The 67,416-nt window shown below is 51.3% G+C and overlaps 2 protein-coding genes across 4 annotated transcripts; one reads left to right on the forward strand and one right to left on the reverse strand.

Annotated features, from left to right (window-relative positions):
* Positions 1-13,006: 13,006 nt before the first annotated feature.
* On the forward strand, positions 13,007-51,870 carry PTGS1 (prostaglandin-endoperoxide synthase 1). Of its 3 annotated transcripts, XM_073314093.1 has the most exons (11): positions 13,007-13,101; positions 13,187-13,255; positions 35,426-35,542; positions 35,962-36,102; positions 37,512-37,655; positions 39,349-39,530; positions 40,153-40,236; positions 41,005-41,251; positions 42,286-42,572; positions 46,188-46,335; positions 46,773-51,870. In XM_073314093.1, exons 1-11 carry the CDS (start codon positions 13,095-13,097, stop codon positions 47,135-47,137), a joined length of 1,791 nt encoding a protein of 596 aa, XP_073170194.1. In that variant the 5' UTR covers positions 13,007-13,094; the 3' UTR covers positions 47,138-51,870. The 3 variants fall into 3 exon arrangements, with proteins under 3 accessions (XP_073170194.1, XP_073170196.1, XP_073170195.1); XM_073314095.1 differs by lacking the exon at positions 35,962-36,102; XM_073314094.1 differs by lacking the exons at positions 13,007-13,101; positions 13,187-13,255 and adding an exon at positions 21,005-21,866.
* Positions 48,826-57,204, reverse strand: LOC140899155 (uncharacterized). Its single transcript, XM_073314096.1, has 10 exons — positions 57,138-57,204; positions 56,558-56,684; positions 55,459-55,526; positions 54,842-54,971; positions 54,014-54,305; positions 53,711-53,868; positions 52,584-52,653; positions 52,017-52,194; positions 50,995-51,544; positions 48,826-49,917 (listed from the first exon to the last, which is right to left on the reverse strand). Exons 2-10 carry the CDS (start codon positions 56,640-56,642, stop codon positions 49,814-49,816), a joined length of 1,635 nt encoding a protein of 544 aa, XP_073170197.1. The 5' UTR covers positions 56,643-56,684; positions 57,138-57,204; the 3' UTR covers positions 48,826-49,813.
* Between the last annotated feature and the right edge of the window lie 10,212 nt (positions 57,205-67,416).

The following is a 67,416-nucleotide window of genomic DNA, read 5'->3' on the forward strand; positions in this document are numbered from 1 at the left end:
CCTGGAGCTCCGGGGCCCTTTAAATCCCCGCCAGAGCCCCGCCGCTGCTACCCCAGGGCTCAGGCAGCAGGGCTCAGGCCGGGATTTAAAGGGCCCCGGGGCAGTAGCGGCGGCTGGAGCTCCCGGGCCCTTTAAATCCCCACTGCTGCCCTACCACTGCTACCCCAGGGCTTTAAATTGCCCTCTCGGAAAGCCGGTCCTGGTACGGCACACCGGCTCTTACCGGTACGCCATACCGGGGCGTACCGGCTTACTTTCACCTCTGGCTGAAGCACTACAGATTCTATTGTAAACACAGCTAATTCAGAGGAAAAACCACCCCCTTAAGGGAGAAACCAAGGTGTTCCCAGACAAACCCTCCAGGCTAAGAATGCTGCTGGATCTGGCTGCAAGCCACAGAAGGGAGGAATGCCGTGAGATTGCAGTTCTGCTCTGGAAAGGGAGGCTGTAAAAAGGCATTGTGGGGTCCTACGGGCTGTGATCAGAACTGGACCTGCAAACTTACCCTAACTATGAGCTCAACTGTGAAAAGTGAGTGAAAGTTTGTAAAATGTTCATACACCAGCCCATGTTAATGGGGAAACATGCTCAAGAGAGACAAACAAACAGACTAAACTGGTGAAAACAAAAAGCTCTAGGACTGTGTTACGCTCATGCCTCGTAAACAAGAAAAGTGTGGGACTAAAAATTAATGAACCAGAATTGGTGTGTTGGAAATTAGGCCTAATTGGTAAACAGTAACGAGGGGCTGGGCTATTCCATTCATCCCTCTCTTTGGGGTCTGAAATGGAAAGACTTGGAAGGAAAAAATCAAGCAGAAGAAGCAGCAAACACAACTGCTGGCTGGGAGATGGATGGACCGGAAAGAGCGAGCTTCACCATTATGCCTGCCACCCCCACCAGGATCTACCAAACCCCAGTGGGCCTTTGTCGGCCAGATCCTGAGAGATGTCTAGAACAGACTGGGCCAGAAACAGGGGCCCAGATGACATCACCAGCTCCACTGGCCTTGGCTAAATCCTAAACACCACCTGGAATGTGAAACTTTGTTCCCGCTCCCATGTGTTCTTTCTCCTTCCTCGCCTTATTTCTTCTCTTTCCTATCCCCCTCCTTTTTCCTTCTGTCAAATGCGAGTCTGGTGTAGCCGGCCAAAACTGCACCTTTGGCAACGCTGCTGTGAGCCTGTGACCAAAAAGGCAGCGAAAAGCAATGCCCTAAACGGCCTGACGCTGGTACGAGTTTGCCAGGTGTGGAGTGGCTGATAAGAATGTGTTTTCCCGCCTGTGTGCCTCCAGCTGGAATGCAGTTAATTTTGATGCACTAGCTACACTGAAGCCAGCTCCCTCTTCTAGGCTCTTCAGTTACACTGGAAGGAAAAGTGGTGCAAAGAGAGTCATAGAATCATAGAATATCAGGGTTGGAAGGGACCTCAGGAGGTCATCTAGTCCAACCCCTTGCTCAAAAGCAGGACCCATCCCCAATTAAATCATCCCAGCCAGGGCTATGTCAAGCCTGACCTTAAAAACTTCTAAGGAAGGAGATTCCACCTAGGAAACGCATTCCAGTGTTTCACCACCCTCCTAGTGAAAAAGTTTTTCCTAATATCCAACCTAAATCTCCCCCACTGCAACTTGAGACCATTACTCCTTGTCCTGTCCTCTTCCACCACTGAGAATAGTCTAGAACCATCCTCTCTGGAACCACCTCTCAGGTAGTTGAAAGCAGCTATCAAATCCCCCCTCATTCTTCTCTTCCGCAGACTAAACAATCCCAGTTCCCTCAGCCTCTCCTCATAAGTCATGTGTTCCAGACCCCTAATCATTTTTGTTGCCCTTCGCTGGACTCTCTCCAATTTATCCACATCCTTCTTGTAGTGTGGGGCCCAAAACTGGACACAGTACTCCAGATGAGGCCTCACCAATGTCGAACAGAGGGGGACGATCACGTCCCTCGATCTGCTCGCTATGCCCCTACTTATACATCCCAAAATGCCATTGGCCTTCTTGGCAACAAGGGCACACTACTGACTCATATCCAGCTTCTTGTCCACTGTCACCCCTAGGTCCTTTTCCGCAGAACTGCTGCCTAGCCATTCGGTCCCTAGTCTGTAGCTGTGCATTGGGTTCTTCCGTCCTAAGTGCAGGACCCTGCACTTATCCTTATTGAACCTCATCAGATTTCTTTTGGCCCAATCCTCCAATTTGTCTAGGTCCCTCTGTATCCTATCCCTGCCCTCCAGCGTATCTACCACTCCTCCCAGTTTAGTATCATCCGCAAATTTGTGGAGAGTGCAATCCACACCATCCTCCAGATCATTTATAAAGATATTGAACAAAACCGGCCCCAGGACCGACCCCTGGGGCACTCCACTTGACACCGGCTGCCAACTAGACATGGAGCCATTGATCACTACCCATTGAGCCCGACAATCTAGCCAACTTTCTACCCACCTTATAGTGCATTCATCCAGCCCATTTTTCTTTAACTTGCTGACAAGAATACTGTGGGAGACCGTGCCAAAAGCTTTGCTAAAGTCAAGATACAATACAAGATACAGTCCTGTCCCTGAAGTCAGCAGCTCTGATGATCCTAGCTGGGGAGCAGGTCTGTTGACCTAGATTTGATGAGAACCCCCCACTCAGCTTGGTGCACACACTCCTCTTCCCAGACATTAACGGCCACTCTTCCTGGAGCACCCTTCACCCTCCATCTCCCTGCAACAGGGCAGAGTGTTGCTAAGCTACCTTCCTGGGTTTTGCTCTCTTCCCAGCGTCTGTCATCCCCATTCTCCATCCGCTGCCGTCACGCTCCCTCCCAGTTGCCCCTCATTGCTTAGAGCTGGAAAGTTGAGACCGTGCATCTTCCCATGTTTGGGTGTCCATGGGCCACAGCCATTCATCACTTGAGCAGAAAACACATGGTGTCCTTGCCAGTGGCCACTAGGCTAAGCCTAGTTCTGGGCTCATTCTAAGACACACCCTTGCATAAACATACGACACAGACCTTCTCCCCTAGCCAGGCTCTCTGTCCTACCGGCTGGCAAGAGAGGCAGAGGGAGCACTGGGAGGTCTATTTCACCTCTATTACACCCGGGAGGTGCTCAGGGACTCCTGTGGTGGGGGGCCAGAGAAGGTCTTGCACACCCAGCTAGAGCCACTCCTTAATCTTGGATGCTTTCCAGTTAGCAGGTCTGACCGGAGAGCATGGGGGTTTGAGGCTGGCTCTGCATGGCAGCTGTCATGGCCCTGGTAAAGCCCCCACTGCTGTTTGGGTCCAACAGGCTGGACCCAGGTGCTTCTCTGCTTTCCTGATTCTGAACAGAGTCCAGGCTCTGCCTCTGGCTTTGGGTTTCTAGGGAGACTCTTGGGGTGCAGATTCTCCTAGAACCCATTTTGGAGAGCCCCCAGGCCAACTGCCTAGCTCCTGAGACAAATACCAGCTTGCCAAGCCCTCTTCCCCTGGTTGCTTCAGCACACCTTCCCAGAACTGCAAATATGTGGGCGCACTGGCTTACAGCTTATCTCGTCTAGGACACATGACAGCTGAGCACATAACACACAGGCTTTGCAAAAGGGGCTTCTAAACACAATTACGCTTTACTTTAGACCGCAGAAGAGAGATACAGATGTAAATGTAACTCTTCTGCCCGTCAGAGTTGGCAGCAACAAGGGCCGGGTTCAATATCTAGGGGATTCATTCCAATAACACAATGCAAACTGGCTCGAGCCCCCACCCAGTGACCTGGGACAAATATATACCACCCCCGCTGGGTGCCTCCAAGAGGCAATACTTCCCCTCTCGCAAACACATAGTCTGAGTGTAGCAAAAAGCCTTTTAATAACAGAGAGAAACAATGTGGCATTATGTTGGGGAAACACCACCCACAGGATTCGTAACACAACCCATGAGCAAAAAAAACCCACCCCAAGCAAATTGGGGCATGCCCTTTTCCCTTTGGTTCTTGAGTCCAGCAACCCCAAATAACCCAAAGTCCCAAAAGTCCAATGACCCAAAAGTCTCTGTCCCTGGTCAGGGCAGCCCCAGAGTTCGAAAGTTTATCTGCAGAGGGTTACCTCCCAACCTGGGTGGAGATGGGGGGGGGCGGGGAGAGAGGTAAGGGGCACCTTACATGATCTGAAGCTGACCGCCCCACAGCTCCATAGGCCTTCACTCCGCTCCGCCAGCCGCCCCACGAACTGCTTCGCTCAGTTCCACTCCGCTGCTCTACCAGCCTGTCCACAAGGCGCTCCAGCCGTCCCACAAACTGCTCCACACTAGATCTTCAGGCTCCCCCACTACTTAACACAACGCCCAGTGATTTCAGCTCTTAGTCAGTTCAGCTCTTTGGTGAATTCAGCTTGCAGTAGGGGAGCCTCAGTGCTGGTACACCATTAGCCCAACGTGAGCTCAGCAGCCTGTGACTAGACTCCTAACGGAATCAAAATTAGCTCCGATTTTCCACAGTGGAGAGAGGAGGAAGTGCAATTAGCATGTAAGGCCGGCACCCAGGGGCCCATGCCACCAAATATTAATACTTGTCCCCAACCTCTCTCAATTCACAGAGTTTTGGAACCCATGACCCTTGCCTAGCGAGTGCTACTTAGTTGATGGTGAATCCCTCCATCATAACAAAAGGCCAGGCACAGTTCCCATAATCAGGGTAATAACAATTTATTCTTCCTGCCCCAATAACAGAGACACTGGGGACCCCACAGCAGCCAAAGTGACCATTTGGGCAGCTATGGCCTCATTCTAGGTGGGGTGGGTGTGCCTATGCAAATGAGATCGGCCCCTGAAGTTCTTTTCCACAACTTGCCATACCTCACCACCAGATGGCAGGGTGGAGCTCATCCTGACACTGCTTACATAAAAAAAAACAAACAAAACACCGGTACATCATTCCCTGCCTCAGTTTCCTCACCACTCAAGTGTTCTTTGGGATTTGGGTCAGTTTCCTTTCAGCATTCTCAGGATCTTCCACCTGCAGCTCATTGCTATCTGACCCCAGCACCCAGTTTCCTTCTGCCCTCTCTAAGATGGCCAGTGAGAGGCCCTCCCTTCCTTTTATAACTTCCAGTCCCCTTTGTCAGGTAGGGTTGCCAACTGTCTCGGTCCATCAATGGCTATTAGCCAGGATGGACAGGGATGGTGTCCCTAGCCTCTGTTTGCCAGCCGCTAGGAATGAGCGACAGGGGACAGATCACTTGATGATTCCCTGTCCTGTTCATTCCCTCTGGGGCACCTGGCACAGGCCTCTGTCAGAAGTCAGGACACTGGGCTAGATGGACCTTTGATCTGACCCAGTAGGGCCGTTCTTATATTCTTATGTCTAACCACGCAAACCCGAACACCCTTGCCCTGCCCCCTGCCCCACCCGAGGCCCCACCCCTGCCCCAAGGTCCTGCCCCACTCACTCCATCCCCACTCCCTCCATCACTCACTCTCCCCCACTCTGATTCACTTGCACCAGGCTGGGGCGGGGGGTTGGAGGTGGTGCGGGCTCTGGGAGGGGGCTCAGGGCTGGGGCAGGGGGTTGGGGTGTGGGAGGGGGGAGGGGGGAGGGCTCTGGGAGGGGGCTCTGGGCTGGGGCAGGGGGTTGGGGTGTGGGAGGGGGAGGGCTCTGGGAGGGGGCTCTGGGCTGGGGCAGGGGGTTGGGGTGTGGGAGGGGGGAGGGCTCTGGGAGGGGGCTCTGGGCTGGGGCAGGGGGTTGGGGTGTGGGAGGGGGGAGGGCTCTGGGAGGGGGCTCAGGGCTGGGGCAGGGGGTTGGGGTGTGGGAGGGGGGAGGGCTCTGGGAGGGGGCTCAGGGCTGGGGCAGGGGGTTGGGGTGTGGGAGGGGGGAGGGGGGAGGGCTCTGGGAGGGGGCTCAGGGCTGGGGCAGGGGGTTGAGGTGTGGGAGGGGGGAGGGGGGAGGGCTCTGGGAGGGGGCTCTGGGCTGGGGCAGGGGGTTGGGGTGTGGGAGGGGGGAGGGGTGCGGGCTCTCGGTGGGAGTTTGGGTGCAGGAGGGGGCTCAGGGCTGGGGCAGGGGGTTGAGGTGTGGGAGGGGGGAAGGGTGCGGGCTCTCGGTGGGAGTTTGGGTGCAGGAGGGGGCTCTGGGCTGGGGCAGGGGGTTGGGGTGTGGGAGGGGGGAGGGGTGCGGGCTCTCGGTGGGAGTTTGGGTGCAGGAGGGGGCTCTGGGCTGGGGCAGGGGGTTGGGGTGCAGGAGGGGGTGCGGGCTGTGGGAGGGAGTTTGGGTCCAGGACGGGGCTCTGGGCTGGGGCAGAGGATTGGGGTGCAGGAGGGGGTTTGAAGTGCTGGCTTTGGGCAGGAGCATCAGGGGTGAGGCAGGGGCAGGGGGTTGGGGTGCAGGAGGGGGTTCGGGGTGCAGGGTCTGGCCAGGCAGCACTTATCTTGAGCGGCTCCAGGTCGACAGCACAGTGGGGCTAAGGCAGGCTCCCTTTAAGAAGCCTAAAATCTCCCAGTTTGGCTTCAGTAGCCTCCGCCCGATTCCAGGAGGGTTGGCAACCCTGTTGTCAGGTGGCCTCTTGTCAACCTCCAATTCCAACAGGTGATCAGTTGCCTGGTTACCAGCCCACTCTACCAAACCAGTTTCCTTTCTGTGTCCAGCTGTGTCCAGCAGTGCTGCCATCTGAATAGCTGCCCACCATGGTTTAACAACCCTCCGTTGTTACTCCTCTGCAAGGCTCAAGAGTTTCTCCTGACATCTCCTGTGTGCATGCTCCATATGGAGGCTACAGAACCAAGGTGAAGGCACCAAGGTGAAGGGTCTTGCAATGGAAATGGTGCTCAGAAAACAAACCAAGGTTGTTGTTTGATCGGGATACAGATAAAGTTCATAACAGCAAACGGAATTAATAAGTTGTATATAGACAAACTCCCCACATTGCCACAGCACCCCTGGCACAACTGCCTAGAGTCCCGGTGGGACCCAAATGAGCAGCCTATCCCACCACATAGAAACGAGGGCCTTTCGCATCTAGGTTGGAAATCCACCGGGTAGCAGAGACTGAAAGTCATTACCAGCTTGAGGCTGCTGGGTGGCCCTTGTGAGAAGAGTTTGGTGGGTCTCAGTCCAGCTCCCAGTCCCCCCATCACACTACTCCCCCCTGCAACTAGCACAAATCATCAGCCCTGCTGGGAGTCACAGCAGAGAGGACAAGGACTGAACAGCCCCAGGGCCAGGCTTCAGGGAGGGTCCTTCCACGACAGGCCTGAGTCATGTTCGCAGCGTGTGGGCAGAAGCGTGTTCCTTCTCAGCCCATGCTACCAGTCCAGTGCTAAGCTCCCATTCATTTTTTATTTTCTACCCAGTATCTTCCCCTCCTGGTCCAGCCTCCAAACACATTGCTTTGCCTTTCCCAATCACCTACAATGCTTTGTGTTCTGTGATTTTGCTGGAACATTTGGGGTGTCTCTGAAGGAAGTTGCAGACTGGAAAAGCAATTTTCCTTTGTATAAATTCCCTGGAGAATATGTGGAAATGCAAAGCAGCTGTGGAACTAGTGAAAGCCACAGAGCTTAATAAAAACAGGTCTTGAGGGGAAAGCAGAGAGGTTCGGCTGTCTGAAGAACCTGGCAAAGGCCCCTCTGGTTCTGATCCAGTAGGTTTCTACCGGAGAAGTGGGATTGTTAGGGCTTTCTGCAGCAAAGCCTGTATTGTTGTGGAATGTCCTACCTGATTTGAAGGGAATAAGATGATGGGTGGCACGTCACATAGGCTGGGGAAGGCTGTGCCTTCCCAAACAGCGCTGCCTGGCCCCACCCATGCTTCTCCCCAAAGCCCCCTCCTGCTTGCCCTTCCCCCTTGGCTCCAGCCCAGGCAGGCTGCTCCTCTTCAGGGAAGCGGGCTGGGGCTAGGGAGGCTGGGACTTGAGGGGAATGGGGCACTGGGGCTGGGGGGCCATGCACCACCCGCCTGCCCTGTGCTTAGGGGCTTTGGAGGCCAAGTGCTGCCCGCCCGCCCTGTGCTTGAGAGCCGGGGAGGGGGGCATGCACAGCCTGCCTGCCCGCCCTGGGCTCAGGGGCCAGGGAGGGGGCCGTGATTTCCCCATCCACCTGGTGCTCTGGGGCTGGGACAGGGGGCAGGGACTGGCGGCCGTGGGGGGGGGGCCTCTGGCAGGGGAAAAGGGACAGATCCTCTGGCAGAGGCTATCCTCCCCCAGCCAGCAGTTCACGTGCCGCCCATGAATAAGATAATTGTTTATATGCTCTGGTTTTAGGCTCACCAGTTAATCTGATCAGAAGGTAATAAGGGTCTTGTCCCAGAATCAGACTACATAGAGTCTTGAAAGGACCCTCAGGGCATACGACAAGGATGCTGACACTGAGAACAAAATACAGCCTTAAAGACTTTTATTGAGCTAAATAGAAAAGTAATCCCTCAGAATGACAAAGGACGTAATGTTGTTCTAGAGGCCCTTGTGGTATTATTTACTATAAAATTTCCCAGCTGAACACACTCAAACCCTTCCTTGGTAACCTGGCAGTGAGCGACAAAGGACCAGCCTTGTCTCTGGCATGCCAAGAGTCCGATGGGCCAGGTTCCTCAGTTCTCGAGTGGGAGGTGAAGAACTTAGGAGAAGCTACAGAGCTAGAAAGCTATCCAGGGACTCAAGAGAAACTAACTTAAAACCTAACTAAAAACTAACCATGGGGGGTTATCCCTCTTCCAGAGCCTGAGCACCATGTGCCCACCTTCCCTGTCCAAACTTACTTTCCTCACCCACATACTATCGGGATGTCCTTACTCTCTAGGCTGGCATGTTCCTATGTATTAATAACAATTAGCTCGTTCTCACAGTTGTTATTTCTGGAATCCAATTATTATTTATGATGTCTGCCAGTCCAGTGCTGTGCTCCCATTGCATTTTTATTTTCTACCCCATCTTCCCTTCCTGGGGCAGCCTCCAAACACATTGCTTTGCCTTTCCTAATCACCTACAAAGCTTTGTTTTCCGTGATGTGGCTAGAACACTTGGGGTGTCTCTGAAGGAAGACCGGTTATTTCCATGTTCTTTGTGGGATCTCTGTTATATTTAGAGAGGGCATTAACTCGGGTAGGCCATCGATCAGTGCCAAAGGTCTAACTTGCTTTAACTCCTAAGTGAAATAACTCACTTATCTAGGCTAAAGGTCACAAACATAGGTATGGCAACTTGCTTTAGCTCCTCACAGAGATGACACTGTAGATTCTTTGCATTACTGCCAAAAATATTCTAGTGTAAATCTACAAATCTATAAATCTATTATAATAAAACAAATAATCAAACCCATAAGAGAGGATATCAGCAAGGAAGCAGGCCAGCCCTCTGGGCTACAAATTCCTTATACTGTAAAGGGAATCCCTGTAACGTGCCCTGCACAATTATAGCATCACATTCAAACTCATTCTAATGAACGATGGGCCTGGGAGAAATCCCTGAGTGGAGCTCTGCCCTCCCCACATCCCCTGACCCATTTATAGTATTGTTAACCTCAACCTTCTCAAATTCATGAGCCAGCACATTCAAACTCATTCTAACTAATGACTGGCCCCTGAGTGGAGCTCTGCTCTCCCCACATCCCCTGACCCATTTACGGTATTGCTAACTTCGAGCTTCTCAAATTCATGAGTCAGCCTCCAGAACGCATGAGATTAGCTCTCAAATCATGCAATTTTTTAAAAAAAATAGATCGTTTGCATGTTGTAATACATTTCACTTGCCTTCTAGCTTTTGCACCCTTGAGGTGCACTCAAGTCTTGTTTTTGAGTTTTTCTCTGCAATCATGAAGGCTACAAGCTAATTGATCTTTTAAACGAAAGCTGGGAGTCTCATGAAATCACCTGACTCCAGGAGCTGGAGCTTGAAGAAAAACACCAATTATCACAAGACTCATAAACTCATGAGAGCTGGCAGCACTATGGTGGGCCCATGCTGGAGCACAACATCGGCAATAGCCCCAACCCCCACTGTTTCAAGTGTGTGAGTCCCCAAAACCCATCATTAAATAATAACGTTGGGATTCTGCTGTGGCCGTCTCTTGGAGCTCTGAGGGTCACATTCACTGCACCTTTTCAAGCTTTACCCTGCAAACCGGAGGGCTAGAAATGGACTTTTTAAAAAAAAAATGGAAGCTGAGATTCTCCCACAATCTCTTGATGCCAGAACCAGGGGCTGTGAATGAAAGACGTCACATAACATGAGACTCACTACAGAATCACAACAGTTGGCAACACTGGGCCAGTGAGTGACCCCAGTGAAAGTGCTGCTGTCACCACGCCGACAAAGCAGAGACAGGTGACTTCTTGGCCCCCAGCCCCGGGAGGAATAAACACTTGAGAGGCTCCTGTTGTACAAAGCAAAGGAAATTCTCTGCCTGGATCCAGCCCCATGCAGAGCTTCCTGCCAGGGTGAGAAGAATAGGCAAAGGCTTGATAAAGCCCAGCGGAGGGAGGGTGCAGCACGAGATAGTCTTAACAGTGCACTTCTGCAGAGCCCCAACAGGAACCATCTGGGCAAAGCACACAAAACTCAGACAGCAGCTCAGAGGTCAGGCTCCAGTCCAGCAGGAGTGGCTCCAGCCCAGCCTACGGTGTGGGCAGCTCTCACCCTAGGCCAGCCCTGCCTGTAGCTTGCAAGGCCCAACTTGCCAGTTTTAAAGCCCTGGCTTCACAACAGAGCAATGAGCAGGTCTGGTGAATGCAACCAGCCACTGAGACATCCCCAGAGGGTCTGCTCCTCTCAGAGCCTGGCCTGGAGGCATCAAGAGCCAGTAGGCCACAGATTACAAGCTGCTTAGGTAATAACATGACCCCTATCATTGGAGTTGCTAAGACCCTCGCAGTCTTTCTCATCACAACACCCCTGTGAGGCAGGGCAGGGCTACTATCCATTTGTACAGAGAAGGAGTTGACACACACACACAGAGGCTAAGTGACTTGCCCAAGGGCACACAGGAAGCCTTGGCAGAGCAGGGAATTAAACCCAGCTCTCTTAAGTCTCAGGCTAGCACTCTAACCACTACACCATCCTTCCTCTCAACACCCTGGCCTCCTGCTGCTTTAGCTGGGCTGAGAGCCCCAGGAGCCTCGGAGTATAGTGCAGGGACACCTGCATGTGGAGAGGAAAGTCAAGATGGCCTGTGTCCAATGAGAAGCCCCCGGCCCAACATTTTATGGTTTTACTGCTAAACTCATCTCCTTTCCGGAGCCTTCAAGTGACCCAGGATGCCCCCACCCCTCACCTTGAGGGCCCCTTCCCTCGAGAGTCAGTCCCAGGGGCCTGGGCAGGGTTAGCGAAGAGCCTCCATGACAACAGTTCAAAGGGAGGCCTGTTGGGACCAAGGCCTCCTTGGATGAGGCCCAGGATTTCAGGCCTGATCTTCACCACTTATTACCAGAGCTGTTAGTGTGTCATTTCCTAGCTCCTCCAGGGCTCTTGCATGGACTAAACCATCACCACGGGACTGCACCCTGATGTGCTGCACTAGTGACCGCTGCTCTGCAAAGACCCCTTGAAATCCAGGGCATAGCACTGTAAGTAAAGTGTGTAAGAGAGAGAGAGAGAGAGACACTGCTCTCTACTGGGCGGAATCAGAACTGCCTAACTATGTGTCATGGGCCCTATACAGCTAATGACCAGTCCTGCGGAGCAGGAGTATCTGAGTTCTAGGCCTGCCATCACTGAGCAGTTCTGCACAGCCGCAGCACGCAGCACAGTGACAACAGTGACGTCCCCAAGGTGGCTGCAGATATGCTGCAATATTTTATTCCTAGCTGTGTAACTTACAAGGTGGCCCGAAAGATTTCCCTCAACAGTAGCCTTGAGATTTGCAGTGTGGGAAATGTCAGTCCTGCGAGAATGTTATGGAGAAGGTTAGAAGCATCCAAGAAACAAGGTCTTAGAAGGGAATGCCACCCTGGCCCACTGATGCTGGGGCAAGGACACCCAGAGAGCGGTGTGGGAGTGAGTGCAGCTTATACCCAGTAGCATTATAAGAGTTTCGCCACCCATCAGCCTACCCCACTCAGCAACTGCAATGAGCAGTGCACTTCCCCCAAATCCCAGCACTGGTCAGTACACTGCAGAGCCGCTGATGCCCTCTTAAAGCACATGACAATGCCTGAGGTTGACGAAAGGAGGCCAGAACGGAGGGGCAGATTGGTCTGTTTCAGTGTGAGCACCATGTCCTTTGCTCCCTGAAAAATCCCCTGGCAGGGTCCCAGTCCCAGCCTGAGTCACTTTAACCCTCTACATTTATAGTACGTTCACCTCACGGAAGAAACTCCAGCAAAGCTTGTGCCATGGGCTGGCCCTCAGGCATCCCTTGCTAGGAGGTGCCCTGGGTCTGTGGAAAATACAGGGACTCAGGGACTTGCATGCCGAGACTTGGAAGCAGTTTTAGGAGAGCGAGTGAGACCCTTCTGCACAGGACACGCGCACTCTTGGTCCTGAGCTTTTTGCAAACAGGTGGAGGCAGCCAGGCTCCTAGGGTTGAAACATATCATGGGCTCCAAACACTGGAGCTGGAGGAAACATACACACAGTGGTGTCCTAAGGGCCACAGAGACTGGGCTGGGGAGGGGCAGGTTAAACCTAATGAGTGGGGCAAGCTGGGAAGGTCAGGATGGACAGGATGCCTTAGGAAAGCAGCAGAGGAGGGAGGGGGAGGGAAGGAAAGGGGGGACGGCGTAGCTGGAGAGAGAGGACGGAAGAGGCCTAGTCTGCACTGGAAAACATTTGCTGGTGTCGCCAGCCTGGCAAACCCCTCTGCGTAGCTGCAGCTTAGCAAGCAATGACTTTTGCTAATATAACTTAGATGGGTTCCCTCGCTGCAACAAGCTGGTGTAACTGCATCTACACCAGGGCTTTTGCTGGCATAGCAATAGCCCCAACAATGCCAGCCCCGAGCGATGAAGGGTCCAGCAGGCATCTGGCCCCGGCTGTGAAGAAACCCCTCCTAGCAGTGAGCTGGGGCGGGGGGGAGGAGCAAGAGGGGAAGAAGAAGTGGGAGTGGGGAGAGGAGGAGGAGGCAGGACACCGCTGCTGAGCAAGGAGAGAAGCCAGAGGCAGCCACAGAAGGGCTGCTGGAACTTGCCAGGAGCGACTCTCTCGCTATGACCCGTAAGTAGGGGTGCTCTGGCCTGGCTCCCCCACTCCTCTCCCTTCCAGGCATTCTCTACCCAGGCTTTTCCTCTCTGCATTTCAGGGCTGCATCTCTCCTTCGCACTGGTGATACTGCTGAGTGTGTGTGAGAGCCGGGCGAGCCCCCGCACAGGTACTGTACCCTGCTTAGCACAGGAATCAGCTCTGGCTGCGCTAGGACCAGACCTTCCCTCCCTGCCCTGGGGACACCCCAGCTCTGCTGGAGCCCAGCACCTTGGGGCTCCCCAGGCACAGGAGAAGGATGCTCGCTCTGCAGGTGTTAGTGTTTTCTGAGGAGCATCTGGCAGTGCAAAGGGCTGCACTTGGATGGGCTCCTGGCTTTGTTGCTGGGGAAGGGATTAGTATGAAGTGGGGGCCCTAATAAACAGCACTGCAGTATTCTACAGTCACGTACCCAGAGCTGGCAGGGCCCTACTGCACGCTACAGAGGGCACCGGAGTGGGGCACAGACACCGGAGGGGCGGGAAGGACACGGGCGTGGGGCACAGACACCGGAGGGGCGGCACGGACACTGGAGGGGCGGGAAGGACACGGGCGTGGGGCACGGACACCGGAGGGGCGGCATGGACACTGGAGGGGCGGGAAGGACACGGGCGTGGGGCACGGACCCTGGAGGGGCGGGAAGGACACGGGCGTGGGGCACGGACACCGGAGGGGCGGGAAGGACACGGGCGTGGGACACGGACCCTGGAGGGAGAATGTGTGGGAGGAGGGTTGGGGGGTAGCAGAAGCCAGAACATCACTCCAGGTTTGTGCGTGTTCCTTCTTGTCATTTTTGGCAGCATTTTTCTATTAATCGACCCACAAACGTGGGTTTCAGGGCTCACTGGTCAGCCATGGCCCTGGGGGAAATCTCTCCTTTGCCCTAAGTAAAGGAGCCAGAAAAAATAGCTCCCTAGGCGCTCGTGCTGTAAGCAACTGTCCACACCAGGGTGGTTCAGGGCTGCAGACAGAGACCAGGTGCTAGAAGCTAGAGGAGGGGGGCAGTGACCAGATCCGTCCTGCGTTTCCTTTGCCCTGGTATGACCCAGTGATGACGTTTCCCCTTCAGTATGTTCCTGAGTGCTTTGTCCAGGCTGGTTTGCAATCCCTGCAGCAACGGGCTCCCTCTGCTCCAGGACAGACGAGTCCAGGGAACAGCGTCTCCCCCATGTTTCCACTGAAAGTGGCACCACTGTGCTCCTTGTCGCGAGGAGAGAGTTAGGTCTCCAGCCCAGTCTCATATTCCCACTAAACGCCCCTTGGAGCCTGTGCGGCTCTGGCTGGATTAGGGCTCCCTTCTTGGCAGATCTTGGCAGCGTTTCCCACCAGGTCCTGGAATCAGCAAGGCGAATGCAATAGGAAAAATAACAAGCAGGACCCAGCGGCTGGAGGGAAAGGCAGGGCCATCCAGAGGAGAGGGAGGGAAAGCACACAAAGCGGAGGTGTGTATCTGCCAAGCAGGCTCTGTGGGGCTGTCAGGGCAGCAGCGTCAGTATGTACCGTTGCTACGCAGAGGCTGCACCTAATGGGCATAAACTAGACCAAATTGTAGCCACTGCCATCCTCAGTCTGAAGAGCCTATCTATCGCCGCCTGCCATGCACCAGTCAGGGACCGGGGAAGACGAGGGGGCTTGTGCTGCCAGAAGGGGCTTTAACTGGACAGCAACATGTGTCCTAGCTCCGTCTCCACAGGCTTTTCTCCCAGTCTGCTCCCACCAGACTTGGCCGCTGTGCACGGTGCTTCCAGACCCGAGGCTGCCTTGCACCCCTCTGGCAAATACCTAGGGCTCACCTTGCGGCTGTCCCAGCCAGATGCAAATATGGCTGTCCATTCACCCTTTCTTCACATGACGGGCAATATCCAGCCTTCATCCCAGCTCCGGGTCCGGCAGGGAGGCTGAGCTGTAACATCCTGCAGGGGACAGGAGTGGGGGCATCATGCAGCTAAGTTCAGAGGGAAATGAGGGTAAGGAACCAAAACACACAAAAGAAAAATCCCCACAAAGGGCTACAGGCCACAGTCCTCACTGAGCTCTGACCTGGTTTTTATTCAGGCCAAGCTGCCATTGAAATGAACAGAGTCCTGGCCTCGGTCTTGAGGTCAGAGCTGTCAGTCTAGTGCTGACGACAGCGCACACTGACTCTCCTTCTTCAGAGGGAATGCTAGCCCCACTAGGCGAGGAAGCCAGCTTGTAACATGGGCTGCTACCTGCTTCCGGCTCCAGATAACACCCTGGGTGCTGCCTCAGGCTGTTTCCTTACTAAAGTCTCTGTGTTGTTCTGCTTTGCAACGGCCCATCTCAGACAGAGACAGCCACTTCCCACCACGTCGGCACCAGCTCCCACGCCCCCCGCACGCCGGGCTGACACTTCTGGAAGGCCAGAGGTGGCATGGGCAGCAGCAAGCGCTGCTCCAGAATGGACCGTGGAGCCCTGTTTTAACCAGCCGTCTCGGCCTGGAGAGAATCTCAGAGTTGAATTTCCTCTGGGTCCTCCCTCGGTGGGAACAATCAATTCAAGCACGTTTTTAAGGGGGTAATTTTCCATCCTTCCTCAAACAAAACCACCATTCCAGAATGCTTAGGCCATGGAACGTTTCAGAATGCACTGATTTTCTGCTGGAAAACAATGGCCTTTACCAAACCCAGGGGTTTATATTTAAAAAGGTACGAGGGGAAAAAACCCTCAGAGAACCCAAGTTCTTTAGATTATTTTTCTTTCCTACAATGACCTATGGGCTCAGGTGTGTTTTATACAAACAAACCCTGTCATATTCTCCAGCCAGGGGCCCTAACCTGACCTGCCAGATCTATCCACCCATCAACTATGGGGGAGTTCAGCTCCCAGTTTGTATCTGCTGAACTCTGTTCATTTCTCTGTCAAAGGGCTTTGTACCATAGTATCTGAGTGCCTCCAAGGTGAAAGAGAAGCCCTGATGCTTCTCCCTTCTTCCATCTAGTGTTGCTATAAGCAGGGATATCCAAAGCTCAAGAGAGGAGGTGGTCTGGGAAGTCCTGCCCATCTACCATCACCCTAGTGTCTACGGTCTATGCTACAGGCTTCTGCTTGCATAGCTGTGTGGCTCGGGGGGGGGGGGGGGTGAAGAGGTGTGATCCATGACCGCCATGGCTCCGCCAGCAGAAGTCCCTAGTGCAGACACAGTTACAGCGGTAAAGCTACGCTCTTACAGAGAGCTTGTTTCGCGTGTGAGAGGTGGTTTTACTATAGCGGTGTAGAGCACAGCTTTGCTGGTATAGTTGTGTCCGTACTAGGTGTGCTTTGCTGGTACGGTATCCCGGGATGCCTGTGCCAGCAAAGTGTCCTAATGTAGATATGACCCAGACGCCCATCTGAAGCAGGCAAACCTTCTGTGTCAGGGACTCTCCGCATCCCCAGGACAGGCTCACTCACTCCTGTAGTATTTCGACATTGCTGTCTTCTGTCCCAGCCAGAAAAAGGAAGTGTTAGAGCATGTGTGGGTGGGTGGGGTGTTTGTCCAGGGGGGAGGGATGTTTGTCCGGGGGAGGGGAACAGGACAAACTGTGAAGTAAGCTGGCCAGAGCCTGCTGCACTGTGGGATTCAGCTGAAGAGAAGGTTTGGGCTGGGAGCATGATGTCGCAAACTGGGTTTTCCCAAAGCTGAAGAAAAATTTGCTTCCTGAGCCCCATGGCAGGGTTGATTTCCTTTCCAGCCATCACTGAGCACTCACCAGAGCTCTTAGCTTAGGACCCCATTCTGGTTCTGTCTGCGCCGGTCTGCGTGTGCTAGGGTGGGGAGGCCGAAGGGGGCTTGCTCTCTCGTGGAAGGTGTGTTCCTCCATCGTGACAAACAATAGCCCCCAAAGTGGGAATGTCCTGGCACTGTGTGTGCTAGAAAGAAGACAGGTGGCCGGGGACTGGTTCACTCAAAGGGATCCAGGTCTTGGGTTCACGTGGGCCTTCAGGACAGGAGAGACCAGGCCATGAGGCCCATGATCATGCAGTGACTGTTTGCCCATGTGGAATTTGCTGGGGTCTTTGCTGGAGAAGCCAGGGAGTGCATGGGCCATGCAGATGGCACTTCCCTCGGGGTGATCCCTGCCAGGCAGGGGTGTGGCGTATCAGGGATGGAAAATTACGTTGCTGCTGCACTGCTGTGACTGTTCAGGGATGGGCAAAGTGTGACAGGGTCTGTCTGTGATGGGATCCCCGGGGTGCAGCCTGGGACTGTGGGACTGCTGTGCCCCCTTAACTCTCTCCAGCCTGGGCTGTCTCTCACAATGCCTTGCTAGTGATCAGCAGCAAACCCCTCCAGACGCTGTGATCGCTCAGCACAACAGTATGTGGAGCCCCACACCAATGTTCCCTCTAATATTTGACAGGCCGCGTGTGAAAAAATTTCTTCTGTGCAAACCGTTGTGCGTGCGGTGTTTTGCCGTGTGCGCGGGGCTTAGGATCTGTGTGCGTGCACACATGCGCACAGCTTAGAGGGAATAGTGCCCCACACCCAGCTAGATTGCATGAATGCTCCCAGAGCCACTCATGAATCACACAGAGAAAGGCAGCAGTGAAATCCCCCCAGTTCCCAGCACTGCACCTCAGGAATATAGCGTCTTGCACTGCTCAAGATGGGCTATGCAGATTTATTAATTGGTTCGCCACTTCATCAATGGGAGTGGACATACACCAGTCTTTGCAAAACCTGCGCAGATTTGCCACACATTTCATACAAACTCACTGGTAAAGATAAACAGTAAAACAAATTTATTGAATATAAAAATAGATTTTAAGTGATATTAAGTGATAGGCAAAAAGTCAGAGTTAGTTACCAAAAGAAATAAAATATAAGCACGCAATCTAAACTCTCAACCCTATTAGACTGGGCAACAACTATTCAAAGTAGTTTTTCTCACCCCACTGGATATCACAGTCCTTAATATACAGATTTCATCCTTGAAATCTGTGCCATTCCCCTCAGTTGGAGTCTTCAGAGTGTCCTTGTTGTTTGCAGCGTAGGTGGGTGAAGGAGAAAAGGCCAAGCATGTGGCCACTGTGTATGTTTTATACCCTCAGTCCATGTGCTTGGAGAATACAAGTCCAGGCATGTCTGGGTGCATTGCTGCATATCCAGGCAAGGTTGAGCAATTCCCCTGGTGTGGCCTTATGTAGGTGAGTCATTACATCATAGTTCCCTGGCTCCATAATGGTTGTTGATGGGTTGATTGATACTCAGCCTGGGTGTTGGTTACTTTCCTTGCTCTTGCCTCTGGGGAGCTAATATCTGGCTGATTCCCCAATTTACAGTATGTTTTAGTGACAACCATACACACAATTCTCATAACTTCATATGCATTAATGATATACATATCTGGATAGAGAAATGACTTTCAGCAGATCATAACCTTTCCCCTGATACCTTACAAGCTTTATATGTAAGATCACAGTCATATATAAATGAGGAATATGGGGGCTATAGGGTGCTTCTCCAAGGTACAGAATGTCACACTGTCTACACTGCATACTAAGCCTGGGCTCTGACTCGAGTCTGAGCCCAATCCTCCTTCCGTCCACACACAAATCAGGGTTAGCAAACACTCAGGACCCTGGTCTTAGGACCCTGCTGGGGGTGGGGGGTGTCAGACCCCAAGTCTCACTCTGACTTGCATCCAAGCCCTGTCATTTTGCAGTGTGGATCAGTGGTGAGCTGGACCAGTTCACACAGGTTCGCTGGAACCGGTTGTTAAATTTAGAAGCTCTTTTAGAACCGGTTGTCCCGTGAGAGACAACCAGTTCTAAAAGGGCTTCTAAATTTAACAACTGGCCAAAAGTGGCACCTTAGGTGCCAACTCCATGGGTGCTCTGGGACTGGAGCACCCACAGGGAAAATTTGGTGGGTGCAGAGCACCCACCGACAGCTCCCTGCCCCGTGCCCAGCCCCAGCTCACCTCCGCTCCGCCTCTGAACGCGCCGCCCCGCTCTGCTTCTCCGCCCCCCCGGCTTTCCGTGAATCAGCTGTTCGGCAGGAAGTCTGGGAGGGCTGAGAAGCAGGCGGTGGCTTCGCGCTCGGGCCCAGGGAGGTGGAGGTGAGCGAGGAGGCCCCCCCGTGCTGCAGCAGGTAACCCGGGGTAGGGGGGGCACGCAGGGGAACCGCTTCCCGCCCCAGCTCACCTCTGCCACCCTGGGCCTGAGTTCAAAGCTGCTGCCTGCTTCTCAGCCCTCCCAGACTTCCCACGCGAACAGCTGATTCACAGGAAGCCGGGGGTGGGGGGTGGGGGGGGATGTGGAGAAGCAGAGCGGGACGGTGCGTTCAGGGGTGGAGGTGGAGCGGAGCGGAGGTGAGCTGGGGCCAGGCGCAGGGTGGGGAGCTGCCGGTGGGTGCTCTGCACCCACCAAATTTTCCCTGTGGGTGCTCCAGCCCCGGAGCACGAAGGCGCCATTTTTCGCCAGTTGTTAAATTTAGAAGCCCTTTTAGAATTGGTGTTGTGATATGATCAGTGTGGGGAGCGGCCACTCCCCCTGCTCCCCCCTTAGCTACACTCCCCTGCCCCTAGGAGCCAGAGGGACCTGCCGGATGCTTCCTGGGAGCTGCCCCAGGTAAGCACCACTGGGACTCCCCACCTCGCCCCCCGGCAGGTCCCTCTGGCTCTTAGGGGTGGGGTGGGCACCCACTACGGTGGCCCATGAGACCCTCTTGCCCGGTTCTGGGGGCAGTCAGGGGACAGGGAGGGGGGTGGATGGGGCAGGGGTCCCGGGGCAGGGGCATCAAGGAACGCGGGGGGTTGGATGGAGCAGGGGTCCCGGGGGGTGGGGGTGGGCCATGACCCCCTCGTGGGGTGAGGAGGGAACTGGTTGTTAATATTTTGGCAGCTCATCACTGGTGTGGATGCAGCTCAAGCTGCACACCTGAGTCAGAAGGGCTGCATAGTGCAGTGTGGACACGTTGGCACTGTTGCAAGACCCGGGTCCAGCCATTGTAAATCTGGGTTTACACTGCAGTGTAGCCACACTCACTTTAAGTCTGCTTCCTTTCACCCAAGAGAACAAAGAAAAGAAGGAAGGTAGCAAAGTGGGCGATGGAGGGAAGGGGCCAATTCCCTCCCTCACCCCAGAGCTTTTGTCTTTGTACTGCTTTCACGCAGTGTGTGAGGTTGAAAATGGGCCCAAGCTCTGAGATGGGTGAGGGGTGACTCTTACCATCCACACAAGGAGAGCAGAGCAAAGAGCTATGCAGCAGATTGCCAGGACACAGGTCCAAAGGCTGGGCTGGAGAAATCTAACAGGAATCAGCCCAGGCTACATCCGGCTACTGTGAACCTGCTCTCTTGCAGAGAGGTGGGATGGCTTCTGCAGTAGGCCAGGGCACAGACAATGGGGAAGAACTGTAGGTTTCTTCTCCAGAGACCAGTTCAAAGCTGGGGTAGGTCACAGCTGTTCTGTTCATTCCCTCCTGGGCACCTGGCTCTGGCCACTGTTGGCAGACAGGATACTGGGCTGGATGGACCTCTGATCTGACCCAGTAGGGCCATTCTTATGTTCTAATCCCTCTCCAGGAGAGACCACGCTGGGCTGGACAGTGCCATAAGCTGTCACATTTCTGTCCTCCCTAGGAGCAGCTCAGTGCAGCTTCCGCAAACCTGCAAGGCAGGAAGACAAAGGGGGCCCATCCTCACAGCCAGCCCCCTAGAGAGACTTCCTCAAAGCCCACGGGAAAGTGACAGCTTGGCTGGGGCTTTTTACTTCCTAAAAGTCAATAGAAGAAAGTTTTTAAATAGTTGAGATGCATTTGAGTAATTTCTTCTCCTCGCCTCACTGCCCCTGTCTGGAGCCGGGGAGCTGGCAGAGGAAGGAGGAGGACGGGACCCCCCTCTTGTTTGGTGGCCTCTGTGCCTCGTGGGGGGGAGCGGGGGTGACCTGGGGTCGGGGAAACAGTCTGTTTATTTCCCCTCTGGACAGTCACCCACGTCACAAAACCACCAACTGGTCATTTCAACAGACAGGCCAGGGGCTGAAAGGGCGCTGACGAGCAACTTGCCATCTGCCTCCTGCAGCGGGTCCCTCCATTTCAGAGGGTGGGACACGCTGAGGGGAACCCAAGTGTCCCTGCCCTGTGCACACAGGCCGTTGGGCTGCGGCACTGCCTGCCAGCATCTCTCACAAGCACTAGTAAGGTCTGAGGAGGGGCCGGGAGGAGAGAGGTGGGCTGGAGTCTGAATTTGCAGTGGCAGCAGCTGGGTGTATGGTGCTGGGTAACTAGGACGTGGGCTGGATATGCTGGGAGACAGGAACCTCCTGCCTCCAGCTTCCTGACAACCACTCACTGGGTACAGCAGGGAGGCAGGAGCTTTGCAGAATGGCTGGGTGTGTCACTCCGCCAGGAAAAGAGTGCCCAGGAGCACTTCTCTGGCAGGAGGGCGCTGCAGTGGGGATATTCAGGGAGGCAACAAGAGCACTCCGAGGTGGGGAGTGGAGCCTAAGGGAGCTGGAGCCGACTTGGCAGGAAGTAGTGGGGCACGCTGTCCTCCGAGAGAGAGCAGGGTCTGCGAGGGAGTGCGCTGGCTCCGACTGTAGCCGGGTATCTGAAGATCTGTCTCTGCCCTGAGCTTCGGCAGGAAAGCTAGCCCCGGTGCAAGCGCAAGGGTGGGTGCGGCCTAGGAGCCTCGAGGATGAGATTCCAACCCTAATCTTCGATGATTCTATGACACCAGCTGGCATGCCAGGGAGGGGATTTACCGGCTCTATCGGCTGCTGCTACACCAGAGAGGTAAGGAAAGTTTTGGAATAGCCTTCCAAGGGAAGCAGTGGGGGCAAAAGACCTATCTGGCTTTAAGATTAAACTTGATAAGTTTATGGAGGAGCTGGTATGATGGGATAACATGATTTTGGCATTTAATTGATCTTTAAATATTCATGGTAAATAGGCCCAATGGCCTGTGATGGGATGTTAGATGGGGTGGGATCTGAGTTACTACAGAGAATTCTTTCTTGGGTATCTGGCTGGTGAATCTTGCCCATATGCTCAGGGTTTAGCTGATCGCCATATTTGGGGTCGAGAAGGAATTTTCCTCCAGGACAGATTGGAAGAGGCCCTGGAGGTTTTTTGCCTTCCTCTGTAGCGTGGGGCACGAGTCTCTTGCTGGAGGATTCTCTGCACCTTGAGATCTTTAAACCACAGTTTGAGGACTTCAATAGCTCAGACATAGATGAGAGGTTTATTTCAGGAGTGGGTGGGTGAGATTCTGTGGCCTGCATTGTGCAGGAGGTCAGACTGGATGATCATAATGGTCCCTTCTGACCTTAATACCTATGAATCTATGTGCATGGTGAACCGAACTAGGAGACATGCAGGGAGGTGGCCTGGGGCAGAAGCTACCAAGTAAGGAACAGGGGAAGGAGATAAATAGCAGGGAGAGAGGAGAAGCTGGGGCTGAGCCCAGGGGTCTGGGTAGATGAGTGAAGCCAAACTCTCCTGGCAGACATTTCTCAGAGCCTGCGCAAGGAATAGCAAGAGCTGATCCGCAGCGTATTTGATACTGAGGGAAGCATTTGCCCTGTAAAGCCAAGGGACTGTTTACTCATCTGTAAATAAGATTCAATAATACCGGCACTGTGCGGCTGGTATGGGGGGAACGGCAGGTTCGGCGGCGGCAGGGAGGAGCATCGGGGCAGCTCCTCAGGCAGGGTCTCCTCCCTGTGGGTCAGTGGGATTGGTTCATTTGCAATGCCTGGGAATAATGAGGCACAAACTGCAGCTGGTCTACAGAAGAGGAGAAAGGGTCACTGGCCAGATAAGAAGCCAACGCTCCTGAACCCTGGGAACCTGCATGCACCCAAAATGGGTCTCATGCCCTCTGCTGAGCTGTGCTGGCTGGCCAGTGCCACTGGCCTGTATTGTACTCTGCCCCAGCAGTTTATTCACGTGCCCCAGGGTTAGAGAGGGGGGAGAATCATTCAGTGAGAGTGATGTGTCCGAGCCATTTTTTCTTGCCAAGAATTTCATTCCTGTTCAGTTTCCTCACCTTCCTCTGTAATGCTCAGGGGCTTTGAAGCCCAGAGCTACATGTCGGTCCCAGCTCCACCGTTCTGGCCTGCAGCTCTCACTTAGGCAGCTGGGAATATGAGGATCTTGTTACAGCTCTGCTGAGATCAGGATGACGATAAGTGCATGTTTCTGGGCACTACGCATCATCGTTTCCCCTTCTTCACCATTAAATAATTCGCCCCCCTGCTTATTGGGCTGTTCTGGCTGCCCTCTCCGAGCATTCTTTGAAGGAAAGCACCATGCAGGCAGGGGAGTGGCACCATGTCATGTCTGCTCTGCAGGAGGCAGGCAGGCAGGCATAGCAAATCGGATTCTTCCTCAGGGCCACATCTGAAGGGCTGCCAGGTAGCACTTCCAACAGTGCAACACAACCTAACCCTACACCACGGTACTGTCAAGCACTGGCCACCAGGCCAAGTGCTGGTGCGGGATGTAAACTCAGGCCCTCCGGCAAAGAGGTGAGAGAGCTGCCAGCCCAGACAGACCCAGAGCGAGCTCTACCCAGCAGAATAATGCTTAATGCAGAATACGAGTAACTGTGGCGTTTGCTGCTGCCAGATATTATTGAAGCAAATACCTTCCCCCGGGGTATACAAAACAGTCTGATAAAAAACAGCAACTGCAGTTACATGAGTGGGGATACACGTGGCAAGTTTCAATTCTCAACCTCAAGGTACTGTGAGGTGACCACTAAACGGGGTCAGGAAGAAACCTGCCTGCTGTTACCGTACTGCTGGAATACGCACATTGTCCGAGCTTGTGGTCTCCTGCCCACCCGTCCGTAGCTCGCAGAGTTCTCCTACTTGGCTCCTTTACTTCATTGCCCTGGGCAGCAACTGCTGTGTGATGTGCTTAGTGCAAGTGGGGAGGGGCTGCCCTTTGGGCCTCTGCCTCTCTACAGACAGGTCCTCTGGCTGTGAACAGCTGCTGCTACAGTTAGGAGCTGACAGCCTGGACGGCCCCATGTCTGCCTGCCTTTTCGTGTCCTGGTCTTCATGTCCATGACCATGCCGAGCTGCTGGGCCCCTGGGCTGTCTATTTTTACCGCAACAGTAAGGAGTCCTGAGAAGAGGCTGCACATTCCTTCGTCATGTATGGTTTCTGCAGGACCTGCCTGTAAGACTAATATTTACAAAGGCTTCCCTCGTGGCGTGCAGCCCGCGGGAACACTGAGTGCTGGTCTCTGCTCTTAGGTGTGTGCCTGCCCTGCCTTCCACGCACAGAACTCGGCACTAGCCAGCAGCCGTTTGCCCAGAGATACCCTCACGCTGGCTAGACGTGACGTTGGCGCGCAGGGGGCGGTAGTGGTGCCCTCCTGTCGCGTTTCTCCTGGTCTCCATTGGTCTAGAGAGAGGAGCGCTCAGAGCATGTGTCTTCACTGCCGTTAACTTGGGTGCTCGGCCGTGGGGTCTGAGCACCGGTGTTTAGCCTAGCCTGGGCGTGAGCCGCCGGCTGCAAAGTCCTCCCCGAGTTACTGCATCCCCACTGCTGCTGCCCTCACTCGGGTGCGTCACTAGGACTTGTGGGGGCATATCTCATGGTCCTTTGTGCTGCAGTGAGCTGAGCCACTCCATGATCCTTTTCCAGGGAACTGAGGGAGAAACCATCTGTCCTGGGCACTTGCAGGGATTGAATCATGGGAGGCGTGGAGGGTCGACCAGCGCTTCAGTGGCTTAGCCTACATTGTCAGTGCAAAGTGGGCTGGTTGGCAGCCCGAGCGGAAGCAGCATGCGGGCTCCAACCCCCCAGCCAGGCCTGAAAGCACTAGTAAACTCGAGTGAGATGCTTGTGTGTGTGGAGGGGAGGTGGCTGGGACAACAGCTGGCTGAGAGCCTGTGGTAACTGCAGGGAAGACAGACCCTGAGAGAGCAGCGGTGAGCAATAAGGGCCAGGTCCAAAGCTCATTGAAGTCACTGGACAGAGAGCGAAGACTCCACTGGTCTTCAGATCAGGCCCTGGGGGTGTCAGCTTTGTGCTGCAGGAGGGGAGACAAGCCCCGGCTGTTGCTGTGCTCTGGATTGGCAATTTGGGGGTGCTTCAGCCAGTCCTCAAGGAGACACATTTTGGGGCAGGCTAGCCAGGCTCTGCTCCTGTGCCCATCCCGCAGGGTCTGAGGGCAGGCCTGTTCAGCTGAGTGGCAAGCTGCCCCAGAGAGCAGCATGTGGGTCCGTGGGTCCTGAGCCCAGTCGTGCTGGCTGACACTCATCCCAGCGGGACCGTGGCAGGCCAGGAGCACTGACTGACACACTGGCTCCTGAGCCCTTGCATAGCCTTCCAGGGCCACTCCCTCTCCACTGTCATTAGTCTCACTCCAGCAAGACTGGAGTGAAAGCAAAGGGCTCAATCTCCAGCAATAGGAGGAGAGAAATCCCCCCTTCAGGGCCTGTCTGTCCTCACCGAATCTGGTGCTCAAAGATGTTTCTCAGGCACCATGGCTGTAGGCCTCCTAGATCCTCCAATCTGGATCTCCAAGCGGGAAACTGAGAGGACCGTGAAATTGCCAGTCCCTCATCAGGGGTGTTGGCTGGCAGTATCACGCACCTGGGGCAGGCTGGTTCCTGTTACTACAGCACCTTACGTTCTAAGAGCCCTTGGGCCGAGCCGCTGCCTGTTTCCATTGTTTCTTTTTGGGTTTGGATGTCACACACTGGTTCCCATTAATTCAGCCCTTTCATCCTTATTTTTAAAAGCTTATAAATTGCAGCCTCAAGCCCCAAACCTGCCAAGCATCCCTAGTTTCACAGCATTGAAGAAACATAATACTCAACATCTGCGGACCAGTTGGGAGACCGGGAATCTCATTGAGTTTAGCGGCTACGAGACCAAAGGCTCACTGTGCATTGGAACGTGTATACGGCAAAAAGGCATTGCATCACACCAGCTGCCTTTAATATGCATCCAAGGAAGTCTCTGAACCAGGCTAATTATAACTCGCTCTGGTTTGTGTCTCTATTTACCATCAAACCACTGTATAAACCAGGAATGTTCCACTGAGCAACCTGCTCCGGGCCCTACATGCTGTGCTCCCTGACTCACCCTCGTGTTGGTTTGGCCATGGCTCTCAGGCAGGATATTGTCCCCTTATGGAAATTTTGAATGGTGACCCCTGTGTATCCACCCAGCTGTCCTCCCACCGAGGCGCTGATACGGCTCAGTGCAGCTAAATGGTTTACGTGGCATCAGCAATGCAGTTTGGAGAGAGGCCATCGCGGGCTGGAGATGAGGATGTTCTAAACTCAGGCTTACAGACAGGGAGTGACTTGGGGCGTAAGTGAGAGCGTGACCCCAGTTATGGAGAATCTCAGGAACGGGATGGAGGCGGCAGTGACGGAACTCCTGCAACAGATCCTCTCTGCTTGCCGGAAACTGTCTGTATGTGAGACTCTCTCCCCGACTCAACTGGCATGCGCTGCTCTCTGCCTCCTCATGGACTGCGCCAATCTGTGAGAATTCCCAGCCCAGGTAACTCAATGAGCCATCCATGGACATAAGCCCAAGCCAGCACCTGGCCCCATTCAGAGCATGCTGCAGAATCCACCTGTTTGACCTGGCTTGGAAGCCTGCTTGCATCAAAATTCCACAGCTATGCAGCTCACTGACATGCCTCTCCTTGCTGGCCAGCTGAATTGGGAGTGGCCCATGCCCAGACGCTGTTCTTGTATAACTTCAGAGGACTCCGGATTTACACTCGAGAGCAGAATGAGAGCAGAACATGGCCCGAAATGCTTTACCCATCACATACTGGGTCCGACTTTGCCAAACGGTGAACTGTGCACTGAACCTGCCCCTGGCAAAGCTGTGGAAAGCTTTCTCTCTGTATTCCCGTGCCCCGTTGTGGCACTCATGAGTGGACAGGTTGTTGTCTCCCCAGGCTCTTCTGTTCTCCTGGTTACTTGTGAGAGATGTTTCTTTTCCTCCAATGGCTCTTCTTCCAGGCAGACCTAGCTGGTCAGCAGGGGGAGCTTTGTTCCCAAGCTGGCTCTGTGTTGCGGGCGGAAATAGGGTGTTTGTGTGGTTTGGGGTTTTTTTTAAGTGTACTGACAGATACACTTCTAAAGTGCAAAAATACAGATCTAGGAGCATCCCAAAGGGTGTTGGAACAGACATAGACCTAAATCAGGTTTTCAGAAGTTGCCACATTGCAGAAAAAGCAGCTCATGCTCTGGCCGAGATTTATCCTATAGACTGAAATAAGACACCAGGGGCACTGCTTCCTGTCCCAGTGCTTGTAGGAAGGTGGGACACCCACTCCTCCCAGCCCCACTCTTACCTGGCCCCAGCCACATGACCTGGGTCAGGGTTACAAAGGTTATACCCCTGCCACATGGCAAGAGAGTCATTGAATCATAGACCTGTAGGGCTGGAAGGGAGCTTGAGAAATCATCAAGTGCAGCCCTCTTTGTTGACGTGATGCAATACCAAGGAACCCTAGACCTTCCTTAACAGGTTTGTCCAACCTGTTCTTCAAACCTCCAGTGATGCGGATTCCACAACCTCCCTTGGAAGCCTGTTCCAGAGCTTAACTAGCCTTAGAAAGTTTTTCCTAACACTGAACCTAAATTTCCATTGCTGCAGATTAAGCTCATTACTTCTTGTCCTCCCTTCAGTGGACATGGACAACAATTGATCACAATCTTCTCTCTAACAGCTCTTAACATATTGGGAGACTGTTATCAGGTCCCCACGCAGTCTTCTTCTCTCAAGACTAAACATGTCCAGTTTTTTAACCTTTCCCCACAAGTCAGGTTTTCTAAACCTTTTATAATTTTTGTTGCTCTCTGGACTCTCTCCTATTTGGCCACATCTTTCCTAAAATGTGGCACCTAGAATTGGATACAGTGCTCCAGCTGAGCCCTCACCAGCGCCAAGCAGAGTGGGACAGTTACCTCCCGAGTCGTACGTACGATATTTCTGTTAACACATCCCAGAATCTTAGCTATTTTTCAAGGTCATCACATTGTTGACTCATATTCAGTTTGTGATCCACTCTAACCCCCAGATCCTTCTCATCTATACTGCTGCCTACCCATTATTCCCCATCTTACAGTCATGCATTTGATTTTTCCTTCTGAAATGAAGTACTTTGCATTTATCTTTACTGTTACAGTATCACCAACCCCCGAGGTTCAAAAGTCACAAGACAGCCCCCCCAAAATCATGATATTGGCTTAAAACTTACAAGGTTTTAAAAATTATTATTTTTTTTATTTACCTTTTGTTGTTTTTGAGCCTTGCAGGTGGGGCGGGGTGTCACGTTTTCAAGATTTTCTCCACAACCATCAGGGCTAGAAACTTAGCACTTTTGTAAATGGAAGCTAAGTTTCTCTCGTAGTGATAGAATATCAGAATCATAGAATATCAGGGTTGGAAGGGACCTTGGGAGGTCATCTAGTCCAACCCCCTGCTCAAAGCAGGACCGATCCCCAATTAAATCATCCCAGCCAGGGCTTTGTCAAGCCTGACCTTAAAAACTTCTAAGGAAGGAGATTCCACCACCTCCCTAGGTAACGCATTCCAGTGTTTCACCACCCTCCTAGTGAAAAAGTTTTTCCTAATATCCAACCTAAATCTCCCCCACTGCAACTTGAGACCATTACTCCTTGTTTTGTCATCAGCTACCACTGAGAACAGTCTAGAGCCATCCTCCTTGGAACCCCCTTTCAGGTAGTTGAAAGCAGCTATTAAATCCCCCCTCATTCTTCTCTTCTGCAGACTAAACAATCCCAGTTCCCTCAGCCTCTCCTCATAAGTCATGTGTTCCAGTCCCCTAATCATTTTTGTTGCCCTCCGCTGGACTCTTTCCAATTTTTCCACATCCTTCTTGTAGTGTGGGGCCCAAAACCGGACACAGTACTCCAGATGAGGCCTCACCAATGTCGAATAGAGGGGAACGATCACGTCCCTCGATCTGCTGGCAATGCCCCTACTTATACATCCCAAAATGCCATTGGCCTTCTTGGCAACAAGGGCACACTGCTGACTCATATCCAGCTTCTCACATGACTCCAAGAGCTGGGGGGGTTTGAGTAAAACACTAAACAGTGCAAGAGTTGGCAACACTGGCATCAGGACCCACTGACAGCAGTGGGTACTGTTCTACCACCAATGCTTGTGCAGTTTGCCTTTCAGTAATTCCAGGCAGCTGAGAGCCAGTAAAGACAAACTGGATGAAAGCTAGAACTGGAAAAAGGTCAGCGGGCAGCAAGGGACAGAAGTTGTGTGTGCCTATAGGTGGAATATGAAGCATGGTGTCTAATGCTCAGCATGAGGACTCAGGATGCGGGGTCTTCTCCGAGCTCCCTCCCTTGTGTGACTGTGCTCAAGTCACTGAACCTCTCTGTGCCAGTTTCCCCATATACAAAACATGACTAATGCCCCGACACTGGGACATCGTGAGGACTAATAAGCATTTGCTGAGCACTCAGAGAGCCTGGGACAAGTGTCATGATAGAATGGCAACGAACCATCATTGTCCTACAAGAGAACGGAGAGTCACGGGCTGTTCGTTCATCTTGTGCCAGGGGATGAACGTAACAGACTGTTTTCCAGGGGGAGAGCTCAGCTTGCCTGTACTCTTCTTCCTCCTGACACGCCTGGTGAATGGATCGCGGTGAACAGTCTGTCAGAGCCCTTTGAGTTTGCGTCGCAGTTCGTTGACACGTGTCCCCTCGGCTGATTTCAGAGACCACGGGCTCTCTGGCCCCAGTTCTCAGTTCCTGGCCTGTGTTCTTGGAGTAGCCAGGGTTGCGTGGGCATGTCCTGCCTCAGGCCTGCTCCAAGGGACACTTGAGCTGCCTGTGGCTATGGACCAGAGGCAAAAAAGACTTGTGGGAAAACATGGTGCTTTGGCTACTCCCTCTTCCTCCATCCCCATCCCAGACATGCCTCCTACGCCAGGACTGGGAGTGTGGTGGGTACAGAGCTGTTCCAGCAGCGCTCTGCTGGCCAGGAACCTGCTGAAAGGGCGCTTATTCACCAGGGTCTGTTGCCACACAGTTTAAGGCTTCCTTATGGCACTGAAGCAGCAGAAAGGGGCCTCGGAGCAAACGTGAATCAGGCCCTCTTTGTCTGCAGTAATTTGACGCAGTAACGTGTCACTGATGCTGACTCTATTTTCTAAACTAATTTTCATAGAGAAACAGTGAACAGCACAAAAAGGTGACTGACTTACAGCGTGTATATATTTCCCAATACTGGACGCCTCACGGGCCCTCCAATCCAATTATACGATCACACAGCTTTACAACGTGTTTAAGCTGCAAGAGCAGGCAACACTAAGCCAGCTGCACCGGCATAGACATAACATGTTAGGGTAGGTGAAACAGTGATAAAATAGGAAAAGAAGTAGATGAATAGGGAAAGAGAGGCTTGGAGGGGAAAGGAAAAGAGGAGTTTTGGGTGGAATGGAGATCTGGCATTCTTTGAACCAACTCAACACTTTTTATCCAAATGTGTCTAGAAACAGGGTCCACATTTCCTCAGATATTGCTCTCCATGGCAACGATAAGCTATTCTTTCTTTGGCTGCCAACTCAGACAGGGTTGAATCTGTGTTGACTCCACGAACTGTGACACTGCCGTGTGACCATGCAGTGTGGAAAGGTTTGAGAAACCTCAATGGCTAAAGACAGTGCTGTTCCTGGGTTTTAGATGCTGCCCTGCCTTGGGATGGTGGATGGTGGATGCTCTCTACGCAAGCTGCTGCAGGGCTGTGCAAAGGCCCCACAGTGACATCACTGTTTGGCTGCGGGGTTAGTGTTTAAACAGGGATCACATTTGTTTCCAGTTCATTGTCTACCACCAGATGTGGAATAATCTAGAGAGTAGCAGAAATATTCAGCCTTTGCCGTGGAGAGCCCTTTTAAGGCATCCAGTGTTTATGAACAAAGACTGTTTACATAGGCTTGGAGTCACTCCACCACGTCTGCAGTTAAAACATCCTCCCAGATTTGGGAGAGTTGGAACAGCCCTTCTTTCTGGCTGCTTTTATTCTGATCCAACCACTACACTTCCTGGCCCTTGGGAGTTTACTTTACCCCAACTTTATCGCTTCTCAGGAGCTTTGCTTGGGATGAGGTAGAAGCCCAGGATAAAGGTGACTCAGTTCTGGGCTGGGGTGCTCAATCAGAGAGGAGAACTGTACTGCAGCGTTATCACCACTATCCACAGGGAACGTGTGACGAACCACTGTCATCCAGGTGGCTGCTGCCAGGCTTTAGAGGTCATTTTCAAAAGGAGGGTTGGGCTCCCAGCTCCCACTGCCTTTCAGTAGGGGACGGGCGCCTACCTGCCCCCTGTGCCTTTGGAGATCTTGCTCTCAGCGAGAGGGATGGAAGGAGAAGCAGATGCTTTTGTTGTGGACATTCACAGCCCTGATCTTTCCAGGCCACTTGCTCAGCAAGTGTAGATTGGCAGAATTCTGTTAGCTTCAATGGACCCCCAGGGAGGTTTAGCAGCTGAGAGACAATGATTCCTAACAAGCACTCCAGGGGCCGAGTGTCTCACATCTCTGTTCCCCAAATGGTTTTCTCGTTGAGTCTGGCAATCAAGAACTGTCGTGTTACCATTGCGTGTGTGAATGAGATGAACTTCTGCTGAGGGACAGCTGAGATTTGGATTGGTTCTTCTTTGGGGCTTCAGATAATTCTAACACTTGACCCAATGTTACTGGGGAAAGGGAAAACCTGATCTGTGCTTGCAACCAAGGAGAGTCCTAGCAATTGTCAACATGGCATCCTCTACCAGTATCACCGCAATCACGGCCTGTCCTCAAGGGAAGGGATGATTGCAAGAGGCCTGCGATTCCAAAGGCCGTTTGTATCACGTCTCAACTCTGTTTGTTGAGGTCTTAACTGAAGCAGGTTTGTCTAGAGCTGAAGGACTCAAAAAAAGGGAAACCTTCCACAAATTGCTTCCTCTCCAGTCTCCACTACCGTCTCCTGGAAAAGACCATCTGCACTTAGCCTTTCCTCGCAGGACAAGGAGCTTGCAGAGCTAATTTGCATTGAAAATCCTTAACCAAATTTCCGTGAGCTGTTCTCACCTCTCTCCATTATTAGTGTCTAAGCAACCATCGCCTGCCAAAGTGTCTCTAGGAATGGGACGACAGATACAGCATTTCAAACGCCCCTTTGACAATGGTACCCCTGTTCTGCAAGCTCTCCAGTACCTCGGGACTCCGTAGTAATTCCACCCACACATTGACACATTCAGGAGGAGGCTGCAGCAGAGCACACTTGCATGCAACAGTCGGAGCTAACTGGATTAAGCAACCCTGGCAGAACTCCTTCCAACTCCCCTCTCTCGTCCCCCATCACCCATCCACTCCCTGGCTACTTCCTCTCAAATCTTTATCCCTTTCCATGTCCTTGTTTGTCTAGCGTAAATTGCAGGGAATGTGGCCTATCTATGTTTGCAAATTTACAGTGCTACAAAAGTGATTGATAAAGGATCTTGCAGCCACAGCTGTGATGCTGTTTCTTTGTCATGCAGAGCCCTGTGAATTGGCAGATGAACCGGGATTTACCAACTTTTTCCACCAAGGTCCCCCAACAGACATCAGATGGGCTGGCTTCACACCTAGGACTCAAGGTGTCCTTGCAGTGTAAGGGTCCTGCCCTCACAGCCATGCAGCCCCCTGCCCGGCTTATGCAGCTGAAGACAAGACCATGCAAAGCAGGGTCCTGCTGTTGCAAGACGTGGCACGTTGTCTTAAAGAGGGTTTCTGCCTCCAGGGGAGGAAGCTTTTCATTTATGCAACAATTCTATCCCTAGGGGAGTCTCTCTCTCTAGCTGGAACCAGTTTCTGCTTGTAGCTTCCCAGGCACCCTTGCACCCATCCCAGCTCAGAAGCTGGCCACGCCATGGTGCTGAGGGTCACAAGGAGGATTAACTGCTAGCCCCTTGGGCTTCAGAGTGCAGCTTTGACATGACAGTCCGATCCTGAGACATGCTGAGCAACTGAAAATCTTCCTGGCACTAATCCCAGCTCAGACCCCGAGTCCCTGTGCAGCCATAGACAAGTCACCTCCCAGCTCTTTGCCTCAGTTTCCCCCTCTGTGAAATGAGATAATGCTACAAGGATCCATTAGTCAATGCGGGAAGACTCCAATCACTACTACGGGTTTAATAGCCCCTGATGAAGTGCGCCGGGCCCTTAATAGCCTCCAGCGTTGGGCATGTGCTCAGTGTCGATGTCAGAATTGATACAAAACCTCCCCAGGGAAGCAATGGGTGGGGGGGATGCAAGATGCCTGGAAAGCAACAGGTTTCAGAGTAGCAGCCGTGTTAGTTTGTATTCGCAAAAAGAAAAGGAGTGCTTGTGGCACCTGCTACAAGTACTCCTTTTCTTTTTTTGAAAGCAACAGCCTCCTGAAGTTCTTGGGTGTGCGTGGCCCCAGAGGGGGAATGGTAACAGCATCCACAGTTCAGCAGCGTCTCTGGCTGCATTTCACATTCTTTTCATGCTTACCCTGTGATCTGCTTTTACAGGGCAGCGAGGGCATTACTTCAGCCCGGGGCAAATCTGGTTAATAACCCAGAGCTCTGAGTCCTGACCATGCCCGAGTCTATGCACGCACAGCAAGTCCCTGCTTCTCTGCCACCTCCCAGCTTTACATGAAGAATACTGCAGTGCCCAAAATGCCTCCCAGGCACCAGCTGGGACCTACAGGAGATCTTATCTTTGGGAGCAGAGCATAGGCCCTGTAGTGTGTCTCTGATTCCCTTTAGCCTGGTTTCCTGGGAGCTCGTTAGCACACAGGCAGATTAAGTCAAAACTCTTTGTATGGAGCATTCAGCGAAGACATGGGAAACTTATCGTGCCTCCTTCCCAGCTCCGAGCTGTGCTCTCAGGCAGAGCTTTGCAGGCAGAAACCTGAGAGTTCATTGATGCAGAATGTTGGTTTGAGCCACTGATCTTGCTAGGAAGAATGAAAGAGAACAAGAAAACAGGAAATGTAAAAATGGCCCCTGGTCTAACATGGGGCCATCTGCCAGACCACAGGAGATTGCAGCAGGGTAAGGGTCTCCCCTGGCCTCATTCCCTGCCATGTCACATGAGCCCCCATCACCCCTGGAGTGACTTGCTGATGGTAAATTTTCAATGAACATCCTTTAGGCGTTGTGGATTCTGCATGGGATGTGGGATACTCTGGGGAGTGCTGGCTCACTTATCTCCAGCCTCCAGACATCATGACATGTGACTAAGCCTCCTGTTTCAGAGGAAGTGACCCTGCGAGAAACAACCCAGGAAGCAGCCATTTCCATCCATTCATAATAAGGAAAGGGTGTTGGGGAGCTGCAGCTTCTGGTGTTTCTGCTAACACGCTATTTTAGGTTAATTAATTCCCCTGGCACGATAACCTAGAGTGCTGACCTGATCTCATAGCAGAGCAGACCCTGGGAGCATAATATGTGTCCTTGCAGCTAGATCACTCAACCACTAGAGGTCATAGTGTGCTGGATAGAGCTTCAGACAGGGTGTGGTCCTGGGTAAACAAAGGAAACCAAACTGGGACCAAGCTATGTGGAAGCCTGTTTGTGGCCTCCTATTTCAAGTGGTGAGTGATTCCCATGGCAAACAGCAAAGGAGAGGAGGCGCCATTGCACCCAGAGTGCCCCTTTCAAGCAGGCGGGGGGAATCTGGGCACACGTACTTAGCATGCCCCTGTAAGGATGTGGTGCTGATATCAGCTAGTGCAGGGCTTTGCTCCTCCCTGTACATATTTCTGCCATGCTACTACAGTAAATAATAATACAATCTGCTTTACAGGCACAAAACTTGAAAGCCTCTGGGGGGCTTAACAAAAATAGCTGAAAGCAAAGTACTGGACATTATATGTAGGGAGTGGGGGAACCCCTTTTCTCTCTGCCTTGCTTGACTCATCAAGTAACTCTCCAGCACCAGCCAACGTATATTTCTCTTCCTCCGCCCCATATATCATTCTAAGAATGCATGATCATACACTGACTATTGTAGGACAAATGCTGCTTACCTCACTCTGCAGCCTGGTGGCCTTTGATTGGATTCCTCACTCCACAAATGCTTTCCAGGAATGTCCTAGTTGGAATCTTTGCAGTGACTGGTATTCGCAGCTAAGCACATAGGGTAGAGTTCATCTCACAAGGCCTAGGTACCACTGGGCTGAAGTGGGACTTAAGTGGTACCTCATGCTGGCTCTCTGCTCAAGGGCAAATGTCACTCCATGGGGACCGAGGAGCTGCCAAATCAAGTAATGTCCATAGGTTAACAATGAAACCTCTCTCTCTTTCTTCCCTTAGTGAATCCATGTTGCTATTACCCATGTCAGAACAAAGGGGTGTGCATGAGGGTCGGCAGGGAAAGCTATGAATGCGACTGCACCCGGACAGGTTACTTCGGCACTAACTGCACTTGGCGTAAGTTCACCCTCCCTCTCTGCCTTTGGGATGGAGGCCCAGGGGCAAGGTAGAAAAATAGCAGCTTCTGCAAAAGGCTTCATTCAACTACACGAGTAGGGGTTGGAGCTAATCCCAGCTCAGAACACTGCCCCTAGGACTCTCCCAGAGGCACAATGAGTGGCAAGTTTCAGAGTAACAGCCGTGTTAGTCTGTATTCGCAAAAAGAAAAGGAGGACTTGTGGCACCTTAGAGACTAACCAATTTATTTGGTGGCAAGGCACTCAGCCAATGGAACACAAGTTAGGAGCATTGTTTCATAAGCATGTGCTCTTACTGGCTGACCGCATGCTGGTGTCAGCGGGACTTCGGCAGCTGTCACTACAGAGGAAAGTGTTCGCCTTACTTTACTTAGTAATAAATTTGCTGTTTCCTCCCAGCTGAGTTTTGGACACGACTCCACATTATGATAAAACCAAGCCCGGCCTTCTATCACTTCATCCTGACTCACTTCAAGTGGCTTTGGAACATCCTCAATAACACCTTCATTAGGGACATGCTGATGAGACTGGTGCTAACAGGTGAGGCTAGGCTCTTGGGTGGGAATGTTTAAATTAAAGTCCACCCTCAGCTCTGGCCACTGGGGTTCAAAGTGTGTCTTCACTCTCGGGGCACTGCTGAGATCTCTCCGTGTACCTGCTGCCCCAGTCGTGCTGCTTTTCCTGTTATCTTCATGTTTTCGTAAAGCAGACGTAATCCATTTGCACTTGCAGAATGAGGTAGTGTGTCCAGTGGTTGGAGTAGCAGGAACTCCTGGGCTCCATCCACAGCTCTGGCTGAGGGAGGAGTGAAGTCTAGTGGCTGGAGACGGGACTGGGACTCAGGACTCCTCGGTTCTGTTCCCTGGTCTGCCAATGACTCACTGTGACATCAGCAGAGCTGTGTGGGTTAGAACCCAAGCCTGGCTTAGCAGGGGGGCTATGGGTAAGTTTCACGGCCAAATTAATTGTCAGACAAATATCGGTACTGGAAGTCAGCAGGATGCTTTCCTGAAAGTATGTGGATAATCCTATTAAATCCATCGGCCCCCCCACTTGGCTCCTCTTCCTCTCTTCTCATTTCTCTGTCCCCCCATTTCTATCCCCCTCCTTTGAACCTGGCTTCTGTTCTTTAACTTATCTTAATAATTTTATTTTAGTTGGATTTTTATAAACCAGTTTAGTTTGTTGGTAACCTGTACAATACAAATAATTGATTTAAATTTTAAGTTCTGATAGAAGTTTTGTATAGTATGTTTGTTGTTTCTGTAAATGCACTTTAAAAAGTTAATAGAAAAAAACCCAGCAACATTAAAAAATTTAAAATATGCAGCTCTCCAGTGTTCAGACAGGTACCTAAATGTCAGCACGGCCAACTGCCTGTGGTGTTCTGGCAGCAGGGAGGGCTAGCACTGGGAGAATGGTCCCAGCAAACCATAAACTCTCTACTCACTCATGCCGCAAAGCTTATTATCTTGCGTAAATATTTTAGTTCAGGTCCTTGGAGCTCTGCAGCAGGACAGGTCTCTGGGAATCATTGAGTCACTAGTTAAAGGAGAACAGCAAAACTTTCATGAAGATTGCTTGACTCCAGATCAGGGACAGAAACTATATTTACATTTTCAAAGGAAGATGTTTACAGATCAGTTCCCCTTTTACTTACCTGCTTGGATCCGAGTTCAGGAACCTGCATTCGCCCTGCAAAGGCTTCACAAGAAAACAAACCCATGCATATCCCTGCATTCCCAGCAGTGTCTCCCCCTCCTGCCCCTGTTCCACTTTTTCCCATCCCTCCATCCTGTTGTGTGTGTATGCAGTGCCACGGCCAGCCAGGCCCTGTCATACTGGTGCTGTTCCAGGAACAGGTACACATGGGAACCACCCAGAGCAGAATGAACACATCTGTGTTAGGACTGCCCGGCTGCAGGTGACTTTCTTCCCTCTCCTTTCAGTCCGGGCCAATCTGATCCCAAGCCCCCCCACGTATAACTCAGTGTACGGATATATCAGCTGGGAAGCCCATTCCAACGTGAGCTATTTCACCCGGGTCCTTCCGCCGGTACCCGATGACTGTCCGACTCCTATGGGAACCAGCGGTAAGTGCCTGTCTCAGCAAAGACCATGTTCAGGATGTCCGCAAGCCTGGGTGCTGGAGTCTCCTTGCACTCGGTTTTGCAGGGGCAGCTTCGTAGTAACACCCCTGTGTGATGCCGCCTCAATCCCAATCCACAGTCACCCCTGCCAGCTGCTCCGGTAGAGGCAGAGCTCTGGCTACGCATATTGCACAGGCTGCTGGCCCCGGCACCTCAAGGGGTCATTAGCTCCCACTCTTTCCAGGAGTTTCACTGCAACGGAAGAACAGCTACTAAAAATCAAGGCCACTCCTGGCACCCGTCTGGGGGAAGTGCTGTCCCCAGGACAAGTCAATCCAGCACCCCAAGCATCCCTGCCCCCTGCAGCCCCTCGGAGCGTAGTCTCACACTGCATGCCCAGGGGAGTTGACTAGCGTGACCCCAGCAGTCTGGAACCTGGCGCCAAACCCCTACTCCCAGCCCCAGAACGCAAGAGAGGACGAGGGTCAATGTTCCTCTGATTACCAGAGGAGTGATTAGAATTCACCTCCGGGGGGCCTGAGGGCTCCCACCCTAGGGACGGGACGGCAGAGTCCTTCATCCCTGGTTCAAATCCAGCCAGGCTAGTACTCTCCAAAACGGACCTCCCTCAGGGAGAGGTTCTGAGGCAATGAGCGCAAAGGCTCCATTCCCGTGGGCGCGGGCTGACCCATCCCCTGGGAGCTCAGCGACAGGCTCTGGAGGACCAACGCCCTCCTCAAACGGCACAAGCTGAGGTACTGCGTGGGTCTGCCCTGTCCTGTCGCTGCTTGTGCTGTGTCTGCTCTGTGGATTCCCAGAGGCCCTCAAGTCTCCAGCGCTGTCAATGGGCCATCTTTCAGGGGAGCAGAGCCTGGGGGATCGTCCTCCGCGTGGGAGCCATGGCAGGAGCACTAGGTGACGGCAGCCACTCTGGGGGTTTAAACTGGCACCGGCCCGGCTGGAATGCAGCCCCTTAGGGAAGAGCTGTTCTTATTCATGGTCAGCTAAATTGACAGCATGCTGCTAATAGCTGCATCCCTCCCCGCCCCCAGCCTCCCTCCCGTCCTGTTAAGCTCATCCTCTCCAAGGACCCCAGACAGGGTTGAAACCTTCAGAGGAAAGCAGAGGCCCTACCCCAGCCTTTGAACACCTGGAGCTCGGAGCATTCACTTTGCTAATGGACCAGCAGGGCCCAGCAAGTTCCGCACAGCCAGCGGGATGAGTGACCATGCCGGGCTGCAGTCAGAGCGAATGCCTGGGTAGGTTACATCTTTGGGTCGCCACTGGGAGGGGGCTGCTTGATGCCGCTAATTCCTGTCCAGATAGCCAAGGTACACGTGAAAACCTCCAAGCCGAATAACCCTCGTGCAGAGGGTGGACAGTAGTGCTCTGGAGTTGCTGAGATAGATTATTATTTAGACAAGTGTCTCCCACTGATTTTAATGGGCGACAGCTGAAGCAGTCCCCATGAGACACCCTGATAGTTGTTCCTGACCTGCACTGACTTCTGCAAATAAGTAACGGGATGGCAGAGCTGCTGGTGGCTTCCCGGCCCCCCGAGCGAAGGGCAGAGACATCCCTCTTCTCCCTGTGACAGGGGCTATGGCTGAATTGCTCTGAAGCATAAGGTATCTGGAGCCCCACCGGCTGGATGCGCTGACAGCTCCCAACGTGGGTTTGTTTCCTTCTTTTGCAGGGAAGAAGCAGCTCCCTGACCCTCAGCTCTTTGCGGAGAGGTTTCTGCTCCGGCAGCGGTTCCAAAGGGACCCCCAGGGGACCAACCTGATGTTTGCCTTCTTCGCACAGCACTTCACTCACCAGTTCTTCAAGACATCTGGGAAGATGGGGCATGGCTTCACCAAGGCCCTGGGCCACGGGGTAAGGAGATGGGCCTCCCGTGAAGCTGGCCCACGCCTCACAGGGGGCTCACCGTGGAGCTGGCTGCTCCAGCAGTCTGAACGGGAGAAAGACACTTGCAGCTGTGTGATGTCATCCCCAGCGCTACCCACAACTCAGCTCCTGTATCCAAGGCTCAGAGCAGTCGGGGTTCACATCCTGGGAAGAGGACCCCTTCGGAGGGAGGGGGGAGTGCAAGTGCACATTCAGACAGAGAAGGGGAAGAGCAGGAGAGGGGACCAAAGGCAGAGGTGCCTTCCAGGACAGGGCCATATGGGGAAGCCTGTCCTGGAAGAAGCAGAGACCTCCAGGCTGCAGGGCGCTCACCCTCCCCAACCCATCAAATAGTCCCCAGCGCCCGAGGCTGCTTGGAACATCAGACAGCCACGGGCAGGGATTGCCGGTGCTTGTGGCATGGCTGCACCATGGCTACAGAGTGAATTGCTTGCCCCCTCAGCCGGGGCTCCCAGCTGCCTGGGTCCCTGTCGAAGGCTGGGGCCTGCTGTCTAGCCCTACTGCCAGTGGGGCACGGGGTCAGCTGACTGGCCCAGTTTGTCTGCACGAGCTGTGTGCACAGCAGGGTAACGCTGGCCTCTCTCTGCAGGTGGACCTTGGGCACCTGTACGGGGACAACCTGGAGCGTCAGCACCAGCTGCGGCTCTTCAGAGACGGGAAGCTCAAATATCAGGTATTGCAGCTCTCAGCCCAGGGCCCCCAGCCACCCGTGTGGTGTGCTCAGCCAACACCTCTCTCCACATCTGACTGTATCACTGCCCACATCTGGCTCCCTCCCACAGCCACTGCAGGGGAAACCTGCTACCATGTCTGAGAGACTGAGGAGCCTCGGTCCCATCCTCCATAGGGATGCAGGCATGTCAAGACCATGGCTCATTGGAAACCAGAGGACTGAAGGCTTCTCAGTCACACAGGAGCTTTTGGAAACCTTACCCATCCACAGCCTCTTGCTGAGCACTGTGTGAGAAGCCCCATTGGTCTGCTACTGCAGCATGCCCCGGAGAGCTCTCCGCGGTAAGACACTCATTGGGAGACACTCTCCTAGCAGCATCCACTGAGCCGTAGGCCTGCCTGCACCATCTCTGAGCCAGCAGGGACAGCACACCCAGGAGTGTGACCAGTGCATGGACCCTAGGAGCTTCTTCCTGCTCATCTCCAAAGCACAGCTAAGCCTTAGACACCACCTTCAGGCCCTTTCAGCTCTGGGCAGGGAAGCAAGGCTCCAAGGTTTTGGCAGCGACTGCCCCTGCTGTAAAGCGAGTCCCCCTTAGACCAGAGCGCAGGCCCAGGGGCTTACGCAGGGAGGTGGCGCTAACATTGACTGGGAGCCAGCTGCGGCTGGCGGTGCTGGAGCACGGGGATCTACTGGCTACCCAGTGGCTGGCCAGGGCAGTTCTCTCCATTCCTTTCCTTGCTGCCAGCCTGCTCTTGTCTCCCCAAGGTAGTGGATGGAGAGATGTATCCACCCACGGTCCTCGATGCTCCAGTTCACATGATCTACCCTGCCGGCACTCCCAAAGAGAAGCAGCTGGCTGTGGGCCAGGAGGTGTTCGGCCTGCTGCCGGGGCTCATGATGTATGCGACCCTCTGGCTTCGTGAGCACAACCGAGTCTGCGACGTGCTGAAGCAGGAGCATCCAACGTGGAGCGACGAGCAGCTCTTCCAGACAACCCGCCTCATCCTCATCGGTGAGAGCAGGGGTTGGACATGGGCCCTGGGGAGAGCAGGGCATTGCGGGGCTGGAGGAGGTGACTGAGTATGATTTAACACAGCACGTATTAAATGCCATCCAGTCCTTTTTTCAATGCATGATTATTCCCTGGGCTCCAGGGCTTTGTACTGTCCAATTTTAAGTGCCCTATGAGTTTCTCTGATCCCCGAGACCATCCCAGATCCCTACAGATCTCACTATTGGGGCACTGCCTTGTTTTTCAGCCTATGTTTTCCTTTAATTAACTTCAATCCATTATCCAAATTATATCCCTGAGGCACCTTAAACAGCTCTTCTCCTGGGTTGCTGGGTGCACCCTTTGGCTGTTTTCCTGTCTCACCCGCCCTAGTGATCGTTCGCCCCAGCTGTTCTCGCGCTAGTTATCGGCCCTCGTAACACAGCAGCCGTGCTGGGCAGACGCTGGCTCAGTAGACGAATTGGTCCAAAGGGGGAGCCCTTGGAGTGTCAGTACCAAGACAGCATCCTAGGCTGAGAGTTACCCACAGAAGGGCTGATTCTCCGCTAACGGATTCCAGGTGCACACTGTGGCTTACACCTGCCTTCCTAGGAGACAAATAAGAGCCAGACGAGCCAAGAGGTCACAGGTGATAGAAGAACCTCCTGGGGACTGTTTTATGGGACATATGAAGGCAGATCTAGTACAACACACTGGATGTTTAATCCAGCACACCTCTTTCCATGCCAATCACCAGAGCACCCATGGTGATGTTCTCTCCCCGGAGGTGGTGCTAGCCCACCGTGGGCCCGAAGCAGGAATATTCCCCCCTCCCAAACATGATTATGAGCAAATAGGGGGACCCCTCGAGCTGCTTATGCCTAGCGCCGACTCTGTAATCTCTGTTAAACGCTCCGAGCTCCAGGTGTTAGGACGCTGGCTCATTTACAGCCAGGACCTGTGGCTGTTGCCCAGGAACTAACTGGCCCGCAGCCGCTTGCCTCTGCTGCTGGCTGACATTCCGCTTCCCTGCGCGTCTCTCCTCCCCCTCCTAGGAGAGACCATCAAGATCGTCATTGAGGACTACGTGCAGCATCTCAGCGGGTACTTCCTGCACCTGAAGTTTGACCCGGAGCTGCTGTTTGGCATGCAGTTCCAGTACCAGAACCGGATTGCCGTGGAGTTCAACCAGCTCTACCACTGGCATGCGCTGATGCCGGACTCGTTCACCATCCAGGAGGATGAATACAGCTACGAGCAGTTTATTTACAACACTTCCATGCTTCTGGACTATGGGGTGGAGGCCCTGGTGGAGTCTTTCTCCAAGCAAATGGCAGGACAGGTATGGCACTGGACACGGGCACCTGTCGGCCAGAGGCAGGGAACAGCTCCTGTGCGCAATCTGCTGGGGGAGGCGGGCTACTTACACAGCCCCACAGGTGTGAATGTTGCTCTGCAGTGCGATGGTGCTAGCAGGCTGTATGATTTTAAAGGGGCATGGGAAGTGGCTCGGGGAAGGAGCCACATCTCCTGGTGGGGCCAGATTCTGGTGTGGGGAGGATGTAAGGAGCAGGATGACTCCTAGTGCTCCCCCACCATCTCCAAGGCAATGCAGCTGCCCCCTGCCTCTCCCAGCAGGGGATGCCTCATTGGCACAATCCACTCCAGAGGTGCAGGTAGCCCCTGGCACATCGTGGGGGCTGCCATAACACAGGCAATAATCAACATGTCTGCGGCACGTTCCACCTGTCCTCATAAAAACGGCCACACTGGGTCAAACCAAAGGTCCATCAAGCCCAGTATCATGTCCTCTGACAGTGGCCAATGGCAGGTGTCCCAAAGGGAATGAACAGACAGGTTATCATCAAGTGATCCATGCCCTGTCACCCAATCCCAGCTTCTGGAAAACAGAGGCTAGGAACACCATTCCCGCCCATCCTGGCTAATAGCCATTGATGAACCTATCTTCCATGAATCTATCTAGCTCCCTTTTGAACCCCGTTATACTATTGGCCTTCACAACACCCTCTGGCGAGGAGTTCCAGAGGTTGACAGTGTGTTGCGTGAAAAAATACTTTATTGTGTTTGTTTTAAACCTGCTACCTCTTAATTTCATTTGGTGGCCCCTTTTTATTGTATTATGAAAAGGAATAAATAACACTTCCTTATTTACTTTCTCTACACCAGTCATGATTTTATAGACCTCTATCATATCCCCCCCTTAGTTGCCTCTTTTCCAAGCTGAAAAGTCCCAGTCTTATTAATCTCTCCTCATATGGATTCGTTCTATACCCCTAATGATTTTTGTTGCCCTTTTCTGAACCTTTTCCAATTCTAATATATCTCTTTTGAGATGGGGTGACCCCATCTGCACGCAGTATTCAAGGTGTGGGCATACCAGGGATTTATATAGCAGCAATGATATTTTCTGTCTTATTCTCTCTCCCTTTCTTGATTCCCAACATTCTGTTCGCTTTTTTGACTGCCGCTGCACATCGAGTGGATGTTTTCAGAGAACTATCCAGTGACTCCAAGATCTCTTTCTTGAATGGTAACAGCTAATTTAGACCCCCCATCATTGTATATGTACAGTTAGGATTATGTTTTCCAAGGTGCATCACTTTGCATTTATCAACATTAAATTTCATCTGCCATTTTGTTGCCCAGTCATCCAGTTTTGTGAGATCCTTTTGTAGCTCTTTGCAGTCTGCCTGGGTCTTAACTTAGTTTTGTATCATCTGCAAATTTTGCCACCTCACTGTTTACCCCTTTTTCCAGATCATTTATGAATATGTTAAATAGGACTGGGCCCAGTACTGATTCCTGGGGGACACCACTATTTACCTCTCTCCATTCTGAAAACTGACCATTTATTCCTACCCTTTGTTTCCTATCTTTTAACCAGTTACCAATCCATGAGAGAACCTTCCCTCTTATCCCATGACTGCTTACTTTGCTTAAGAGCCTTTGGTGAGGGACTTTGTCAAAGGCTTTCTGAAAATCTAAATACACTATATCCACTGGATCTCCTTTGTCCGCATGCTTGTTGACCCCCTCAAAGAATTCTAGTAGATTGGTGAGGCATGATTTCTCTTTACAAAAACCATGCTGACTATTTCCCAACAAATTATGTTCATCTAGGTGTCTGACAATTTTGTTTTTTACGATAGTTTTAACCAATTTGTCCGGTACTGAAGTGAGGCTTACTGGCCTGTAGTTGCCAGGGTCACCTCTTGAGCCCTTTTTAAAAATTGGCATCACATTAGCTATCCTCCAGTCATTTGGTCCAGAAGCTGATTTAAATGATAGGTTACAGATGACAGTTAGTAGTCCTGCAATATCACATTTGAGTTCCTTCAGAACTCTTGGGTGAATACCATCAGGTCCTGGAGACTTATTACTGTTTAGTTTATCAATTTGTTCCAAAACCTCCTCTAATGACACCTCAATTTGGGACAGTTCCTCAGATCTGTCACCCCAAAAAAATGGCTCCGGTTTGGGAATCTCCCTCACATCCTCAACAGTGAAGACCAATGCAAAGAATTCATTTAGTTTCTCCGCAATGGCCGTATCATCCTTGAGTGCTCCTTTAGCATCTCGATCATTCAGTGGCCCCACTGGTTGTTTAGCCAGCTTCCTGCTTCTGATATATTTAAAAAAAAATTTTGCTATTACTTTTGAAGTCTCTGGCTAGCTGTTCTTCCAATTCTTTTTTGGTCTTTCTAATTATTACTTTCTATTACTCCTTCCCCCAAATCCTCTTTAAAGGCCAGTGGCTCTGAATCAAACAGCTCTCCCAGGAGCTCATGGTAAAGGACAACAGCCTGGCCTCATCCTTTGTTCTCTGCTGCCACTGTGTCTCTGTTTTCTTTCAGGTTTCAGAGTAGCAGCCATGTTAGTCCGTATTCGCAAAAAGAAAAGGAGGACTTGTGGCACCTTAGAGACTAACAAATTTATTTGAGCATACCCTTTCGTGAGCATCCAATGAAGTGAGCTTATGCTCAAATAAATTTGTTAGTCTCTAAGGTGCCACAAGTCCTCCTTTTCTGTTTTCCTTCACTAATTCACATTGACAGCGTTTGAGGCGTCTCTTTCTCTCTTCTTGGGAAACTTTTATTCAACATGGGGAGTCAGATATTCCCATTTGCTGCTGTCCGAATGCCCAGCTTGCTTCCTTAATGGAAAGAAATAATTGCCACCCTTCCATTGACAGGTTACTGCATAATTGTTCAGTACAGGGTTTTCTGTAGCCTTGGAAGGATCAGATTTTTGTTGGTAAACTGGTGATTTCACTGTATACAAACCAGTGAAAAAATATTTCCATCGAAATTTACAGATAGGCAAAGAAAGAAAAATGCTGCTTGAGAACTTTTGAGAGTTTGGTTTAAGGATATTTCCTTGGTTTGTTTTGATGTAATGTTGACAATTTGTGTTTTAATGGTTTAACCTTTGAATCTCAATGTCTACTGTCATTAAATCATTATTGTCTGATATGTTCCCCCCATTGTCTAATCAGCCAGTAATTCCCTGCAACTGTGAAAATTTAAATAGACAGAAATAAAAAAACACTTAAATAAACATCAATATTATCTATCAACATTATAAACAATAAAAATGGAATTCTGCCAAGTCTAGTTTTCTAGCATTTTCCTCTGAAGCAGCTGGCATTAACAACTGTTGGGGACTGGGCACCACACCAGATGGGCCATTTGTCTGATCTGGCTTGGCTGCTGTGACACCGTTCTGGTTAGCATTTCTGGTGGTTCTCTCGCTCTCTTGCTGTGACCTGTGATTTTGACTATCTTCAGTCATGTGGCACCTATGTGATGGATGCATTAGAAAGACCTAATGAGACGTGTAATCTGGCATACTTGTCAGGTTTCTGCAGTTCCGAGTGGAGTGACAATGCTTGACTGTAACAGAAGTTTGCTCTTCTTTTATCCTTCCTGTGTTTCAGATCGGTGGGGGACAAACCATCAATACCAACCTCTTGAAAGTGGCTGTTGGAGTTATTGAGGAATCACGGCTGCTGAGGCTGCAGCCCTTTAATGAGTACCGGAAGAGGTTTTCCATGAAGCCCTACAAATCCTTCCAGGAGTTAACAGGTCAGATTTCATGACCTACATGCTGCTGCTGGCAGTGTGTGTCCAGTAAGGGGCTAGCACTGCCCTGGGGGTTCCCTCGGCCCAAGGCAGACCCCTCACGTACAGTGTGGGAGCACAGACACACAGCTCATCCAACCAGTAGCCCTACTGTAGGCTTTCAAACTGATTGATGTATAAACATCCCGCCACAGCTTACTACTACTCACCCCACTCTGAAAACTGCCAGGTACTGCCTACTTGAAAGGGTTGTTACCTACTGCAGGGCAGATGAGTGGTTGAGTGGGTGGGACATGGCCCCGAGAGTCAGTCAGACCGTTCAGTTGGTGCTCTGGATTACAGAGATAGAGCAGCTGAAAAGTCCTGTGTCTTGTACGGATTTGGAACCTCCCTTCTGAGTGACTGTTTCACTAAGACATTCTGTCTCTCTGTTGATGCAGGAGAAGAGGAGAAAGCGGCGGAGCTGGAAAAGCTATACGGAGACATTAATGCCTTGGAGTTTTATCCTGGTTTGTTGCTTGAGAAATGCCAGCCAAACTCTATTTTTGGGGAGAGTATGGTGGAGATTGGAGCCCCGTTTTCCCTGAAAGGGCTTTTCGGAAACCCCATCTGCTCTCCAGAATACTGGAAGCCCAGCACTTTTGGCGGCTCGACTGGCTTTGAGATTGTGAAGACAGCTTCGCTCCAGAAGCTCGTGTGTCTCAACGTCAGGCGGTGTCCGTATGTGGCATTCCACGTGCCAGATCCTAGCACAGAAACAGCAACTGGTGACCATCAAAATGGCAAACCATCCACTGAGCTCTAATGTTACTGTGGCTCCTCTGAGGCTGGGCCAATGAGTTTCCTCCTTCATTATTGTCCTAACGATTCCTGTTGTACCCCACGGCCTTGGGTACAAAGTCCTCCCTTGCAGAGAGAGACAGGCACAAAGGAGGAGGACAGTATGCTCCTTGCACCATGTACCAATAGAATAGGAGGCCCCCTGGTTCTGGGCGTTATCCACACCCAGGGCTGGGAGAGGGGAAAGGAGAGGGAGGCTGGTACTAGCTCAGGGAGAGCCTGAGTCATCTAAATGCTACAGACACCATAATGGTCTATCTCCACGCAAGCTGCTTCTTCTGCTAGCAAATTCTCTGCTCTAAGCCAGTTCTGTTTTCCAGTGGACTCTCTGCCTCTCGCTGCTGTCAGAACCTTTGCTCTCAGTATCTCCCCCGCACCTTGACTGCACAAGGCAGCTATCACACGTACTTTTCCTGCACCGGGACTGCAAGGCACCTACGCCCACCAGCTGAGTAGGGGTGGAGCAGTACACAGCCACTTGTCTACCCCAGCTGGCCGTCACACTTGGTCATCTCTCAGGCTGCTCTTATTTTCCTGCTGTGGCCAAATGGTTTGTGTGTTTATATTGTGGACCGACCACCCCAGACAGCATCCTTAGAAATCACAACAATGAGGATTTTCTCAGAGGGTCTCTGGTTTGGACAGAGAGGGAAAGAAAATCATCCATAGCCTGCTCAATGCCTCAGGGCTTTTCCCCTTGTCCTACACAGATTCAAGGTCAGTAACCCTTCCATGGCTTTAAGAATGTCTGGGAGGGGACGGGGGTGAGAGCAGACCCCAGTGCATTACTCTGCATGATATGGCTGGAGCATACATGTACTGTACATGCCTGTCCTAGGTTATTCCTTATACAAACCAATCGGAGCTCAATCATTTCTCATACACCCAGCTCAGCCAGTTTTCAAACACTCTGGGCAAGCTAGCAAAAGTGATCACCTGAACTGCATGTACAATTCGGCACCGTCAGATAACTGGGCCTGGAAGAGCCCGCTGTCCAGCTTTGGGAACCAGGTCCCGTTAATGTGCTGAGTGGGCTCTGGCAATAAATCGAGAGTTCAACCTGATTCAGTCTTTGCCAGCGCAAGGTGGAAAGCGAAGTGCTTCTGAGAGAGCAGGAAAGCTGTTGAGTTTCATGCTTCTTCAGAGGCATGGGAGCTCCATTCTGCAGCATCACGTGGAGTTTAAAATACTGCTGGGAAGTAGATATTGCTGAGGAGTGAAGGGCTGGGGTAAAATCTGTCAGAGCTCATGGAAACTCCAAACCTAGACCAGCCAAATAACCACACCGTTGTACCACAGGGAGCAGTGCTTAGGTGTCAACTAGGCAATCTCTTAATAGGCCTTTTCTGCCTCTAATTGGATTGGGCCCGGATTCTGTCACCCTGACGCACTCTGAGAAGTACCCCACTCCACAAGCGGTTCCACTGCTCCCATAGAGGAAGGTACTACTCAGTGCATGCAAAGATGTCAAAATCTGGCCCATTGAGTCTATGGGTCTTAAACTTTCCTGGTGTAAATAGCTCAGAAAACTCTCTTCCGAGAAGACATATATGCCCTGCTTCAGGCCTCCTGAGGTTCCACACTCCAAAGCTCAATACAGACCTAGGAGCATTGTTTTCCTGCCTTATACCCACCCCCCCCGTGCCCCCCGTTTCCAACAGCCACTGGTCTGTGCCTCAGTAAATACAGACTGGTGATGAGCAGAGACATTCTAATCCCCAAATTAGCATTGCAGACATGCAGCTCTCTGAGTGATATGTTTGTTTGGAGAGTCTGAACGCTCCCCAGTGTTCACTTGTGACAGAGTGGTCAGCTGTGATCCCAATAAAAGAGAAAGTGATTTCACCTCCAGGCAGATGGAGAATAATAATGGCCAGCTGAGTTCTTCCAGAAGCGTTTCAGGCATCCACTCACCAGACTCAAGTACTAAAAAGAACATGATGTGTACAGAGGAGCTGGCAAATCACTGGCGTTCGGGTGAAGAGTCCCATTGCCAGAGATGCTCTGGCCAGGGTACAGCATGCAGCAGTGTGGGAGTGGGTACTGGTGATGCTCTGTAGCATTATAGCAGCTTAGCCAGATGAACATCTCAGAAGGTATACATGCAAATATCCTTTGCTTTAAGAGAAGCCCTGGGGTGTGTGCACAGGGAGTCTGCTCCCACTCTCTCTTCCCACCTGCCATATCTTAGCACCCTTTATTCCCCGGCACCACCTTCCAGCTCTGCTCCAGCCACCCAGCCCTTCTCTTGTGGTGTGGTCAATAGACCCCTCCCACCCCGTGCAGGACCCCCCCAGATGAAGTGCTGATCTCCCAGTTGCATACAGCCCCCTCTCTGCCATGCAGCCTGCTCACACCACAGCTACTGTTGTGTTCGTTGCTGATGATGAACTGACCGCATACTGACATTTCATCCATGTCACCATGGGTTTATTTTAAAGCTCCAGATGCTGACAACACAGCGCTTACATTCTTTCACAGCGTCTCTCTAGCATAACATCTACCCCGATGTTAATCTCCCCCAGCAGGGTTCTGTGTCCACATCACAGAATGAGATATCCAGTCAGTCACAATGTCACACATCTCCATGCCAGACACACGAAATGCTTCCTGTAGGGTTCATTGCACGGCTTCCGTTCCGTCAGAACGGGACTTCTTCTGCTACAGGCACATGGTGCTGCAGTGTTTGCCCATGATCTCGCTGTATCCTTCCCTGGATGCTCCCAAGACACAGGGCTTTGCAATCTGCACAGTAAAACAATGGTCTTGTAACTGTCCTCAATTCATTCTCCAAGCCAAGAGTGTCCCAAGCCCTAATTGTGACTCTACCGACACACAGTGCCAAGGGATTTGATGACTTGGAGCGCCTTCTTGCTATTTTATGGCTAGACATTCTGCAGCTGGGGGGTTTGTGGCTGATGTAGCACAGAGGAGAGCGACTCAAAAAGCTAGAGACAGGAGCAGATGAGGAGGACCAAAGAACAAACATTCATATACATAGTAGAATATTCTGACCCACTTAGGAGCACCAATCATCAGGGCACGCGGCTGCTCCTGGCCTCACTCTGCCAGAGAAGAGTTATTTTGTTCTCTTCAAGACTTCACTGGGTAAGTTTTAATCCAGTCACAAAAAACTCCTGGGCCCTGTGAAAGTCAGAAGAGTGTATGAGCAGGACCCTCTGTGCATGAGAATTCACAAAAGACTCAAGAAATGGAATTCTCCTTAGCAGCAGCAGGCTTAGAAGCTGTGCAGTAAAGAGCACGATATGCAGAGTTTTTATCCAGGAGGAACCCCAAACCCTATTAACTATTTATACAAACTGTACAGGGATTGCTTCTGTCCCCCACTGAAATGCAGCCACCTCTGAGATGGAACATGCAACAGCTTAACAATACACACCAACCCCACACAACAGTTTGGAACAGAAAGTGAAGCGGGAAGTTAGGAGTGCAGAAAATTACCTAGAATGGAATTTGTGCTTGGCTTTGCTCTGTATCTTTAATGACCAATCATACCCATGCTGTAAGCCTCAAATGCCCTCTCTGGCCTGGCAGCCAATATGGGCTCAGTGCCCATGAGACAGGCTCGACCCACCGTCTGGCCCAATGTACTGGTACATACAGAGCCAGCACCTAATTTTAGAGGGGAAAGTAATTTGTCTACCCAATGATCCACTTCAGGCCGAGACCTGATACTCTGCTGCAATTCCCAGTCAGGGTTTCCAGAGCAGAAAGTCTGACCCAGCCGGTCCCCTGCCCTTGGCCTAGCACCCTGCAGTCAGAAATACAGCCACAGCAACAGTAGCAATGGTGCTTACATACCAGGGCCTACCAGCGAAGCTGGCTGCTGGGATGCTGCCCCTGCTGCCTCTGGAGGAGATGAATCGGAGACAGTCTGAGTGGTTGCCAGGGATGATGACATCTCTGGGCTGCAAGGATACAGGTGTATTTCCACTGTAACAGACATCCTGACTGTTTCAGAGCTGGACTGAGCTCTGGGAGGGGAACACTCCACCATCCCCACCAAAGGGGCTGCAGTAACTTGGCCATGATTCCCACCGGCGTTCCTCCCAAGCGGTACGATGCTCCGGAGCAGTGGCTCAGGCCCGTGGAAATACAGCGTGGTGCCAATGTGCTGGAGAGACGGAGAGGTTACAGAGCACATGCCAGGGGCCCTTGCACCAGGCTCCCCGGGCCTGGCACTCTTCAACTCCGCAGACACAGAAGAGGGTGGAGCTTTGTGAGGGCTTGGGTGTTTCTCCTGATGAGCAGACTCATGCTGCAGGGACACTGGGGAGTCCTGGTATGACGCAACATGCACATCGCAAGGAGCAGAGAACACAACTGGAGCCGTGCTCCCGCCCAGCAATTCCTAAGTAATGTGAGAACAGCTCTGTGAGTGACACAGGATGCAGCCCCGAACCCAGATAGCACAGTGAGGGGCAGGAGACATTAGACAGCTTGAAATACAGACAAGAGAGACTGGATGGAATCAAAACAATCCACCCAGTAAATACGGCAGATTAAAGATACCGCACCGGACCCTCGCCACTGTAGAGCGGCCTAGCTTCACGGACGTCAAAGTAGCTACACTGATCTACCCCTGCGGAGGGGCTGACCCACCTGACTGGAACTGGAGTCACTGACAGGAATGGGACGCTCTATTGTGTTGAGGCTGGGAGAGAGGCTAGTTCACAGGGACACTGGCAGGCGGTGATATGAGACACAGGGTGGGGGACAGAGGCAGGGATCGCGGTGCAGTGCTGCGGTACGGGGGTGAGGTGGGTTCAGAGAGTTTTAATGCGGGGGGAACAGCTACCAGAACAGAACCAGGTGCACCTTACCGCTGCCCTGGCCTGTGCTGTCTGCAGAGCCTTGCCAGCAGCAACACCCGGAGGTTCCTCTCGGTGCCCAGCCGCCTCTGCAGGGAGCGTGGGGTCGGAATGCAGCAGGTGGGGGGACGTGCTGCTGTCGTACGGATTCTGCTCAATAGCGTCGACAGTGCATTCAACTTCGAATGCCCTGTGGATTGGAGAGGTGTCAGGGATGGGGAACAGCGGGCTGGTATTTTAAGTGAAAGCCACATCTTGGTCATTTCATCAGCGACTCACCATGTTCACAGCCTTTCAATCCAGGTAGCAGAGCTCCTCTATCTGCCAGTCATAACCCACCTCCCCCGGCCCCCACTGAAATACGTTGCAGATTTGATTGCAGGGTAAAACTAAAGTCTCTCGTACACATTCCTGAGTGAGCCCATCCCTAGGTGACCCCTGAAGCAGCTGGTACGGACTGTTCCTTAGTGCCCGAGCACCTCTGAGTTCCAGAGTTTTGCTGCTGGGACATAGGATTTGAAACCACAACCAGCCTCACCACTTCACAATCCCATTGTGTATACAGTGGGACAAACTCACCTGTTCTCGTATGCCTCATCCACGTCCAAGTAATTTCTCCTTCTCCGAGAATTAGAGGATTTTTGAGAAGCTGCGGGAAAAAACAGATGTGTTTATTCAGCCACATGGCAGAGTGCACAGGCAGAGTCAGCTATCATGCAGGGCAGGCATGCCAGAGCAGCTGGCCATCTGGTAGGGACAGCGCATCAGTCCTGACAGTCCAGCAACTAAGTACTCCTGGGGCAATGTCCAGAGACTGTAACGAACACACCAAAACACCCATGCAGCAGCACCTCTGAGCGCTAGCAAGATGTGGTGTTTGAATGGCAGACATTGGCAGAGTTCATCTCATCGACGGGACAGTCCCTCATGAGACCCAGACTCTCCACATTCCTGCACGTGTCTGCTGTAAATCACAGACACGGGAAACACTGAATCAGGGGCCTGGCGTCAGGGAGGGTGTGAGTAGCTTTAAAGTCACTCCCTGCACCTTCCCCTTCCAGCACGGCTTTTAGTCTTGTGTCCTTCCTCCTGTGGCTTTGCCCCCTTGGTAGACAGAGAGCAGGGGCAGGCTGCATACCAGCTGTGCACACACACATCTTTCATCAACAACATTCATGTTCAGGTTTGGAGCAGAGATGGGCCTGAAATCTGGATCCAAATGTACTCAAGGATCAGGGTTTGGTTCTGGCCCGTTGAAGAGATGAGCCAGCTGTGATGGACAGATCCAGATCTGAACCTCCACAGCAGCTGGGGCTGCTCAGAACTGGGGTTCTGCTATGGGCCCATCTCTACTTTAGATAAATCCAGGGACCAGCAACCCTCCTCTACCACAAACCCTAAACCTTCACCTCCGTCTAACCCCAAACCTACGCACAACTTGGAGTGAAGTGCAGAGAAATGGAGTGAGCTCTCACCTCTCTAGTCACTTCTGCCCCTGAGCCTGCTGTTTCCAGGTGGCCAAGGAAACAAATCCCGAAGTGTCACCCCTATATTGCCAGCCTCAGTGAGAGCGGGACAGCGTGGATACCTGCCAAATACAAACCCAGAGCTTTCAACACTGCTCCAAACTGTTTCTGAGGAGTGCAAGGGTCGTTATGCCCCTGGAGAACATGCTGCCTTTCGGAAGCCAGGGCTGAAATACTCACAGGTACTGTTGCCTTTGGCGTGCTCTATTTTCTGGCGGAATGAATACACCCCCATGGAAATGAATATCAAAGCCAGAGACACAGAGACCCCCACAACCACCGGGATGTCATGCTTCTCCAGGACGGGGAGCCAGTTGGAAGCAGGTGGAGATTTCTGCCTGCAAAGGTAGTGCAGTCAGGCCCAGATCCACAAAGGTACTTGGGAGCCTAACTTACATTGTGGGTCTGGGCCTCAGATCAGAACAATGACATGCACCAGCAGGCTAATGTAATGAACGGAAGCAACTGGCCTCTGTGCGTTACCTTGCTGTCGTGACGGGAGGCCAGGTGGCATTGTCCTGTTTCCTTTGGGTGGACAATCGTACCATCCCTGTAGCGTTTCCAGCAGGCCGAGAATACACTTTGCTCCTGTGGCGAGCGGGGATTTCCTTGCCCCACATCCCTGAGGGATGCTCGATATCTCCAGGTGGCCGCTGGGCAGCGCTCCCTGCTGGGGCTGCAGTGCCACGTCCTTCACCTTCCTGTTCCAAGGGCAACACCAGGGCAGAAAACTCTCCAGCAGGCAGGGCCCTCCCCGAGGTGGAGGAACTAAAGGCTGGAGACAAAGAGAGAAGTGCTGCCCTAACGCTAGGGGCCCTGCAAGATGGTCAGGGAAACACCAGCCAGAAACCTTTACTCATGGGGACCGAGGCAAGAGTTGGGGCCTGTTCTGGAGCAGCCCCTGGGGGGTGACGTCTCCAGGCAGGTGGATGATGGCCAGCGAGCCATCAGGGGTTATGATGTCAGCATGTCTGGGTGGTGATAACATGCACAGAGGAATGAGAGCCGTCAGCCAGCCAGGGCTGAGGGAATCCCTGGGAAGTAACATGGGCACCGGAAAGGCATGATACTCCTGACAGAGCGTTTATGTGAGCAAGAGGCAAGCAAGGCCCAGCCATGCTCAGGCCACTGCCAGCAGGAGGCTCACATGCCATGAAGCCCTAGAGAAAGCCAAGGGATGATGCCTGCAGCAGAGCCAGTGGGAGTCCAGCTCAGGGGGGCAAGGTAGACAGCACGCGTGGCCTGGAGGGTGTCATGCAGGAGAACACTCGTGGCACCCCCCTTGACACACGCATCACACCTGACACTCACAGGTTCCTGAATCCGGGCTGGGCCCAGGACGTGAGGGGAAGCTGGTTCCCCTTGTGTGGGCTGCCTCACTTGCTTTTACCAGGGGGACCTTGGCAGAGAGCCCCTCTCCTCTGGCATCAGCCTGTCTGAGCTGCAAAACACAAAGTGCATTGGATACGCTGTCAGTCTGGCTGAGAGGCAGGCCCAGGAGTGGATCTGTGGCTGGGGGTGCCGCCTGGGGCTCTGCACCTGGAGCAGGCCCTGTGTTAGCCTCATCATGGCCCCATCTCCTCGCGTGGGGCCCTGCCAATCACCATGCTCCAGTCTCTGGGGCAGAGCATGACCTGGTATAATGCAAGCGTGAGCCAAGTTTCCTCCTGTTGCCAGGTGGCCTCCCACAGAGCAAGGCTCTGTTATCCCCAGGCCATGGGCAGCCAGGTGAGGAAATGGTTGTCCGTTGCTGCTCCCATCCTGATACTGAGAGCACAACACCCCCACTTGACACCTCATGGGAGGTTCAGCTTTATCCCACAAAGGGGAACTGGAAACAGGAGTGAAATCCTGACCCCACTGAAGCCAGTAGCCAAATTCCCGCTGAGGTCAGGACCTCAACCACAAAGTTTACATGCCAGATTTACCTGCAGGAGGCTGGTGACAGAGGCTGGGGTATTTCCAACTCCCTCATCCCAGGTGTTCACTTCTCCATCTATAAAAGATCAGGTGCGTGTCACTGCTGTAGTGCTGGAGACCCCATCACCCCCGATCTCCTGTGTACAGCCAAACCCTTTGCATCCTTCACAGACAGCCTCCAGGAGCTGCCTGATGTCTCCATCCTCTCAAGCAAAAGGAAGCGCAAGAAACAGTCAGGATGATCTTGAACCCATTAGCCAGAAAACCCATCTGTCTCCTTCAGGAAAGTGGGGGCCCCAGACAGACAGGCCCTGGTTAGCAATGGCTGTTAGCAGACTCACATGTGACCCCAACAGACCATGGGAAGCTGTGCTCTCTCCTCCACCATTCACGGTCAGCGTTGCCATCCTGCTGTCCCTCCCTGCCGCGTTCTCAGCAACACAGAGAAAGAAAGGGAGCCCCCTCAGCCCAGGAACGTTGCTGAGAGCTAAGGTCAGCAATGCCTCTCAACCTATTGCAGCAGGAATCTGAAGAGATGCATCATAAGCAGCACAAGAAAGAGTCAGTGGCTGGTTCAGCTGAGCTACAATATCCCCTGGGCAGGAGGTAAGCACTGCAAGGGACAGAAGGGACAGTCCAGCGTCAGCTCTAACCCTTCCACAGAGATGCAGCAGAACCACACACCTTGCAAAAGGACGGATCTGAAACAACCCAGGCCATTCAGAGCAGCAGCTCGTGTTTGGGGCTAGTGGGATGGATCAGAACAGGCCAAGTGCCACTAGCCACCATGGCTACAATAGGACTAGCCTCCAGAATCTAGCTGCATCAAAGGGCCTCCTTGCTGCCAATGCCTGCTGCCCTTGGGCATCCAGAACTCTGTGTCCCAGCTGACGGAGCTCACAGAGCCCTGGGGCTTTGGATGCTTTAGGACGCCAAAGAGATTCCTGAGTATGCGTCTGTCTCCCTGGACCCATCAGAACAACTCCAGGGACTTTATTATGGCTGTGGCACTCTTAAAAGCTGCAGCCCGGCTGAGTGACTGAGAGGCCCAGCATTGCGAGGGCCAAAGCCTGCTCCAAGGGATAGGGGCTTCCACATCACACGTACCTGGTTCCGCCCTGCACTGGCTGCTCCTCACGCAGCAGTTCTGTATCACGCTAGAAACAAGCACATAGAGCGCCACAGTCCCCATGGCTCCAGCTCGGTGCTCCCTGCTCGAGGCTCTGATGAGTGCCTAAGAGACACAGAAATACTGGATGTGAGCCCAGCAGCATGACAAGCTCCCACCCCAATCCCAGCCCAGTCCTCTTCTTCTCTAACACCTAATTCCAGCCTTAGCCCACTTGCCCTTTGCAGAAGTTGATGTCTTGTGGTGTGCCGACGCCATGCTGATAAGCACCCTTCCAGTGCTTGTCATGGGTTAACAATAGTTCTTAGGCAAATAAGCACATTACAGATACTTGACCAGGTTTATTCTTTGTCCCTGCCAGAAAACACTTCTCATTCATGGAGGCAACCCAGTGTAATGACCTGCACCGAAATCTAGGTCCCCAAGATCTAGTCCCAGCTGTGTCACTGACTCGCTGTGTGGCCTTGGGCAGGTCACATAACCTCACTCCCTCTGTTTGTCCAGCTGCATAACTGGAGTAGTATTTACTGCAATGCTTTATTGGTATAGCATTCGCACCTGAGACCCCTGCCCCGCTGCACCAAGCACTGCACAAACTTGTAACAAAAAGATGGCCCTGCCACAATGACCTTACAATCTAAGACAAGACCAGAGTCCTCACGCCTCACGGGGGCTGCGCAGATTCATTAGTGGAGTCTGTAGAGTCCTCTGAACACGGGAAGGGCCAAGCACTCTTATTAGCTGCAGTCCATGACTTCTTGTTTTCCTTGTGGGTTGGCCTTTCCCTCGGCTCGGCACTAGATGGCGCCTGTATCCCACGAGCTGGGGACCTGAAGCTAGTGTCACTTTCATCAGGAATCCACCTTCATTTAGTAATGTGGGTTGTGACAAAATGGCTGATGTTGGTATGGCGGGTCCTACGCTTTTCTTGGCCGGGGGAGGAAGCGCTAGGATGTCACCCCTTGCCCCTGCTCGTGGGGCACCGAGAGCCCCGCTAGTGGCCCAGGAAGGTGGTAGAGGAAGGGAGAGGGATCTGGGTTTGCTCCTCACTCTGAGCCCCAGCCCCTCTCAACCCCTGGGGGTTTCTTACCCTCTTCCCCCTTGGGTAGGGATCCCCTTCGTCCTTGATGCCTCCCTTCCTCCGGTTCTCTGGTCTTTCAATTCTCAGCAACACACTTCCAAACTCCAGTCCTCTCTCCTTCCTTGCTCCACCCTGTCTGCCTGAAGGAGGGGGTTTTATTAGGTTCCTGACAGGGCCTTAATTGGCTACAGGTGCTCCAATTAACCTGTAGCAACCTTCCCTAGTCTACAGGGAGCCACACCGAGGGATTATACATCTCCGCTAGACCACTCTCCCACTACTCCCTGGCCCTGCTGTATCACAGGGTTTACAAAGGGAGTTGTCTTCAGAACCACAGAAATCCTCCCATGGATACACAACTCCATAGACACAGTCTCTCTCATAGCCCCCCAGAGCACAGTCCTTGCTGCACAGGAGACTGGAGTTAGCGCCTTTGCAAAAGGTTGACATTTGCTATTTATTCCCAGGTGGAAGTTACAAACATTTAGCTACATTTTGGCATGACAGAAAGTGTTCTGTGTGTGTGACCCCATAACGCTCCCTTCCAGACACCCCCAGAACCTCGAACAAGTAACCGAGACAAGAACGCACAAGTCTCACAATGCATGCAGTGCCGTGCTCCCCAGCTGGATACACGGCACTCCGCTCCCTGAGCTAGCCTTTCAGTCCATGCCAAACGTGATCCATGGAACATGCTGACCCCAGCACCAGCCTGGGTGGATGCAGTTCCCCCTGCACCAGCCCAGGGCACTTGGGATCTAGGTGGGTGAGGTGCAGAGAGGCTGAGCCAACCAAGGGCCACCTCCCAGCCCAGGGGCGAGGCTAGAACAGTTGTCACAGACACTCCATGCTGGGGCGCATGGGCCACTGGATCCACAGAGTCATGGTCCTTCCCCTGGATAGCCTCCAGAACTGACCTTCCACACAGGGCCCCACAGAGGCCAGCATGGAGACAACTGCTCAGCACACAGGCATGCAGAGACCCTCTGCTCAGCTGTCTGACCCCAGCTCATCTCCAGCAATGACGGGGAGGGCCCAACAATGGTGAAACTGGAAATAACTAACCAGCTTTAGCCTTGAGAGAGCCTCTAGTATCTATCCATCTATGAGCCCTCCTCACCATGGTATCTGAGCGCCTCCCACGACCAGGCCCTTTCACCCAGGTGGAGCTAATGTTGCCAACTGTTTGCACAGACCATTTAAATTGGAATCAATTTACCCATCACAATAATGCAGCCACCTCTGGGGTAGAATATGGCAGCAGTAGTGACACTGCATATTACCTCCACTACAGTGTGCACTGAGATGTCACCCATACACCCAGAGCCTCTGGAACTAGGGATACCTGCTTTAGATTACTGCGGTGCTTTAGAGATTACCTTTATCAGACGTACCTGCACTTCACTGAACTCCTGGTTCATGAAACACAGCCATTTACAGCAAGTGTAAGCAGGGGAATAGTCCCGCTATTGTGGGGAACTTTCCTGGCTTCTGCACTACCCCGGTGAAGTGGGCTAGCGAAAGGATCTGAGTCCTCGCTCCCACTTCCTTTACCTGGTGGCCTGCCTGCCCTTGAGGACTCCCCTTCCACTCTCCTGTCTGGCAGAGTCCTCGCAACCCCAACAAGGCTGGGCCCAGGATTCCTGGGGGGCTTGACCCCCAACCCTGCTGTGGTCACCTAGGACAGGGGCTAGGGTATCCCCACTCCAGGTTACTCTCTCTGCACTGGGCACTTCTCTGACCCACTGAGCGTTACATACAAGTTAAAGCAAATGCAAGTTATTTAATCAACAATTAATTTTAAAAAGAATAAGGAAAAATGGGAAAGGTTAAAGGAAACACATCACCCCGCTCTGTGGCAGGGAACATCACAAATTGTGTCTCTGGAATACCAGGGCAGTTCACAGTCTGTTCCTTGTAAGTCCCAGGCCTTCTTCTCAGGCCCTGGCTTTGCTGCAGGGATGGTGTGGGTTGGACTCACACGCCCATCTACTGTGGCAGAATGGTCTTTAAAGAAGATGAATATGGAAGAGCACAAAGAGGCAGCATTAGCTTATCGCTGAATGACCTCCTGAGCGATGACTCACTGCACGCAGGGCTAATGGAGGAGGATTATTTAGTGGATGATCAATTACTCCCCATTTCCTAGGAAGAGAGTAGGAGTTTACAAGAACAAGATCAGTTGACTGAGGCTTATTGCCATGCAAATGACCATCAGGTTAAGCTGAAGGGGCATTCATCTGCTAATAAAGTTGGACTTCACCTGTTTCTAACATTGTTCTCATGGGATAAACTGCAGAAAATCCATGCTTTGCAGTTCTCTTTCGCCAACCGCAGGAGCACCAAAACGTTGTCTCACTGATGGTGACTTATGGTGACTTATGAATTCAGGCGCTGCACTCGGCTGCTTTTTATGCTCTGTCTCTAATATGGAAGGGCAGCCCACAGGAGTAGAAGCAGCCCATGCCCCATCACATGCTGGGGGCAGTAAGGCCATTCCTGTGTTACTGACAACACGACTGAAGATCAGGAAAACAAAATGGCTTTTGCAAATCTAATTTTCTTTTTGACTTTTGTGAAGTTTAAGTTTTGCACTTCAGTCAACTTAGGGCAGTGAAACTAGTCTGGTGAGTTTGACTCTAGTTCTAGGGAGTTTTTGGGGGAAGGGATAGCTCAGTGGTTTGAGCATTGGCCTGCTAAACCCAGGGTTGTGAGTTCAATCCTTGAGGGGGGCATTTAGGGATCTGGGGCAAAAATTGGGGATTGGTCCTGCTTTGAGCAGGGGGTTGGACTAGATGATCTCCTGAGGTCCCTTCCAACCCTGATATTCTATGATTCATGTGCCTGTTCCCAGGCTCCAGCTCAGGGCCTTTTGCTTGGATTTCCAACAAACCAGCAGAAGGTTAACAAAAATCTGAATTCAGTGTTTTAAAAAGAAAAGCCAAACCAATAAATAACAATCCATTTTTATCCATATAAGGTTTTTATAAACAGCTCTCCCAATTTCCACCTCCTCCCCCAGGAAAACTTACACAGAGGGCCTAACAATACTTTAATCCTTTCTTTTTCAGTCTTGTTCCTAGTGCCTGGAGCAGGGCTTGGTGACACTTACAGATGTCTGAATTAGACTTCTTAGGAACATTCAGCGATCTCACTGTCTTCCTTTCACTGAGCAGACATTTTGGGTTTTGTTGTGTGTTTGGATTCTATAGGCCACTCTGCAAGACTACAGTAAACCCAGAGTACAGTAACTCTACTAACATCAACCAAGTTATTCCAGATTTACCCTGGTGTAACTGAGTTCAGAACTAGGCCTTCAGAAAAAGTTATACATTCTGGCTGCTCTCACCTGGTTTATTTTGCTTTCTCAAAGAAAGCGTTTACAATGGGTAAACCTGCCGATTGCATCTCTCAAAGTCCTGTTAATCTCCTTTTTCCGAAGATGAAAGATCAGCTGCAAGTAGAGGGCTTGGGTTTAATGCCAGCGCCTTCATGAGCTGAAATATGCATGAAGCAAAACAGACAGAGCTGGGGCCAACACAAGCCACAAACTAGAATGAGTGGATAGCTTTATCACCTGGAAGAAAGGAGAGATATCTGACCATTCAGAATGGCATAAGGATTTCTTAATAATACACACATGCGGAAGTGGGGCAGTCGTGGGGAAGGGGCCATCAAGTTATATCTCTGTCATGTTATTCCTCTGAATGCCTCTTTCAAATGAAACATCAGGAAATCGTCCCTCTCGGACCATTCATTTGTTTGGTGTCTCTTTGAAAAAGAAAAGCTAACACTCTAAAAGGGAAGTGAAACTGGAAGAGGAAGACGGAGATAGACATAGACAACACATGTACTGGGATGAGTGCGAGATGAAAACACAACAGATGAATGAGGTGAAAAATATGTCAGATTTTTAAAAGATTAAAGCAATGGGAATGTGAAACAAGCCAGATTGCTCCACAAGAGACCACCTAGGGGCAGGTAGCCCACACAAACCATTCTGGACCCGCTGTTCCTTAACTAACCTTTTCTTAAGCACCACTGAGGGATTTGCCATAAATTCTTCTCAGCAACTGGCCAAGATTGGGTTCAGTATCTGACACCTCTTATCAGCTGGCTCTGATTCACAGGGATGAGCTTTATAATCAAAAAGATCTGTTCCACCGCATCTGGCCACCTGCTGTCTGAAAATTCTTCTCATCTCCAGCAACATGACAAAAACCGCAGAATTCAAAAGCACAACATATGTCTGCATCAAATACATTTAAATTTGAACCTCCCCTGGCATTTCTCACAAATCCACAGGTAGATACAGGACTAACCTGAGCAGAGGTCTTCCTGTACTACATGGACCTACTAGAGAAGCCAAATACATATGGTCTGTAGCTGAATGTTTATTCTGCCATTTGGTTCGGGGATAGAGCAGCAGCAAGCACAACACAGGGAAGGGGAGCTGTGATCACAGGGACTCAGAGAAGCAATGAAATTCTTAACATTTTCACATTCCTACAGCTGTTTCCTACTGGTAGCTAGAATCTCACTAGGGAAGAAGCACATGCCATACACCATCCTTATGACCACACACTCTTCTGCATCTCCTTACTCTTGCATTTCAGATAAACAAAGCAGCATAGACACTTCAAAACATTTAAAACTATTACACGCCAACTGCCATCACCTCTATTTTGCAAGGACCGTCCCCACCTTTTCCAGCTCTCCATTGCAAAAGCTCTTTCACTCGCATTGTCTCTCAGTGGAGTTAAAGTCTGTCTTTGTTTGTAGCTTTCAGATGTTGGCAAGTTTGCCGAGGTGAAAAATTCTGTTCTCATTCAAAGTAAGGTACTCCACTTCTAGCATGACAGGCCAATCTTTTGCAAAGCAGTTAACTAAGAGTCTAATCCCTTTCTTAGAATGATCAAACCGCCCCCAACTCAGAATAATACACACACTTACACCATACTTCACAGACATTAACAAAACCACTGACTTTCGACAAAGAGTTTACAGCACAGGAGATAAACTTTGGTCGGATCCCTTTTGAGAAGCAACAGAATCCCTGGTCCTTCTGCTGCCTTGGTAGGGAAGCAAAGGCAGTTGTGAAAGGCTCAGGGATGCAAAGCTGCGGGCTGATACCTGTCCCATTTCACAGCCCATGCTGCCTGTGTGTGCTCCCTCTTGCTGTTCGCAGACTGGGATCCATGTTGCTGAGCTGCTGGATTGATCTGCAGGAGGAAGATGGGTGGGCTATGGGCTGCTGGATAGTTGCATCATCAATCTGAGTCTACACTGTTAACCCAGCAAACAGAAAACCCTTCAGGAGATGCACAGTGAGCTGTTGCTTAACCACCAGGGAGATTGGGCTGGAAGATTAACTCTTTCCTTACTCAAGTGGATGTACGCTTTCAGTGGCACAAAGCCCTGGTGCTAGGGATAAGGTGCACGTGGGAAACCCACCTGCATTTAACAATTGCAACTATTAATTTGTACCTCTTTAGCATCTGCTATCTCAGAGCCGCTCACAAACACTGAATCTCACAACAGTTCGATGAGGTTTCTATAAAGACGCATTACTACGTGCAAGGCAGATAACTGTGCACATAAGTATAGCTGATCAGAACATTTTCAACAAAAGTTTTTAATAAAAAAATGCTGTTTTATCAAAACCAAACATTTTGCGGAAATGTACCAATTTCAGCTGACTGTAAGGTCCCTGAGTGCCAGGGTGAACTCTGTAGAAAGAAAGACCCAAATTGAAAACCTGAGGGTTTAGATCTGAAAACAGACATTTCATCACAATTCCATTTTCATTCCAGTGTGGAATGAAAAACTTTGAAACCTGAAAAGTTGTGAAATGGAATGGTCATTTGCAAGCCAGCTTTATGCATGAGTGCTTTTTGCACATGCAATGCTGATTCTGTTCTTGTGTATGTTTGCATACACTGATTTTGCATCTGCAGTTTCTGGCCATGTCTACCTAAGAAAGAGATGCGCTGTAACAGGTTAGTTAACACATGAACACAGGGTAAAATATTAAGGTAGACAAAGCAACGTTTGGTTCTAACATGCGTTAGCTGGTCGAGGTGACCCCTCCTCCTAACACGTTAAAACACAAATTGCCCAAATACTAATATTTTAACAAGTTAGTTAACATGTTCATTTCCTAGGTGGCCAATCTGGAAAATCCAGTTCAATACAGCACAAATTCTGCTACTACAGAATCTCTCTTAAAACTTCTCTAATGGGGTCAGCAGTAGGCCAGACCCTTCATTCCTCTGTTTGCACGGGGCTGGCTTTCAGACAGCAGAGACACTGTGGCATAACATTCATCCTCTCTCACCCCATCGCCACCCTACTATGTATGACCTTCTTCATATTACGATACATTGGACCATAAACTCTTCAAGGCTGGGACCTTGTCTTGCTATTGGCACCATAAAGCACCTAGCACACACTTGAGGACTGTAAATTAATAACTGAGAGGTCATCCGGGGCAGCAGGAGATTGTTTTGATCCTATTACAATTTCACTGCGATAGGGAAAAGAGCACTTTCTGAATGTGCAAAATTTCAAAGCTATTCAAATAGCGCCAATCCCCTCTCCGAAGCCGGGTTTTATTATGATGCTAATGTTCATGCTGTCTGCATTGCAGGCTTCATAGTATATCAACCTGAACATAAATTATAACCACTTTGATTTTTTTTCCTTAAAAATGCTGTTACTAATGCTCAATGGCTTCATGTTCTCTGCTTGCCTTTCTGAGATAGAGAAAATCTTAGCTTGGAGCTCTTAAATGCCTCTTTTGTGCTTATAAATTTTCCTTAAGTTAGCTGCAATTCAAGCATGTTCATATTTTAATTGCATTTCTTTTTCTGTTTATAACTCTCTTTTAAACATAACTAAATTAGAAATATTAAATCCCCTTATGTCCACAAGTGTATTACTACTATAACAGAAATATAGAAAGGCACTGCTGAGGGCTGAGTGTCGCCGCACTGACACATGGTACAAATCAAGCCACCTTAAAATATACTACACTAGGTAAAGTGTTTATAATTCAAATTACAGGGTATCATTACAAATTAATCCACTTTTTCCACAAAACGGTAACCAAAGATCAAAAACAAGTCAGGGAGTGAATGAATGAGGAAATGGCAGAGTGTTGTAATAAAAAGATTCATTACATAAGGGGTATATTTAACTCAATAATTAGAACATTTAGTATATAAAGAAAGTACACACTCCTATATAACCCATTTGGGTTGGCTATATTACTTGTGATTACTGCAGTCATGCTGAAATCATGCCAATAAAACCTTTGCATCACTCTGCATCTTGTATTTTTTTAATGAATTGGTTTACACAACATTTTACAGACTGTTTTAGAAATATTTTAGAGACTTTTAAATGCATTGGTACTATTCTTTGTATCCCTATGCTAGTCAATGCAGGCTGCCTTACTTCTATGAATCCAGCCACAAAGGCTGTAGGAGCGAGAGAGAGGGAATAGCTTTCTGTAAATCATAATGCTGCGATCTAATTTATAAAGCGCGCTCAGCACAGCACAGACAAAACACGAAAAGGTCATCAGCAAAAATTAAACCATCATAACACACAGTTGAAAAGAAACTCAAGAGTCAAAAGCTGCTGCAGGAGGAAACCAGTTCCCATAACATAAAGCAGCAGCATTCAGTAACAATAATGATCACTAATGAACAAATGGTGCCAGCCAGTTCTGGAGGTTTCTCTCCTGTATCATGAAGTGGGACCCGATCTGTGTTTTTTAGGGATGATGGGAACGTTCAGGCCCATGTTGCTGGGCAACCGAGGCAGCCACAGGGATGTTTTTTAAAAGGCTTTTGTCATTTTTAACAAAAGATGGAAAAAATGATTGTGAAGCCTGCGTGGAGGGTTTTTTGTCACCCCCCCCCCCCCGCCATATATAAATTTTTTTGCTGCTTGAGTGCATTCTAATGATGCTGAGTACAAAGATGTGCTCCCAACAGCTGCTACAAGAGTAAAACCAAAATGACTGACATAAGAAGGCAGCTTCTGTTTTATCTGAACTTTCAGTGTAGAAACCAGGCAACACACTTCAAATTGGTGGGAAGGTACCCACAACGCCTCATCAAGGATCTACAGCTTGTCCTGAAGGACGACCCATCACTCTCACAGATCTTGGGAGACAGGCCAGTCCTTGCTTACAGACAGCCCCCCAACCTGAAGCAAATACTCACCAGTTACCACACACCACACAACAGAACCACTAACCCAGGAACCTACCCTTGCAACAAAGCCCGTTGCCAACTGTGCCCACATATCTATTCGGGGGACACCATCACAGGGCCGAATCACATCAGCCACACTATCAGAGGCTCGTTCACCTGCACATCCACCAATGTGATATATGCCATCATGTGCCAGCAATGCCCCTCTGCCATGTACATTGGCCAAACTGGACAGTCTCTACGTAAAAGAATAAATGGATCACAAATCAGACGTCAAGAATTATAACATTCAAAAACCAGTCAGGATAACACTTCAATCTCTTTGGTCACTCAATTACAGACCTAAAAGTGGCAATTCTTCAACAAAAAAACTTCAAAAACAGACTCCAACGAGAGACTGCTGAATTGGAATTAATTTGCAAACTGGATACAATTAACATAGGCTTGAATAAAGACTGGGAGTGGATGGGTCATTACACAAAGTGAAACTATTTCCCCATGTTTATTCCCCCTGCCCCCACCCACACTGTTCCTCAGACGTTCTTGTCAACTGCTGGAAATGGCCCACCTTGGTTATCACTACAAAAGGTCCCCCTCCCCCGCTGGAAATAGCTCACCTTACCTAATCACTCTCGTTACAGTGTGTATGATAACACCCATTGTTTCATGTTCTCTGTGTATATAAAATCTCCCCACTGTATTTTCCACTGCATAATGAAGTGAGCTGTAGCTCACGAAAGCTTTTGCTCAAATAAATTGGTTAGTCTCTAAGGTTCCACAAGTGCTCCTTTTCTTTTTGAGGATACAGACTAACACGGCTGCTCCTCTGAAACCTCACATTAATATTTGTATGAAGTGAGTTGGTTTAGTTTATTTATTGGCTTAAAGAAGATTTTCCACAACATAGCTGTTCAGTTATATGTAAGGCCAAATTCAGCCCTAACTTCTGCCATGTGTGGCCCTGCACCTCTAGGTTATATCGAATCACAATGGGTGGAAATGCAGCACAGAATGTGGTTGGTTGTGAAGTTCTGTTGTAAGTTTTGTGGGGCAGAGACTGAGTCTTCCTTTCATACACTGTGCTCAATAAATAATGCACATCAAAGAGTCCTCATTTCCTGTAGTCTCCTTGTACAGTCACGTTGCTGTGGTCTCTATATCCTAAGCTCTTGTAACAGAATGTTCTGACATAGCCATGGCAGTAAAAGGAAGCAATTTTAATTTAAGTGACTTCTACTGAGAAGAAATAGTGGATCAGTTCTGGTTGCTCACAAAGAACTAAGGTCATAAAGACAACCGAGTTCAGCTGAGTCCAAGTGTTAAAGAAGCCAACAGGGGATGGTGTGAAATTTTAGCCCAGGCCCCACCAGCCCCCACATGGGCAGCGTGAATCAGGGCTTTGCAGAAAGTGGGGAAGCCACAGAAATGGCTTCTCTATTTCTCCCAAGTCTGAGACATCATCTACTGGGACACTAAGAGATCCAGATGCAGAAGATTCCTTTCCAGTCTCTTTTGTGTGTATGTTTACAGC

Source organism: Lepidochelys kempii, chromosome 16 (assembly GCF_965140265.1).
Source record: "Lepidochelys kempii isolate rLepKem1 chromosome 16, rLepKem1.hap2, whole genome shotgun sequence".
Classification (NCBI taxonomy): Eukaryota; Metazoa; Chordata; order Testudines; family Cheloniidae; genus Lepidochelys; species Lepidochelys kempii.

Coding starts and splice junctions, on each gene's coding strand:
- PTGS1 (XM_073314093.1), top strand. Junction 35,543..35,961: donor CGGCACTAACTGCACTTGGC/GTAAGTTCACCC, acceptor GTTTCCTCCCAG/CTGAGTTTTGGACACGACTC. Junction 46,336..46,772: donor ATCCTTCCAGGAGTTAACAG/GTCAGATTTCAT, acceptor CTGTTGATGCAG/GAGAAGAGGAGAAAGCGGCG.
- LOC140899155 (XM_073314096.1), bottom strand. CDS start 56,642: ATGGGGACTGTGGCGCTCTATGTGCTTGTTTCTAGCGTGATACAGAAC. Junction 54,306..54,841: donor CAGCCCGGATTCAGGAACCT/GTGAGTGTCAGG, acceptor CTTTGTCTCCAG/CCTTTAGTTCCTCCACCTCG. Junction 53,869..54,013: donor CCTCCCGTCACGACAGCAAG/GTAACGCACAGA, acceptor CTACCTTTGCAG/GCAGAAATCTCCACCTGCTT.